The sequence below is a fragment of the Rhinopithecus roxellana genome, chromosome 13 (assembly GCF_007565055.1).
Source record: "Rhinopithecus roxellana isolate Shanxi Qingling chromosome 13, ASM756505v1, whole genome shotgun sequence".
Classification (NCBI taxonomy): domain Eukaryota; kingdom Metazoa; phylum Chordata; class Mammalia; order Primates; family Cercopithecidae; genus Rhinopithecus; species Rhinopithecus roxellana.
This window is the reverse complement of record NC_044561.1, coordinates 111,599,895-111,671,983: the sequence shown is the minus strand read 5'-3', so window position 1 is coordinate 111,671,983 and position 72,089 is coordinate 111,599,895.

Genomic DNA, 72,089 nt, shown 5'->3' with positions numbered 1-72,089 from the left:
AGTAATATTTCGTAGTCTCCAGGGTATAGATGGTTCATGTCTTTTGTTAGACTTATCCACAAACATTTTATAATATTATTCTCTAGTATATGGTGTTGCTTTTTAATTCCGATATGCAATTATTCATTACTAATATATAGAAATAATTGATTTTCATATATGAATCTTGTCTCTTGCAACCTTACTAAACTCACTTGTTAGTTCTAACAGAGTTTTTGTAGTCTCCATGGGATTTTCTACAGAGACAATCATGTCATCTGCGAGTAAAGATAGTTTTACTTCCTCCCTCTCAATCCAGATGCCTTTTATTCCTTCTTGCTTAGTTTAGCTGGCTAAAACACCCAGAACAACGTTGAATAGAAGTGATAAGAGCAGACATCATGTGGGAAATATTCAAGTCTCTTTGATGTTCTGTAAGAGTTTGTGTATGTTTGGTATTATGTCTTCCATAAATGTTTGATAAAATTTACAAGTGAAACCATGGGCCTGAAGTTTTCTTTATGGGAAAGTTTTTAACTGCAAATTCAATCTCTTTAATACACACAGGTCTATACAGATTTCATTGATTTTTCTCTTTTTTTGGTTTTCTATTTCATTGATTTCACTCTAAATTTTTTTTTCTTTTTTTGAGATGGAGTCTCACTCTGTCACCCAGGCTGGACTGCAATGGTGCGATCTTAGCTCACTGCAACTTCCACCTCCCAGATTCAAGCAATTCTCCTGCCTCAGTGTCCCAAGTAGCTGGGATTACAGATGCCCACCCCATGCCTGGCTAATTTTTGTATTTTCAGTAGAGACGGGGTTTCACCATGTTGGCCAGGCTGGTCTCGAACTCCTGACCTCAGGTTATCTGCCTGCCTCGGCCTCCCAAAGTGCTGGGATTACAGGCATGAGCCACCATGCCTGGCCTTCACTCTGAATTTTATTATTCCCTTTTATCTGTTTACTTTGGGTTAAATTTGCTCCCTCTTTTCTAATTTTTAAGGTGGAAACTGAAGTCATTGATTTGAAAGGTTTCTTGTTTTGCAACACAGGCATGTAGCACTATCAATTTCCCTGTAAGTATTGCTTTAGGTTTATCACATAAATTCCATATTTTTTTGTTAAAAATATTTTTTACTTCCTGCTTTTGCCCATGGCTAATTTAGAAGTGTGGTATTTCATTTCCAAATATTTGAAGATTTTTCAGATATCTTTTTTCTTATTGATTTCTAATTTAATTTAATTGTAGTCAGAGAATATTCTATATATGAGTTGAATCCTTTCAAATTTATCAAAACTAACAGATTTGTTTTATGGCCCAGAATATGGTCTATCTTGGTAAATGCTCCATGTGCACTTGAAAAGAGTGTGATTTCTGCTGTTGTTGGGTAGTGTTTTTTATAGATGTCAATTAGTTCAAGTTGGTTGATAGAGTTAACGTGGTAGCATCCCAAAATAGCAATATCCTTAGTCCCTAAGTCACACGTGGAGGAAAGCTTTTCAGGAAAGCCACAGAACAGGAACACGGTCGCTGGACTTCGAATAAATGGAAAACGAACATTTGTTGCATTGCACCATTGAGATCTAGGGTTTTAGTTTTTATTACTCTAATACAGGACCTCATTCCTGAAAGGCATTTTTCTAATATCTCCCTTTCTTCAGTGGAAAACAATATGAAACACAAGAGGGGAGAAAAGTGTCTTTTCCCATTGTAATACTATAAAATTAGCAGTGGCCAGAATTAGACTGAAGATTGGGGTGGTAATTACCAGTCAAAAAATCTTAATCTTAATTTAAATATCTATCTACTCTTCTCACAAATACTTGTCTCTCATTCTCATTTTTTATACAAGATACATTTTATCAGTAATTTGTTCATGATGACAACATGAACAACACTTGGCTCAGGAAGGAGTCTGCAAACAGGGCATATGAATACCTTAAATCCTTCAGGGAAGACTTGTTAAAACATGTGTGTTGTCTGCTTTCACCTTCCTCTCCGAGTTTGTCTCGGAATGGAATTCCACTATGTCCCCATTTGTTGGATGGGTGGATGGGTGGATGGGTGGGTGGATGGGTGGGTGGATGGGTGGATGGGTGGATGGGTGGATGGGTGGATGGGTGGGTGGGTGGGTGGATGGATGGATGGATGGATGGATGGATGGATGGATGGATGGATGGATGGAAGGATGGATGGATGAGTTGGGTATGACTAGGTTATCAATGGGAATCTTCTTGAATACAAGTAGAATAGGAAAAGTTCCCAGTAAGCCCCTGGATATAGGGTAAAACTTTCTTGCCATCCCTATCTGAAGTTAAAGAAGGAATGGAAAACTCCTTTGTTCCCAGAATAAGGAGGCAGGGGTAAACAGTGGCAATGTTCAGGGTGCCATCGCAGAATATTTTTACCGAATCAGGACTTCAGCCCTCTGTAATAAGACAGATCAAATTTGTTCCAGTTCCCATTGATTCATAAGACACGAGTATTTAATCCCCTGACTGGTTGATCTATATAAATGGGGCCACCAGCAGACTAATGTCCAAAGCTGCGATGGTGAGCCCAAGTTTTTAAAAACCCTGTCCTCACACTCCAGAATCCTCTCCAAGTCATGGTTCCTGCTCAATGCTCAACTAAGAGAGGCTCCTTGTTAAATCCTTGGGACAGAAACTTGTCTCCTGTAATATGGTGGACTAGGTATTGGAATTAGCCTCCCTGCTGAAAATAACTTTTAAAAAAATTGGTCAAATGTATTTTGTAAATCTTCCTAAAACCATGAAAGAGCTGAAAGGAAATATCAGTCCAAAGTAGAAATAAAGGCTGAACCCCAGAGAGATATGGAATGCCAAAGAGACTTTTGTCCAGACGATATTTGCCAAATCTGGACAATTTGAGCTTCAGTGTTCACAACCTCATGGAATGTGGGAAACAGAAGACAATGTTGAAGTCAACTCAAGGTTGAGAGTTTATTAGAAGACTCTCTTCAATCTCACCGAGACCCCCAAAGGTCTATGCTCTATATTGAAGGTGTGAAGTAAACTCTTCTGCCCACCCCCACCATCCCCAGAAGATCTGAATTAACAGTTGCTCAGCGCCGAGCATATCAGAAGTAGGGGGGAAGTCCTAGAAAAGTAGTAACCACAAGCCAATCCTCCAGTGAGTATGCAACTCAAAGTAAATCTCCCAGTGGTCCAAAATAAATACACTTTTTGTGCTCAGTGATCCACATTTGTAGTGCCCCCAGACACCTGTCAGTAATTCCCTGGAGGGATGCGCACACAGCCTAAGCTGCAAAGAGTCTCTAAAAATAATTTTCCAATAGAATTCTGAGGACAACACTTGGACTCCCCATATGCTAGTCCAGATACCCCCACTAACTCCAGATAATCTGAAATGTGTCCCTTCTACCCCTTGGCCAGTGTGGAGGTGACAGAGCTAGCCTGGGCCTGGACTCCAGCATGTCTTCGATTCATGAAGAAGTGGTTTGATAGAAAGTTATGGTAACAGCAAGATTCAGGGGGAAGATGATTAAAACCACCCAAGACAGCACCATTTTGAATCTCCCTCAAGTATTTCTGAGCACCAATTACTTAAATGCAATTGACTTGCTGATTACAAAACATTGTTATCTATTGATTAGAATAATAAGCAAATTTTAGCCTAATTCCAGTTACTATATATACTCAAAGACAAGAAAACCACATCCATGAGAATATAACCAATAATTATGTCTTTGCACAAACTCAGACTTTTTGATGCCGATGTGTCATGTGCACATGTGTGCTAGAATGTGCACCAGGTTTTACACCATGTACAATACACATTTGTTCTAGCTTAGGGAAACCCTTTAGGTTTGCTTTTAAACAAATCTGAAGACTAAGATATGGGTGCAAATTATTTCTTTGGGAGGTGCTTTCAGAAAGTAGCGTGAGGGTTTGGAAATTGAGAAGAAAATAAAGGCAACTTGTTAAGAGGTTAAAGAGCAGTGTCCCTCCTTCCCAAAGGGCTCCTCTGTGAGACTCCTGTGAGCACACCTCAAGAGTTGTGCTTTGGAAGGGTGAAAAGCTGGGGTACTTACCCACCAACTCCCAACCCTCACTGGTTGATGGCTGATCCTGGGATTGTTATTCCACCCTTTTGACCAGTTCTACTTGCAAGCTGAACCACTCCCTTGGGCTATGCATGCACTGAGGCGAGAGAAACAGAAAGCCATTGGCATTTATGGAACTGTCTGCAGGCACCTGCTGGTGTAGGCAGAGGGAATACAGACAGGCCGCCAACCATATCTGCACAAGGCTTATTCACTGAAGTAAATGGTCGACTGAAAAAACATGCTTCAACATGAGCCCACCTGACTCTGACATTAACCAAATGGGAAACTAATGTGATGTGCACTAGTCACTCACTCATTTGCTCACCCAACCAAAATTTACTGTACAACCCTGTGTTGTCATTCTTGCATTGCTATAAAAAAAAATTTGACACTTGATACTGAGTAATTTATGAAGAAAAGAGGTTTAATTGGCTCACGGTTCTGCAGGCTGCACAGGAAGCATGGCACCAGCATTTACCTGGCTTCTGGTGAAGCCTCGGGGAACTTTCACTTATGACAGAAGACAGATGAGGGGCAGGTGACTCACATGGTGAAAACAGGAGCAACAGAGATCAAGGGGAGGTGCCATACACTTTAAACAACCAGATCACTTAGCAGGAACAGCACTAAGCCATGGGATATCCGCCCGCATGACCCAAACACCCCCGACCAGACCTCACCTCCTACACTGAGGATTACATCTCAACATGAGATTTGGAGGGGACAAACATCCAAACTATATCAATCCCCTGTGCCCAGGAACTCTGCAAGGCACGGAGAGTGGAGTTGGGATTGAACATGTGTGGCCTCTTGACTCAGATTTTGTTTTCAATCGAGTGGGTGGGTGTTTCTCAGGCTCCCACACCTTTATTTCATGCCATGAATGTTGAGGCTAGATGGTATCATGGATAAAATCCTGGGCCCTGGAATTGAGGGGAGTGTGTTTCTGAGTGACTTGGGGCAATTCACGGACCTCCCAGAGATTGTGTTTATTTGAAATAGAGATATAATAATAGTTGGGAAGACTAAAGATGGCAATCCATGTAAAGTGCATGACACGACACCTGCCACTCTGGTACTAGATCTGCTGAAGAGGAGGCAGAGGAGGAAGAGCCAGTACCTACCTTTGGGCAGCTCAGAGGCTAGAAGGAGAGATAGGCATAGGAATCCTAAAACAGATAATCATAAAACAACAGAGATATGGAGGGATCCAGGTGCCACTGCTACATTCAAACCACCTCAAAACGTCCCAGCAGAAAGCAACTCATGGCATCTGTGCATCAGAAATTCAGGTAGAAGCTCAACAGGGAAGGCTGGGAGGATGACAGTGACTCAATGGCTGGGGTAGGAGTCGTTTAGAGCATGGATGGCAAACTACATTTTCTGAGCTGAATCCAGCCATCCCCATCTGTTTATATATTGTCTATAGCTATTTTTGCCCTATGGCAGCAGAGTTAAATAGTTGCAACAGAAACTGTATGGCCTACAAAGCCAAAAATATTTGCTATCCAGCCCTTTACAGAAATGTTTGCTGACCCTCATATGAAATTATTGCATTCACATGATTGGCAGTTGATGCTGACTGCCAGTTTGGACCCCAGCTGAACGGTCAGCTGGAACAGCACACGTTACTTCTCCATGTGGCCTCTCAAGATGAGTTAATTTGGGCTCATTCTCAGTATGGTGGCTGGTTCCCAGAGTAAGTATCCCAAGAGAGCAAGGCGGAAACTGGGTGGCATTTCAATGGCACAGCCTCCGAAGCCACACAGCATCAATCTGCACTAGTCCGTTAGCCAAAGATTCACTAAGGCTCAAGAAGAGATGACCCTACCACTCAGTGGAAAAAGTGACAAAGTCACATTGTAAAAAAGCTATGGAATGGGAAATATTATTGCTGCCCACTTTGGCAAATACAGTATTCCATGCACAGGGGCTTTTTAAAAGTGGATTGAAGAAGAAAGGAGTTTGTTTTTCAGGGATGCGTCCTAGAAGAGTTAAAACTTCAGCTGAGGCTAATCAGGCAGCTGAGCACCAGCCAGGCAAGAGCCTACCTTTGGTGATATTCAAACCTTCTCTATAGTGGTACAGATTCCAGACTCTGCCTGTGGGAGCAAGCCCCAAATACAGACAAAGGAGCGGGTACAGATGGGACTCTCCAATCCCAGAGGATCCCTGGGCTACCACATGAGACAACAACGAACCAGACCAGGGCAAATGCCAGCAATAGAGATGTAGACTGACATGGGCTGGGAAGAACAGTGGCATTGTGCCTGAAATGTTTAGCAAAATTCATATAATTACAATAGGAGTCACAACGAATATTGATTGAGCCCTTGCTAGGGGCCAAGCACTGTGCTAAGCTCTTTTCATGCCGTTTCTTTTCACGCTCCCAAAAATCCAGTAATGGTTTTTGGTTTTGTTTTTGTTTCCTGTTTTTCATTTTGTTTTGTTTAATGTTGAACAGATTTTTTAAGACATTTATTTCAAGGCAAACATATCATAGGCCAAGACTCCAACTCCAGCCCTTTCCATACCTATAGACGAAGGGCCACCTGCTAACAGAAATCCCAGGACCACTCTGACAGTGCCGTAGTATATCTCCTTCCTAGGCCGTTAGACACAGCTCACAAGGCCAGGCATGCCCAGAGATAAAGAGTGTTGTTTTTCACGCCTCGGGAACTAAAGTGCTTGACTTACAGGCTAAGTTTTCCTTGTGGCAAATCTTCTGAAATACAGCCACAGCCTATTAACTGGTAGCACGTGGGGAGAACCAGGCAGAACAAGGAAGCCCGCCTCTCCTTGGCTGCAGAGAACAGAAGTGGGTGAAGTAAAGTGAAGAGTCAGGCATGGCCTGCTAGAGATGGACCCCCCCCCACCCCTGGCCAGGCCTCCTGTGGCCCTCGGAACCCTGAATGTTTGCTCTGAGCCCTCTGTATACAACCCTCCTGCAAGACCCAGCCTCAGGCAGTCAGTCCTGGAAAGCAAGGAGCACTTGGCTCCACTGTGGGCCTAGACTCTGGGGCTGCCTCACACCATTACTTAACTCCTTCAAGGAGGGAAGCACTGTGGGCTGGGGAAGGCTGTCATCATGAAATTCCTCGAGACTCTCCATGCCTGGGACTGGGTCAGCCATGGTCCATCCTCCATCAAAGCTGGGTGAATAAGCAGATGAAAGATTCCTTCACACCTGTTCTTGTCATGCTGTTCAGTTCATACTCAAAGCTTTGGCATGAAATGGGAAAGCTGTATAGCCGGGTTTCAGTGCTTACTACTGCCTTCCATCCTGGGGTACCTGTGCCATCATCTCATTTCAGTAAAGGAGGGACCTTACGGAATCAAAGACTTGGTGTTCCCTTCAGTGCAGCCACTCAGCCTGTGGCCTGGATGTCAGCAGAGGCCCATCTGCAGCTGGACACCTGCCCACACCTGGCACTTGGAACACAGAATGCTCCGTTGAGTCAGGCTGGTCATTTGTAGCCAGTCAGAATCAAACCGAACATCCAGAATGCAAACCCCTGAGCCTGTTCGGCCGTATAATTAGTGATGCTTTTCCGAGAACTAAGCCTGAAGCAGGTCAGATTCCATCCAAGGTAACTCTGTGGACATCTCATCTGAAGCTTTTCCTATAAAAGAGATGTTAAGTGTTTCCTCCCACCCCATACCCCAGGCTTAGATAATATGCTCCATTCACAGGTCTGGCCCTGTGCGACCTCATCACCCCTCAGCCATTGCTGATTGGATCAGGTGTTGCAGGCTGGGCCAATCATATTCTCCATCCAGAAATGTGGGAACTGAGACACAAAAACTGAAGCATTTGGCTGTAGAACACCATAATCCTTTCCTTTGCAGGAGTTATCTCCATTTGTGATTATACACATACTTCTGTGATTATTTGATAAATTAATGAGTCATTGAATTAATAAATGAATGAATGAGAAGTTGAATAGCAAGGTCAGATGGAGGCAAGGCTAGAATCAGCACAGAAAACTGAGAAAGAAGTCCAGAAGGTTGAGAATTTGGGAGGCTTGCAAAGGAATCAGATCTCTAGAAAGAGAGATGCAAGATAAGCCCACGTATGGCTCCTGCATATGATTTTTTCAAGAGACCCAGATGTCTTCAGTAAATCCTCTTTCTGTCTGGACTTATTTGTCACCTTCTATTCTCTGCAGCTAATGTTTCCTAGGTTTCTATAATCCAGACAGCTCTCTGCAAAACAAGAGTGAGAGAGACTCAGTCTTCCCCCAAGATGCAGTGGCCTCCATGAGTACACCACAGCTGAATCTACACTGACCCAACATCCAGGAGAAGAATGCAAATACAGCTACCTGGCCAACAGATTGGCCTTTATTTTTTATTTTTTTATTTTTGAGATGGAGTCTTGCTCTGTCACCCAGGCTGGAGTGCAGTGGCACAATCTCATTTCATTGCAACCTCCGCCTCCCAGGTTCAAGCGATTCTACTGCCTCAGTCTCCCAAGTAGCTGGGATTGCCGGTGCCGCCATCACGCCTGGCTAATTTTTGTATTTTTGTAGAGACGGGGTTTCACTATGTTGGCCAGGCTGGTCTTGAACTCCTGACCTCAGGTGATCTGCTTGCTTCAGCCTTCCAAAGTGCTGGGATGACAGGCGTGAGCCACCTTGCCTGGCCCAGATTGGCCTTTAAAAACACAAATTTTGGAAAGCATCCTGGGGAAAGAATGAATGATTTGCATCACCACTGAACTCAGGCCTGAGTGAAAGACAGTCTGGCTTCTGCAGGGTGTCACGGATGTCCCAGTTCTCCAATATGAGAGGGAACTGCACCTTTCTTCAAGGCAAGTCTGAAGGCTGGAGAGAAACGGTGGTACCGGAGGCTGCCCCTTGGATCTCATTAGCTAAGTGGACCTGATGACAGGTGTTGCTGGCACTCCTCAGGAGGAATTCAGGTTGCATCCTTCACTGCAGGAACAAGTCATTCACACCAGATCCATCTCCTTGTACCATCCTGCCACCCTCTGATGAGGCCGCTGCCAAGTGAGGTAGGAATACGATCACACTTGTGTTTGCAAACTGTCACCTTTATAAAACAGGCAGCGTTTTTCTATTACAATTAAAAACACTTATGTCAAGTTTTGCTTTTAATTAAATCCTGTGCCTTCAACTTGCTAAAGAGCAAGAGGGACAAGTGGCCTGTGTGGTGCCAGAGAAAAACGAGAAAGTCTTATAGGAGCTTCCAAGAAGACTGAAATTTGCTCTGAGAGCTGCTGACCCTAGTTGGAGGCAAAACTTAAAATTCTGTAGCCTTCACTCAGGGAGGTAGGTGAAAACATGGGGAATTTGGAAATCACTATGATTACCAGCCCTGCACTTTTTTCCTGCCAGTAAAACTCCACCTTTCTTCATCAGGTGGAGATGCTTGGACCCCAGGATATCACTCCACTCTAATATGACTCGAAGGGATCTGCTAAAGGAAAGTTTCCTCTGACCTCATGAAAAAGAGGCAGTTGAAGAGAAACTGTCTGCTCCCACACTGGCTCCTGCTTCCTGCCCCTGACTATGGTGTAACAATGTGATGACTGAAGCTATGGCAGCTATTTTGTGACCATGAGGGCAATGCCAAGAGAATCACAGGGAGGCCAGCCCAGAGACATGACATTGTTGAACTGCTGAACAAGTACCAGCATCTTCATACCTCTAAGACATATTGTTATGTGAGAAGAACACACCCTTGCTTATTTAAGACAACTTTGTTATATTTCCTGTTACTTGTAGCTACAAACTTTTTTTTTTTTTTTTTTTTTTTTTTTTTTTTTTTTTTTTTTTTTTTTTTTGAGATGGAGTCTTGCTCTGTTGCCAGGCTAGAGTGCAGTGACGTGATTTCTGCTCACTGCAACCTCCACCTCCTGGGTTCAAGTGACTCCCCTGCCTCAGCCTCCCGAGTAGCTGGGACTACAGGCATGCACCCACGCCCGGCTAATTTTTTGTATTTTAGTAAAGACAGGGTTTCACCATGTTGGCCAGGATGGTCTCTATCTCCTGACCTCTTGATCCGCCCACCTCGGCCTCCCAAAGTGCTGGGATTACAGGCATGAGCCACCACTCCCGGCCGCTACAAACATTCTTAATTGATACAAGGCATGAATCAAGCAGCTGAGTCCATAGAAGGGAAAAGAAAAAGTAGCATTACCTCTGAACCTACTTCCAACTACACTAAGAAGAGACTATAAACCCCTTGCCTGATCCCCACGCTCCGTTCCATATCAGTCTTCTCTAGTCTTCTCTCATTCTATATTCCATCCACAAGCAGCATTCTTTCCGTTTCTCCAGTGCATCATACTAGCTCTTGCCTCAGGGCCTTCACACAAACTGTGACCTCCATCTGAAATGCTCATGCCCTACTCTGTGCCTGTCTGTCTTCTTCACATACTCTCATCATTCAGGTCTCAGATCAAATGCTACCTCCTCCCAGAAGCTTTCCCCGAAAATCCATTCTAAAGCAGCCCTGATTTTCCACCTGGCACATATTTCTCTCTGGACTATATTTATATGTTGACTTCTTCACTTTCAGTCTTTCCAATCAACCCTGTGATCTGACAATAGCAGCCCTGTGGATTCATTTGCCATTATTTTCCCCATGTTTAGCACATGCTTGATGCATTTTAGTCCCTCACATGCTTGAATAAAGGAAGGAAATACTGTTTACTGTGCTAGTCACTCTTCATTTGTTAGCACACTGCATTCTCTCCATCTGCCCAGGAGGTGAGAATGCTTGTCCCCATTTCAAAGATGGCAAAACCAAGGTCCAGAGAGCTTTTATAATGTATCCAAGATAACATAGCCAGTAAGTGATGGGTCATGATCCAAACACTGGTCTTCTGGTCCTGTGTACTCTCCTCTGCATCAGAATTGCTTCTGGCTGAGCTTTGTCAACTTTATCGGGGGATGATGGGGCAGCATTTCCAAACATGGTCTTGAGGAATCCTGGGCCTATTAGCAGCTTCACAGACAGAAAATAGGGTGCAAATACTCCATGAGCTGCTGAATTCAAACATCAAGTCCAGCAGTAAGAATCACTTGAACCCAGGAGGTGGAGGTTGCAGTGAACTGAGATCGCTACACTACACTCCAGCCTGAACAACAGAGCAAGATTTTGTCTCAATAAATAAATAAATAAATAAATAAATAAATAAATAAATAAGAAGCAAACATATTTTATTTGGTGATGAAGAATCTTTCCAAAATGCCCAAATCTACCTGACAATTTACTACAGATTAACATTCTGGTGGGGTCTTCCTTTAAAGAATGAGGTTTGTGTAAGGCCTGTGTAGCTGCTCTACCCTGGGCCCCAGGGATCTCTGACATGCCCTGTAGATGGTGAGGCAGAATAAATCAGAAAAAAAAACTCTAATGTTTGGACTTGATACATGCTAATGCCAGAATATCTCACCACAGTGATTTTGCAATGCAAAGCTGCCATGAACTGTTGTACAGGTTTTGCACTGCACAAATCTAGGGGCTGTCTATTATGCAAATGGAGCCTTCAGTGGTATACAGGGCAAACCTACCCAACCACACATAGCATCTCTGACCATTAAGACCTCTGATTAGTTTGTTGGTGTTTGGTTTTTGTTTAATACAGATTTCTGGGCCCCACACCCAGGTCTTAAGCTGAGAATTTTTACTCATATGATACACCAGGTATGTATGATGCAGGTCATCTGCACACCACCCACTGAGAAACCCTCCTGATTGGTCATGATTGGATTTTACAGTAACTCCAAGACAGGAGCTGGTATCCCTAGTCTTCATTCCCTTGTCCAGAAAAGAAAGAATGAAAAACATTTGCAGGAATTCAGAGTCCTAGTGAGCCGACTCTCTCAATGTGTTTCTGTTATGTCCTGGCAAAAAGAAGCAGCTAAATTCTGGATCCCAAAATAGGAAGTCAAAGGTTGCCTAAGTATGAAAGAAATTCTGTTGTCTAGAGAAAGGGGGTAGTCTTCGTTTCAGGGGAAACCCTAGAGTTGGCAAAACCCCTTCAAAATGATTCAGTGGGAAGGTGACTGCTAAGTAGAGGCCCACGCACCCCACTGCGCAGAGATGGCTGTTGTCTACAGTCACCAGGATTAACTGCTTGCTGCCTCAACTGCTCGATATGCTTCAGTTCAATCTGCTGGAGGATTTTTTTTCTCCCTCCCAGATATGTATCTTTGACTTCCTAATGGAGGTCAATTAGAACTAGGATTTGTTTCACAGTCATTTTGCTTAATGCATCCTTATCCATAGGAGGGGAGAAAGTGTGTTATCATGTTTATCTGTACAAGAAGGAAGGATGAACTCAAAGGGTGTCTCTCTAAATTTTCCTGTCGTCTGAGTCACACGTCCCTAACATACATAACGTGTTTCCCTTCTTCTGCATCTTTGTTTTCGATGCTTCCCTAGAGGAGCATCCTCAGACCCCTCTCTGCTTCTTTAAATCTTTTTTCATCTTTTCCATGCCCCACACAATTGATACTTCACAATAAGATGTTCCCTGATGTATCCCAGTGAGAGTTAACTGCTCTATCCTCAGCTCTCCAATTACACAGTGCCTCTCGGTCTTATCCCAATCTGCCTTGGTGCATGGCTGGCCAGCTGTGTACATGCCTGTCTCTTTTGCTAGAGAATAAACTCTGTCTAGGTAGGGCTTGTGCCCAGGTGGGCCCTGCGGAAATGTGTGCTGAAGGCAAGCATACCACATATGACTAAATGCAACTTTTAGCAATGTGGCAATATGATAGGGTCTCATTAATTCATATCAATTTGAGGAGATCTCAATTAATGAGAAACTGGGGTAATTTAAAAGAGCAATAGCAGCTGGGCACGGTGGCTCACGCCTGTAATCCCAGCACTTTGGGAGGCCAAGGCGGGAGGATCATGAGGTCAGGAGATTGAGACCATCCTGGCTAACATGGTGAAACCCTGTCTCCACTAAAAATACAAAAACAAAATTAGCCGGGTGTGGTGGTGGGCACCTGTAGTCCCAGCTACTCAGGAGGCTGAGGAGGGAGAATGGCATGAACCCAGGAGGCAGAGCTTGCAGTGAGCCGAGATTGTGCCAGTTCAATCCAGCCTAGGGGAAAAAAAATCATGCCACCTCACTCCAGCCTGGGGGGGTGAAAAAAAAGCAATAACTTACTCAGAAAGTCAGATAGAAACTCAAATTAGCCCAAGAGTATTATTGAAGACCTTACCTTCTGAATCAGTAAGTAAGGATGAATAAGTAAGAACATATTAATTATAGCTTATCAGTTAGGCAACAGCAGGTTCTCTGGGCTGCTTCACTTAGAAAGGCAGCCAGGCCTATAGATTAAGAGCTAGTATGTAAAGTTGGCTGGACCTGGGCTTTATTTAGTTTTCACTAAACCACATACTAGCTGCATGGCTCTGGGCCAGCCACTTAACTCTCTAACCCTCAGTTTTCTCATCTGTAAAATGGAAATAATTTCTTCCTCCCAGGATTATTATGAAAAGAAATGATGTCTGTAATGCATGTCCCACTGTACTGGGCACATTGTAAGTGCTCAATAAATGTCCCTTGCCATTGTAATTATTATTTAATCTGTGAGAGGAAGAGATTTTCTAAATTTAAGAACAATTTTGACCCTACTCTGTACCTATCCTGAAAGGTGTGGGGGGCGAGAAACACCTTATCAGATTGTCAAGCCTCAGGACCCTGGATGTCAAGGACTTATTATGACCTGCTCAGCCAGTGGGGCAGGCTTGCAAAATGACTGCTGGCAGAACAGTCCCCGTACATATTTGTCCCATTTTCCAATCACAATACTCTCCAGAAATCAAGACGATTAGCCCCTTTTTCCAATGCCCTCATAAGTGAAAACCAAGAGAATTAGAGTTGGCTTCACCCAAACACAAGCTCCCAATATGCAGAAACTCCAGCAAGCTAGGCTCAATTTGATAGAGAACCGATCCCCCCCACCCCCTTCTCCCCAGCCAGCACATTTTAAAGACACAAAACCAATCAATAGGGAGCATTCAGAGAGTTGCTGCCAGTGGCTAGAAGAGAATAGATGCCGAGAAAGTCATAACGATGATAAATCCGGGCTCCGCTCCTCTCTGACTAATGTAGGCACTAAAACACACCATGAATATCCTGCTTTGAAACGTGTCACGCTTCTGAGGGACCAATCAATCTCTGGCTCTCGGTGGACCACATTAAAATAAATTTGTCACCGTGAGTTTATGAAATATTGATGGTGTTTTTTAGTCAGGGTGTTAGGAGGTGGAAAGGTGTATCTGAAGAGGGAGGCAGGGAATGGGAGAGTTACTTTAATGAATTATCTCCAGGCTAAGAAAGGAAACATATGCAGAGACTGGAGGAAGATGAAGCATGGAAGAAAATACATTGGCGTGGAGAGCAAAAAGCTTCCAGAATGAGAAAGCCCAGAGCAGTGATGCCTAAGCTGTGTTCCAAAACACACAACTAAATGGCTACTCTTGGGAGGGACTTGGGTGAAAATGGGGGTTTCCTGGTAAAATTTGGGAAACTGTATACTCAATCCAAGCCTTGGAGAGACAGGTGCCCAATAACATGTTAAAAGTTCTGAGAAGTCCTGCAGTGAAAAAGCTCATCTAACTTTGTTTAACCTAATATTTCCCAAACTTATTTAACATGGCAAAATGAACATCTTACTGAACACTAAAGTTCTACGGAAGCCAGTTTGGAGATACCGGCCTACATCCTTGCGACGCAAACTGTGGTCCATGAACCATCAGCATCATATCGCTTGAGGGCTTGTTAGCAGCTTCCATTCCAAACCAACTGGATCAGAATCTGCATTTTAACAGGATCCCAGGTGATTTATGCACAGTGAAGTATGAAAAGTGCTAGTTTAAGTGACTCACCAGAGAAAGAAGACGATACAGGACAAGCTAAGATATGCCTGGTAATGAAGTGCTTCTGTTTGTAATCCTGACCATGACCTGCACAGCAGGACCCAGGGACTCCATGCCCTCATCCAGCACTGGGGCTGTGTATCAGCTGAGCAATCACTCGCACTGGCAGAAGCTCAGAAGGCATTTTTAAAATCAGGTGTGCAGTGACCTCTCTTGAAACAAGTGGAAATTATAGACACCCAGTGGTCTTTTTGTATTTGCAAAACCAAGAAACAGAAATACCTCCACCAGCACTATAAAAGCTGAATTCAGGTCATCAGCCTGCCCAAACCTCACCAGAAGCCTCAGGCTTGTCACTTGGCCTCTAAAGACATGTACCCCAATGAGAGTTAAAGCTCTATTCTCAGCTCTTGATTGTATCACAATCTGCCTTGGCACATGGCTGACCAACTGTGTACATGCCTGTCTCTTTTGCTAGAGCATCAACTCCTTCTGGGTAGGGTCTGTGCCCAGATGGCCACTGAGGAAATGTGTTCTGAAGGCAACCATGCCACATATGACTTACTGCTGGTGCCTGCACGTGGAAACTGAGGTAGAGAAAGCCCAGGGATCTCAGCCAGACTACCACTGCTGCACAACAGGTGGGTGCTCAGACTCTGCATCCCAGCTCCGCTGCTTACTTAGCTCTGCGACTTGACAAGTGACCTCACCTCTCTAAGCCCCGAGCCCCAGCTGTCTTGCTCACCTTTGTATTCCAGCACCCAGCACGTCTGGCACATAGAATCACTGAAAACATGCTTGATGCATGAATGAGTATACTGTTGAATCTGTGCAATGGGGACAAGGCTATTTCCCACCTCTTAGCATTATTGAGAGAATTCATGGAATTGGGTCAGGAAGGTGCACATCGCAGACATTCAACATGAATCTCTGCCTTATTTATGTATTGGACAGTCCCACGTGGATGATGGAGGGAATTTTTAACTTTTTGCTTGTGCTTTGGCAGCGTGAAGAGAATCTGATGCTGGTCTTTGTTAATTAGTGATCAGTTCTCTGGTAGATCAAGGAGGCAGAACAGGATTCTGCTCCCTCTGGTGGCTTCTGAACTTCTTTGTTCCTCAGAATTGCCCTCTGAGAATTCTTCCCAGAAGAGAAATTGTTGGCAGGAACCACACCCTGCAGAACAACTCCCAAGGCCTCTTGACCTTGGTCCACTGACCCTTAAGAATGACCCTGATACCTTGGAGGTCCGTTTTGGTTCACTAACCCTCAAGAATCTCCAGTGACCCTCGAGAGTCAGCTGGGGAGAGTATCTTGTTCTTTTCCTTCAGCAGCTACTGGCACCCATGGAGGTGGTTTTCTTCCTTCTTACAGACCATGTGACCAGGACAGGACCAAGGCTCAACACACTGCTGGACTCCTCTGCTCCCTCTCCAGGTGTCTGAGCACACCCAGCTTCAATCCATTCTTCCCTTAAACCCTCAGCAAATTACTCTCTGTGAGTCTCAGTATTCTCCTCTATATAATGGGGAGAAATAAGGTCTACCTAATAATGTTGTGATGAAGATGAAATGAAATAATGCCTGTCATTTGATTGATTTTGATCAATGGATGTTGGGCTCAAATGAACCAGGCACTCAAGAAATGGTATTACTCATGCATTTGGGTACTGTCATTTTAAGGATTCTTTTTGGCATCAATGCATGGCAAAGAAGACATGCAACAAAGTTTACCAAAAGAATGAAGAAAGGATCCAAAACATCAAGATAGAATATACTGTTTGAGAAGTAGAAATAAAAAGGGTATTAGAAACTAGGAATTATTCAGTGTTTACTGCATAACTGGCAAAGTGCTAAAACCATTTAAATGTGTTATTTCATGTAATCCTTAAAAATAATCTCATGAGATAGGTATTATTGTGATCCCAATTTTAGAAATGAAGAAACTGAGACACAGAAAGGTTAAGTAACTCTCCTAAAGTCACACAGTTAGTAAGTGGAGAAGCTGGGATTCAAACTCAGGTCTTTCTGACATAATAAACTAAGCCCTGGGTCAGAAAGGTATATCACTCAGTTCTTTAGAACAGCTAAAGCTGCAACCAATCACTGTCTCCTGTACCAGGTCTAAAATCAGTACCCAGAAGACTCAAATTTCACTGAAAAACAAAAGGGAAGCCAAGTGTCCCGAGGTTGCTACATTCCACCAGCCACCAGACAGCTCTCTACAACAAAGAGTTATCCAGCTCCAAAACTGATTATCCATTCTGCAGATGTTGATGCAGAGGAAAGAAGTGGTCATGAGGAAAGGTGGGTTTATGTTCTTGGCACCACTTGGCAGCTGTTAGATTTGAGGCAAGTGAGTAAATCTTTTTAAATCTCCCTTTTTTTAATGGCATACAGAGTCATGGTAAGAATTTGGGTAAACTGCCTAGTAAACTAGCCATGATCCTGCATGTATTTCCAATGCCAGGAGTAATGGTGAGTTCCTGGGATACAAAGACCAGGAGAGCAATATCCTTTGCCTGGCAACTTCACAGACCAGAAGGAGGACACTATTGTGACAGCACAGAGGATGGAGCAACCAACTTTAAAATGATGGAGAAGAGAGTGCCGTCAGGGAAGGTTACATCTAAGAGGGCTCTTGAAGGGTAAATAGGAGTTTTCCAGGTAGATAAAAGAGGAAGAAGCACTTTCAGGGAAGATTGTAGATATGAAAGTGTTTTATAAATGGTAAAATGTGATTGCATTTGCCTCAATGACAATACCATGGGCAACATCATGTCATGAACAGACCAGTTTAGCTCATGCATCCATGTTTAGAAACCTTTGTTGTTATCCATGGTGACCTTCAGCCCCACTGTGAGATTCATTTCCATAGTCCCACTACTGAAGTGATAGGATTTCTGACGCACTCCAGCTGTGTCACCAGGGAGGAAGGTTATGCTGGTTGGTTAAGCAGTACAGTCCCCATCAGTTAAGTGACAAAATCAGCTCAACCAAGTGACTGTCATTATATTAACACACCAAGTAAATGACTAACTGAGCGCCTGACTTGTCAACCAAGCATGCTACAACACTCTTCACAGATTGCAGATCAATTTAGCCACCTCTGTGCCTGAAACCCTTAGGTTTTTTCTGAGAAGTTTCTACATGAGCCATAAATGTGTGCAAAAGCATAGAAGAATCAAAGTGGCCCTTGATGATCAGCTGCACATGTGCCTAATACCCCAACATGGAGCTTTGGTCAGGTCAGAAGAGAAGTCCAAGAGACCCAAGGCATGGAGACTGAGCCCCTATCAGCTGGTACTTGGGACCTAAAGTGCCTGGAAGAGGTAACTGGCTGGTACCTGGAAAAGGAAAGTCCAGGAACATGTGGGAGAAAAACTGAAATATCTGTAGAATACAAAGGACCTGTGTTCTACCAACTAATTCCTGGTAGTAGATTGTATTATTCTTCAAAATATTCACTGTCTTTTGCAGGGAAAAATTCTATGTCTTCCATCCCACTGAGGTTGGATTCAGCTCTGGGACCTGTGCTGACCCTTCTTAGGAGAGGATTACATAGTCATTGAGATTTGAGGAGTGTTTGTTACCACAGTGGAACTTAGGCTGAGCTGATATATCCACTCCGGCAGCCTGGAATTAATTGTTGCAAAGAATGGCTGTGAGCATTTTTAACATACAGGGATGCCACCCCTAGTAATGAGGCAAAGTCCAAAGAATTTCCAGGAAATGTTCATCAATTTCTCTACACTCAGAGCAGTGGTCCTCAATCAAGGTCTATTTTGCCCCGTGGAACATATGACAACGTCTAGGGATATTTTCAGTGGTCATGACCAGGAAGCTGTTACTGGAATCCAGTGAGTAAAGACCAGGGATTCTGCCAAACATCCTACAATGCACAGGACAGCTCTCTACAATAAAGAGTTATCCAGCTCCAAATGTCAGTATTGCTGAGGTTGAGAATCTCTGCCTCTGAGAGAAACCAGGAAGGGGGTAGAAAGAAGTGGGCTATATATCATATTTAACAATACGAGCATGTAACATCTACATACCATTATTAAATTTACAAAGTGTTTGCTCATACATTCTTTCACTTCACCTTTATGGTACTCCTGAAGGATTCATATTTTTCTCCTATCTCATCAATGGGGTAACAGAAACCCAAGCAAAATCTTACCTAAGGGCATATTTGTAAGTGCAGAGTCAGAATTCTAGCCCCGTATTGCTACCCTACTTCCCTACCATGTTTCATTAAACCAGGGCTGTTTACAATGTCATTTTCTCCGGGATGTAAATCAATAAATACTCTGTCTCTCATTCAGGGGCAGTGTCTCAAAGATAGATTTGGTTAATTTCTAAATATTTCTAATCCCTTTGAACATGGGGTTCAGCAAAACAGACATACTGCTTGGTTCATTTGTTTTGATAAGGATAGCTTTGTTTTAATTATTTATGATAATACCAAGTGTAAACTAGTCAATTACCCTGGTATATCTTGTCAAAGTAACAATGCCTTGGCGAAGTCTCTAAACCACTGACCTCTTAAACCTTTGCTGAGAACTGGAACAAAACCATGGCAGGGATTTCTTGGTGGAAAATCATCTATTGCCCAACCAATTAGCCAAGCTGTGATGCTGAATGCTCTCTACTGCAGCATTCCAGGGATGCATGAGTTTTCTTGTTGCATGGGTCTAATCAACAAAGGCTGGCAAAAAGAAAGGCATATCAACAGTGGGAAAACTGTCATCCAAAAATACCAGTGCAAGTCAGATAATTCCCAAAGCATGTTGTGCAGTTCCTATTGAGGTCCCATAGCTCATTTGTAGTGAGAACAAAACTAGAGACCATTCACATTAGTCATCTGTGCCCTACCCATTGCCAGGGCTCAGACAAACCTTCCAAATCTATCCAAAGACTTCTCACTACTAATCCTGACAGGTAACTATAGCCTAAAGATTATGGGGAAGATAACAATGACAGACATGAATCAATAAATATTCTTATATTGGCATATGGCTAAATATAATTCTTCACCAATATAATCATCTATTACATTTTACAGTGATTATTGTGATTACTACTGCACTTGGAAGCTGCTTTTATGGCAGTGTATTAATCTGGTAGAAATTAAAGAAGTGAGTAGTACATGAAGTATGTGTGATCCCAGGAATAGATGTAAATGTAAACTTTTTAAGCTACCTATTTATGACCTTAATTTCTGACAATAATTTTGACACAAAGTAATAAAAAGGGACAAGGTAGAGCAGACAGAGTCCATTGGATGTGGAAGACTGATAAGACGTTGAGGTCTTCCATCAATTTCTTGTAACAGTGCTTAGGCAGCCTCTTGCAGAGATGAATCCACTAATTTGCATAGTGGATGAAGAGCCTGCTCTGTAGCAGATGCTCTTGACATCCTGCCTAGTATCCCCTTGGCCCACCTGGGTTACCTGCAGTGGCAGATGGAAACATTTCCAGGACACTGGCACTTCCCACCTCTAATGCCTCTTCCTACATCTTTCTTCTCTGCCTAAGGGCTTTATCTATCACTCCTTGAGTGTGTTGACCTGCTGCAAGCACAAATGTCCCCAGATGCAATCTCCAAATGATGAGGTAGAGGAATCAGTGGACAGATGTCCCAGCCTCCCCTCTCCAGTGGGAATACTTTACAGTGTATACCACACACTATCTCAGTGGGTCCCCAGCAGAATGGACCCCAAGTGGCCCACAGCCATAATCTTACACTCACCAGCATGCCACTTGTTTGGCTTGTTTGACTTTTCTTCCTCCCCTGTCCTTCTTTCCCTACTTCCCCATTTTCTGGGATCATCCTCCAGATAAACAAATGAGCTTGCATCCAAGTCCTCCTCTCAGAAGGATGTGAACTAAGACCCTACCTTCCTATAAAATAAAAACAGAACTCTAATCCTCCTTGAGTTTCAAGGATTTTTTTAAAAATATATGATAGACTACGGTGAACTGGAATAAAGCCAGGCGGCAGGGAGGATTCATGAGCTGGAGAACAAACGCTGAGAAGGAAGAGACATTAAAATAAAGAGGCCAACACAGCCTTGAATGCCTAAGGGATGAAGGGAGTCTGCCTCCACGTAGAAGGATGAGGCTAATTCCAGCCTTCCACTTGACCTAAACTTCCCCTTCCAGCCCAGTTGGTTGGGCAAAAGATGATTTTCCACCAAGGATCCTCACCATGGTTTTGTTCCACTTCTCAGCAAAGATTTAAGAGGTCAATGGTTTAAAGACTTCTCCAAGGCAAGTGGAAGCAGCAGCAGCTACCCCGTGTTTATTACTTCTTTTAGTTTCCTCTGAGAAAACTGCCTCTCTTCATTGTGAGTAACTTTTGTGGGAGGGTTGTTAGAGGTGACCACTTCAACTATGGGAAGCCAAAGAGAAATGATCTTCCTCCTTCTAACCCAGCACAGTCAGAAGTAGGGGCAGGCTGATGGAGGAAGGCTAGAAGGCTTACACTCTCCATGGGGACTTCTAATCTAGGGAGAACAGGGAAGAGGTGGAAAGAAATGGCTAGAGTCCATTCACTGCTGTAGAGCACAGGGGCCCCAACCAGATCCTTCTTCCCATAAAGCGATTGTTGGGCTTCCCGATTCATGTATCTACAGAGCTCTTAGCTAGCCTGGTCCATGATGCCTGACAATTCTGAGATCCCAAACATCCTGCCAACAGATTTCCTTTCACCTAAATGCAGTAAAGTTTCTTTCTGTTGTTTATAACCTGGAATCTTAATTGTTATTTGCATATTTGCAATATGAGCGTTTGGGGTGGGAAGCTATGTGTCGGGGGAGGGTGGGGAGGGATAAGAAAGTAGAGAGAGAGGAAGGGAGGTGGGAAATAGGAAGGAAGGGAGACCACTGAAAAAGTTTTAAAATGTAAAAGAACTGGAAAATATTTGTGGAGCCTGGACAGTTTTGCAATGAGACGTTCATCAAATGGAGCATAAACCAGAAGGAGGAAGTGTTCTTTGTCCTTGTCACCTCTTGGAACCATTATTGCCTGGATAGTTAAAGGAGATGCACCTTGAAACCACTAGGAACACACAGCTCCAACAGAGCCATCAAATTACAAAGTCCCAGTGCAGCTAACCACAGCATCCAGCATCACATAATGCAGGAAAGTCCTTTTACTCACTCCACAAGAGGGATGACAGCATCAGAGCTGGGTACACAAATCAAGTGTTAGGGTCCACACCTGAAACAGCTACCCTTGGGGGTGGCATTGCTGGTGGCACTCTCAGGGAGATAAGACAAGATGCTGTAAAGTCAGGGTGTGGCTTAGTCATCCCACGTTTATCTGGAAAAGGAGAGAATGACAACAGGACTGATTTATGAACACATGGAAGCTTCTCTAGAAATCCCCCAAGCCATTTGGAAAGCAGAAGCATGGAAGAGACTGACCTTTCTATAATCAAGTAGGTGGGATTTGAAGCTTCCCAGCTCTTTACTGCAACTGCATCCAGGGACTAACCAAGGCAGAGTATTTGGGTCAATGTCAAAGGCAGGGTTCTTGAGTAAATTGCCTGGCCTCCTCAAACTTCAGTTTCCTATTCTATACATTATATCACCACCTATCTCATTAGGCTGTTGTAGGGCTTCAGGGAGATGACATATATGTATTTAATAATACATATTGCTGTTGATATATATTGTTGTATATTATATATGTTGTTAGAGCCTCATCTCAAATATGCACTGAACTAAATCTTAGATTAATGATTTACATGAAAGAAGGAAAGAGAAGCTCAGAAGGACAGGGCTGAGAATGTGGTGCATGCCATCCCAAGATCACCAGGCTGAGCCAGATGACTTTATGAGCTGGACAGCAAACCATCTTTCATGGCGGTTCCATTTTCCTCCTTCCCAAAGCTGCAGTCTCATTCAGAGGATTCCCTCTCCCAATAAAGGAGGCCTGTTCTGCTGTTGAGGTTATATAAGGAGATCTGTGCCAAACCCACCAAAAACATCTCAGCTCAGCCTCTAGGAGAAAACTGAAATCAATATTGATCTAATCACAGAATTCACTAAGAATAAATGTGAAGAAATAAATTTCAAAAAATATTGATAGACCTAACTATAAAAATTAAAAATTCGAAAACATACTGAGAAAAAAAATTCCAACATATATGATGAAGAGTTAATATCCTTAAGGTTACAGGTTAGATCACTCTTAAGAGCAGTAAGAAAACAAATGCTGCATTAGGGAAACATGATCCACAGACAGAGAAAGTTCACGTAAGAGGAATGATAGCCAGGAGCAGTGGCATGTGCCTATAATCCCAGCTACTTGGGAAGCTGAAGTGGGAGGATCACTTGAGCCCAGGAGTTCAAGGCTGCAGTGCGCTATGATTACACCTGTGAATAGCCACTGCACTCCAGCCTGGACAACATAGCCAGACCCTGTCTCAAAAAAAGGAGGAGAAGAACTATAAATGACAAAGATTTAAAAGGTTCATCCTACTAATAATCAAAGAAATGCTAATTAAGACAGCAATGTGATTTCATTTGTAATCTATTAAATTTGCAAAGATTAAAGAAAACTCAGTGTTGGTGACAGTTGAGCAAGCTAGATACTCATCGATTGCAGGTGGGAGTATAAATTAGCACAAATTCCTAAAGAGTAATTTGGCAATCTGTATCAAGGATGCTGAAAAATTATTCATGCCTACTTAACAATTTTATCCTAAGGAAATAATTAGAAATGTGAACAAATATTTATTTACAAATGTGTTCATCATAATATGACTTTTAGTGGCAAACAAATGGATCAACCTGACTATGAAACAATAAAGAAATTAGTAAATAGCATATAGTTCACCCATATTGTGGAATATTATGAAGTCAATAAACAACATACTTTGGAATACATTAAAAAACAGGTTACAGAACAATATATAATATGATCCCACTATGTAAAAAATGAAATTATATTTACACATATCATGTAGGTATAGAAAAAGGATTGATGTTTTCTACTCCAAAATGTTTGTTGTGGTTAATCTTAAGAAGTGGGATTATAAAATTAATAGGACTTACACCTGCTTGATGTTAGCAGCAAGAAATAAGGAGGACTGACACATAGACCCAGTCAGATAGAAACTCAGAACCTTCAAAATGCAGGATTTTTTCTTAATGAGCCTGACCTCATAAGACTGTAACATTTGGGTTACATAAATTCAAGAATGGATAAAGGGATATGAAAGTAAATATGAGGGAAATTTTTAATTAATACCGAAAATACTGCACAGCTGTATACCAATGGTCTTGATTTAAAAAACTGTAATTTCCTAGAAAAATCACAATGTTATAATGACCAAAATTAATTAAATAAATATTAAGAAATCTGAATACACTGATTCTGATGGAAGCTGTGGCCTATAGAATAAAGTAGGGGCCAGAAATAAGTGGTTAACTATTGAAAATAAAGAATCAAAATAGGTATCATTTGCAAATATTATTATAAATTTAGAAAACATAATACAAAAATTTGAGAAACTAATGAGAATTTATTATATCTCATTAGATGACAAGATACAAAATAAATGTATATAAATCTATACTTTCATTGACTTTTATAAATGAAAAATATTCAATCTATAGTAGCAAAGTCATTCAAAATTACTCAATTACTCAGTGGTCAAAGAGCAGTTACTCTTAATGTCAGGGTGACATGTTATTTTTCCTAATTCTAAGCTCTATATTTTAAGAACTTTAGGGGTAACATCATCATCTGAAACATATTGAAGAAAACCAAGGTTTTGTCCTCATTTCCTATTTGATTAAACTCAAGCTTTTGTTTTTCCCCTTGTTTTGAAATTCCCTAATAATGAAACTCAGACACTTGGAAATCAACCATTGCTTTCCTTAGATCTTATGTAAATATCTGAGTGGTGGTTCTCCAGGACATAAAAATTGGTCACCCAAGCTCTCCCATCTTTGAAAATTCAGCAGTCTATTGCAATGTTAAAGCAACAACAACACTGTCACAACTCACTCTTCTACCTGTGGCTAGAAATTGTCTTGCGGCATTTTTTTGTGAGGTACTTTCTGAATTCAAAGACATTAAAACATGTGAGACAGGGAAGCATGCATCTTAGAATTAAGGAAGGGGGTTATCCCAGAAATTTAACAAACATGATCAACTTATATAAGATCCTATGAATAGAAGAAAGGGGCAATCAAATCTGGTTGCACCTACCAAACCAGTAATGGGGATATTTTGTGATAAAGATTCTGGTGATAATATTAATGATGTTGGTAATAGTGAAGAAAATTGATGGGGAGGAGTAGAAGTGAGTAAAGAAATGGTCATGGATGAGTAGAGTAGCATTAGGATGGGCGTCGGGATAAGAATAGGAACAAAAATGAGTGACAGTAGCCATTGGGATGGCCATGAGAATGGGAGATAAGAATAGGAACAGGAATGGATGACAGTGGGCATTAGGATGGGAGTGGGAATGGGAGTGGGGATAAGAAAAGGAATGGGAATAGGTGACAGTGGGCATTAGGATGAGTGTGGGAATGAGTGGGGATAAGGATAAGAAAAGGAATGGGTAACAGTGGGCATTAGGATGGGTGTGGGGATGGGATTGGGGATAAGGATAGGAACGGGAATGGGTGGGCATTGGGTTGGGAGTCGGAAAGATGAAGAGGAAGGGAAAGATGAGCACACATCATACACATCATTATTATTAGGGTAAAGTGTCTTCGTGGATGCCTGAAAGAAAGGAAAATCTCTCCAAATTATTCCTTTTCTCTCCCACCTAAGGTATCATGGGTGTGTTAAAGGAAGCGTTAAGCTTCTGGTGTTTCTCCCTAGTCCTCAGAGCAACGTTCTCAAATCAGACTCCTCTTATCCCAGATGACCCAAGAATGCTTGTTATTTGATCTTTCTGAGAGAACTTCTGATCCAATTCCAATCTGGTAAATAGGTTAGTCTTGTAACTTGCTGTGTCTTTGGCCTCAGTTACACCCAACCAGTGGTGAACATATAAGTGAGTGTATATCATATTAGATCACTTTCAGGGACATTAAGTAGAAGGAAAGCTGAAAAGTCTTGTGTAGACTTCAGATGCAGGTTATGGGGAAGAAGGACATGGAGGAACCTTCATTTGACACATGTATCCCAGTCCTGTCCTCTGCATTTTACGTACATGTTCTCATTTAATTCATCCAACCTTATATAACATACAAATATTTCCACTTTACAGATAAGGAAATTGAGACTCATAGCCTCTCTTACTAAGCTGTTTACCCACGGAGGCAGGAACCAAGACAGTTCTGCACAGCAGTCTATCCCCAGGGTCTAACCCCTGGCTGCCACATAGTAGGTACTCAGTGACTAATCATAAAATTAGATATTGCAACCTAAGGACGCCAACTGCCAAATGGCAGAGGCAGGACTCCCACCCAAGTCTGGCTCTTTCCTGTGCTATTTTTCCAGTACATAGTTGAAGATTTTAGATTTCCCTGGGTTTTCAAAGGAAATTCTTACGAAATCAAAACTTTTCCCGTGTTGCCTGTCCCCTCTGGAAGCATCCTGGGGTGTTTTGAGGGGAAAGGCAAATGGGGAAAATGAAATTGAAGAGCAGGAGCCGCTCCAGACATGACGGAGGTCCCCACAAATATTCCCCATGGGCCTCATTACACATTTGAGCAAACATTACCTTCACTCACAGCTAAATTTCCTGTTTGCTTGGTTGATCAATTCCTCATCAAATTTTAATGCGGGGTTCAAACCGTCTGTGGTGTTTTAATTAGGCCTAAGATTGCAAAGTGTCTGAGGCAGGGCTGAGCCTCATCCAAATCCCGCTTCCCATTGCGGTGTTGCCAGGAGGGGTGGGGGGCTGAGCAGAGCTGGGCTGGGCTGGAGCCAGAAACTCCGCAGACCCTGTTCCTAGGTGCACTGTGCTCTCTAGTGGTGGCAATCTGCAGAGAAATAGGCTGTGTAGCCCCAGGGACTTGGAGCCCTCTCCTGATTCCTTCCAAGCCCTGAGAGTTTATAAGTTGCCTTACCTGCTTTCCTGTTTCATCTCTCTTCCTTTCCTACAAAACAGAGCATCATAGTGGCCTTATGGAACTGACAAACACTAATCAACACAACTAGTGTGCCTGGTGCTATGCCAGGAGGTGATAGAAGAATAAGACACAAGACCTGCCTTCATGTAGCTCATAATGGAGAAGACAGTTGTACATACAATTTGACATGATGGATGGTGTGGCTGGGACATATATGTGACACTGGTGATGGGTGCCAGGAGGACAGACCCAGTGCTCAGGTCATTAGAGGGTCTGGTGGGCCTCCAGAACATCAGAAAACAAAGTGACTCTTTTCAGAGCCAGAGGGTGAACCAGGCAGTCAGGACATAAGGATACTGACAGACATTGATCAAAATAGATCAATGGATAGATCTCGATGTCCAACAACCTTCCCCCCTTCACACTCACTTCTCCACGCTGACCCTTCCTCAGCTCTGATCTTTAGGAGGCCTGCCCCAAAGATTTGCTCCTGCCCCTGACAAAATATATCAGGATGTCCAAAACTAACCACCTAGAAACTGTGCCCCTTGGAAGGCCTCCCTCCTTGTCCAGCCTGGGCCACTCACAGTTCTAGTTCATTTGCACTTTAGGATAGCCAGTGTCCATTACCATATTCAAGGCTCTGAGAAGTCCTGCAGAAAAGGAAGCTGGATCATTTTGCTTAACTCTGTGTCCTACAGGCTTACTTGTATACAGAATACTAGTTAACATCTTCCTCTGTCTCTAATGCTTTCTGAATCTATGCCCTCCACAAGAAGACCTATGCCTGGTTAGGACTAGCTACAGTTTCCAAAGGGCAGTTATCACCAATAGTATGTCTAAGTGATTCTTAATTTAATGTCCTGATGCTGTCAGTCCTGAGAGCAAAATGCAACTTTACAAAAGACAGCTCTGATGGGGACCACATAGGAAAGGCTGCCCAAGTTCAACAGAATAGTGAGAAGAAACCTATTTGAAAGTTCAAGGATTGATGCTCTTATTAGATTTGGGGAGGAAAATGGTGAAATTCATACTTGATTGAAATTACTAATGTTTCTAAGGCATTTACTGATAGTAGAATGTAATTAGCTGAATTCAGTGGTTTCCAAACGTGGCTGAGTGTTAAAATCACCTGGAGCATTTTTTAATTGTGCCAATTCCTGGGCTCTATCCCTCGATACTCTGATTCCACAGAACTGAGGTATTGCTGATGCTGCCAGTTGCAAGAACACATTTGAAAATGATTGCTACATTTCACTTTTCCCTCAACTGTGTTCTGTGAAACACCAGCTCCACAGGATGCTAACACATCTTACCCAAAACAGTTCCTTGTTAATAATGTTGAGCTCACAGTGTGTGCCAGACACTTTGCTAAGATGAAGACAGAGATGAGAGAGAGTCATCTCGCTTGATCCTCATACTCACCCCCAGTAAGATTATCTTCCACTTTCTGGACAAGGAAACTGAAGTATAGAGATGGATGGCTTTCCCATGGTCACGCAGTAAATAGTACCATCCCTTGAGAGGCCAACGATGATGTCCCACTGCTGGCTGATTGGACGGTGGTGTCATTCACTGAGATGAAAACAGGAAATGAAGCTGTTATGGGAATAAAGGGAAAAGTTAGTGTGTTTGGTTTCAGACACTCTGAGCTTGAGGTGACTATGAGATATCCAGGTAGAAATGTCCACCAGGAATTAAATACATGGGCTAAAGACCATGGAGAAGATTTGGACTGAAGTTAAAGAGCTGAGAGTTGAGGATGTTTAGATGGTAGCTGAGACCATTCTGGGCCTCCATTTCCTCTTTCCAAAATGGGAGATATCAGTTATCATCAATACGCCTTATATTGGTTCCTCACTAAGTTCAATATAGAATTACCATATGATCCAACAATTGCACTGCCAGTTATATACCCTAAAGAATTGAAAACAGGTGTCCAAACAAAAATTTCTACACAAATGTTCATAACAGCACTATTTACAGCAGCCAAAAGGCAAAAATAACACAAATGTTCAAAAACTGGTAAATGGGTAAACAAAATATGGTCTGTTCATACAATGAAATATTATTCAACCATAAAAAGTAATGAAGTACCAATGCATGCTACAACGTGTATTAGTGGATGATAAACGCTGATGAACCTTTGAAACATTATGCTAAGTGATGGCTGTGCACAGTGGCACACACTTGTAATCCAAGAGCTTTGGGGGGCCAAGAAGGGAGAATCACTTGAGTCACGGAGTTCAAGACCAGCCTGGGCAACATAGTAACACCAATCTCTACAAATTTTTTTTTAATTAACCAGGTATGGTGGTGCACACCTGTAGTTCCAACTACTCGGGGGGCTAAGGTGGGAGGTGCTCTTGAGCCCAGGAGTTTGAGGCGGTAGGCAGTGAGCTAGATCATACCACTGCACTCCAGGTTGGGCAACAGAGCGACACTAGCAAAACTGGATGTCACCCTTGACATAAAATATAGTCTGCTTCTGATGTAGAAAGAAGAAACTACATTATTTCTGGTTCATATAAAAACCATATGTGTGCATGAAATGTGGGGAGAGGAATGAATAGATTCATACAACCGTCAATCACTAAATTTGCCCTCTCAGAGCTTACATTCCAGTGGACAGCCCACTTAAAGAAAGTGAACACCTGCTGCCCAATTGATTCCTCTTCATGTCTTCCCTCCTCATAAATAGCTCCTGTAAAGACTAGGTTGCTCAAGCCAGAAACAAGAGCATCATCACTGTCAACTCCCTCCCTCTCACCTCCACCCCCAATCCATCAGCAAGTTCTGTCAATTCCATCTCAAAAATCTATTTCAAATCTATTCACCTCTTTCCTTCTCTGTTGCTGCCACTCTCCATCAAGTCACTTTCATCTCTTGCCTGCAGTGCAACAGCCTCCTCAGGGGTCTCCTTGCTTCACTTTTGTGTTCTACCATCCATTCTCTATGCACAGTAGCCAGAGTAGGCTATATTTTCCAAAAAAAAAAAAAAAAAGAAAAAGAAAAAAGAAATAAATTCTGATTGTGTTACTGCCTCTGCTTAGAAACAGTCAATGACTTCCTTTTGCTTAGAATCCCAAATCCCAAATCCGGCTTCCTTCTTCTTTCTAATGGATAGGCATAGGCCCCTTGAGGACCCAACCTAAGAACAAACTTACTGCAAAGAGGTAATAATGCCCACTTTCTGCTTCTTATTCTAACTGGAGCCACAAGCCAGAGAAGAGAGTTTTCATACTTTCAGTGGTCATGTGCATAAATTCAAGGCCACAGAAGTCCTGGGTATGTGTAGTCACCTGCTCGGGCTACCAAAACAAAGTACCTCAGACTGGGTGGCTTAAGCAACAGGAATTTATTTCCTTGTAATTCTGGAGGCTTGCAGTTTGAGATTAAGGTGTCAGCAGGATTGGTTCATTCTGAGGCCTCTCCCCTTAGTCTGTAGATGGCTGCCTTCTCCCTGTGTCTTCCAGTGGGCCACCCCTCAGTATTTATCTGTGTCCAAGTTTCCTCTTCTTAAAAGAACACCAGTAAGATTAGATTAGGGCCCACCCTAAGTCTTCATTGTAGCTGAATAACCCCTTTAATGGCCGTATTCAAATACGGTTACATTCCGAGGTACTGAGAACTAGAGCTCCGAAGCATGAATTTGAGAGAACACAGTTTAGCCCATAACAGTCTGCAGTATAATCATAGTGGTCACTTAAGCAATTAATTCAACCTCTCTGAGGTTAGGCTGTCCTTGCAGAGAGATACTACCTGCTTCTCTAAGTGGCAAGGATCAGAGATAAGGCATGTAAAACACCCAGCTGGGAACCCAGCATAGAGTCAGCACTTGATTCTCAGGGATTTTCATCCAAGACCATTGCACATGGACGTTTCCTTGTGGCAAGCTAGAATCAGACCACACAGCCAGCTTCAAAGGGTTAAGGCAGCAAACACACTTATTGACTGGAGCTTCTTGGCGGGCCCAGGGAAGCGTGACTGATTGGAAGCCTGTTTAGAGGAGGAGCCCACTTTGTGGGCCCGAAATAAATTAGAACCTGTCAATAGCTCAGATCCTGGAGCATCGACAAAGTCTGCAGTCTCAATAGGCAATTAACACTTTACAGGGGCCATTACCCAGCGGCCTCCCTGCATTTTACTGCACATTTTCTGCCATCAGGTCTGGTATTGAAGCTTCTAAATAAAAACATAAAAATGAGCTAGAACAGACCAGCATATTGCCTGGCTGGAGTTATGGTGCCCACATGCAGCAAAGAGATCATATTTCCTCTCTCCTTCCTAACTGGGCTCTAACTCTCCTGCATCCCCAGTCCTGCATAAACATGCGCACATGCACACACACAGACATGAGCACATGCACATGCAGGCCATCTTCTGAGTGTGCCACAGAGGCACCGCAGCATGGATACTGGGAGGAGGACGTGGTCTGGAGTCAGATTGCCTGAGTTCGAAGCCTGACTCCAGCACAGTGGACTGGGGGTGGAGGTGAGAGGGAGGGAGTTGACAGTGATGATGCTCAGCACATTAACTGTGTGGTCTTGCACAAATTGTTATGCCTCAGTTTCTTCATCTGTACAATAGAGCCTACATCACAAGACTTTCATGAAGATTAGGTGATTTTAGCACAATACCTGGCACATAATAGACCTCAATAATGTTAAAGGGATCAGTACTGTTGTTGCCACTATCATCAATGGGAGGAGCACATCCAACATCAACACTGAACATATCTAACTGCACGGATCATTGTAATCCCCAAGGCCACTCTGCTTCTGCTCCTTTCCTTTGGTTTCTGCCACTGTCAGTGCCTTGACTGAGCAAGGCATATGCTCACCCTGCTGAACGGAGCCCCTCACACACTTCCTCTGACTGCCCATGCCAATTCTCTCCTAGGAAGCCAACTCATGAAGTTCCACCCCAAAGCTGACTGCCGTTGGATCACTAGGAGTTAAATCCACAGGTGCAAATTCAAAGCAATAACCAGGAACTCTGTGAGGTTCCAGTCTGTGGGAACCTCATTGCAAACTCAAGATCTCAGAGAAGACTGTGGGGCTATTGGATTGGCCAGAAGCATTGCCTTTGAGGAGGATATGCAGGATATAATGCCCCAGTGAGGACACTGGCAGCACCATCAGGAGAATGTTGGGCTCAGGAGCATTCAGGGCCACTCCTGACCTGAAGTCTGCAGCAACAATTGCTGTCACTTGATGCCAAGGATATCATGGAGCCAGAGCTGGAAGACATTACCATCCAGTCCAGAGCTGGTGCACTGTGCCCATGGAGCCCCAAGAAGGTGGGATGGAGGTGCAGCTTGGTCCGGGTGCAGTGGCTCATGCCTGTAATCCCAGCACTTTGAAAGGTCGAGGCGGGTGGATTGGCTGAGGTCAGGAGTTCAAGACCAGTCTGGCCAACATGATGAAACACTGTCTCTACTAAAAATACAAAAAAAAAAAAATTGGCTGGGCATGGTGCCATGCACCTGTAATCCCAGCTACTCGGGAGGCTGGGGCAGGGGAATTGCTTGAACCAGGGAGGTGGATGTTGCAGTGAGCCAAGATCGTGCCACTGCACTCCAGCCCGGGCAACAGAGCAAGACTCTGTCTCAGGAAAAAAAAAAAAAAAATCCAGGTTTGTTTTTTATTTGTCACTGGACAGCACACAAGAGTATCCTCTACTAAGGCCCCACAAACAGTGGTGGGGCCAAAGCTGAGGCCTCTCCTTCCAGATTCATCACCTCCCCAAGAACTAGAACTTTCTCTGCTCTCACCTTTCTGCCTCTATGTATGTCATTCCTCCTTTTTGAGGTCCTTATTACTCCTCTTCCAAAATCCTGCCCATTCTTCCAAGCTCACCTCTTCCCTATGGCTTCGCTAGCATAACTTATACTTATTGAATGAATGTCACTCTACTTATTCACATGTATGTGAAATGGACTCTAGGCTGTGTCCAAGATCCCAGGGACAACCTCATGGGCATCACTGGGGGTGCAATGAGAGATCATCCCGTAAAGATACATATAGTCAATTCAGATACAAGGAGTTGCTTGGTAAGGTGGAAATTAAATTAAATTCTTTCAGGAAAGCAGCTGAGGACTCTTCTCTGTCAAAAGAGACCAGCAAAGCACTCTGTAGCTCTCTGCTTTCTCACTTCTTGGGGGTTACTTGGGTGTCCCTTGTAGTTATGCAAGTTAAGTCCAAGGAGACACTTTACCCTGGAGAAAGAGGATTCTCCTCACCTGACAAAATGTACTTTCCCAAAGCTCCAAGGAATGCAGAAACATCTTTGTAGGGGAGAAATGAATCAATCTATCAAGGAGCAGAAAACCTTGTAGAAAGGGGATTGAAATCCTGAACTGAACCTAGGAAGTAGATTCGACATTAGAACAACTTTGAGTTGACTGAGATGGTCTTCCTAACCGAAAAACAATTTAAGGACAAGATTTTAAAAGAAGATTTACCAGAAAGAAGAGAAAGCCTGGGTTCACGGCCCCAAGTTAACATTTGTCTTGAAGTTTTGCAATTCTGGAACATGAAACCGAGGCTGGAAACACTTCCAAACCCAGCTACCTTGGCATAGCTTCAGGAACAGCGACAGAGCATGTGATTACGAAATAGGTTAACCAGCATACTTTCCCCACTCCATGTGCCTGCTCTAACCTTCTGAGCTTCTGAGTGCCAAAAACAAAAACGACTGCTGCTTCATTTCCAGCCTTTTATCTTACCTGAAAATACCTTTTGTGGTTTACTCTAATAAGAAATATGCAGAAAAGGAAATTCCAAAAATGTCAGTCCAGCCTAGCCTGTTGACACATTACAATACCAGCACAGATAACTCACAAGGAAACATAGCCAGAACTCTGATCAAACCATGCCTGAAGCATGCTACCCTGAACTAATCTGTTATATAAGACAAGAAACTTCCTTCGATATTTAAGCTAATGTAAACTGACTTTTCTATTATATGCAAACCAAAGTATTATGACTGTTATAGGCAGAAACCAGTATCAGAATCTAGCACTGGGCCAGTAAAAAGAATGAGGAACATAAATATCTCACGTAAGGAGAAGAGCACCGAATAAGAAAGACTGAGCTAACTTTTACTGTTCTAAGATGGAACGAAGGAAGCTTGCCCTGGGAGCATCTTAAATGCACCTTGTAGTCTCTGGCACTAACTGCTCAATTCACACAGCTCCCTTCGAACTCTGGAAGAATAAGCAAATGTATCCGATCCACTCCTGGGATACTTAATCAGTCAGCCTCACATGGCATTTTTTATAACTCTGTCCTCTGTTAAGTTTATCCTTGTTTAACAGTTCACATGAGGCCCTCATTATTCTCATCACTGAATGTAACTCAGAGGGCTTCTACAAGGTCTTTTAAAGAATAGGCCTTGGTAAATACTTCAATATATTAAAGAGTGTGGTTAAAAGCACAGCCTTTGAAGGAAGATAAATCTGCACTCAAATCCTGGCTCTACCACCTCTGGATGTAATATATTGAGCCAAGTTACTTAATTCATCTAAGCCTCAGCTTCCTCATCTGTAAGGTACAATGACTCCTATCCCACAGCGTTACCAACAGGATTAAATAAGATAATGCACAACAACTTAAATAGTACTGACACTTTAAATAATCTCTCAATAAATGTAACTATTCTTTTCACTACTATTTTAAATATTCTTTTGTTTTCTTGTATAGAAGAAATACAACTTCATTACAAATTACTAGGAAAACATACAAAAGTGAAAATTCTGAGCTGTGTTAAAAAGCATGATGTCAGACCAAGCACGGTGGCTCACGCTTGTAATCCTAGGACTTTGGGAGGCTGAGGCGGATGGATCACCTGAGGTCAGGAGTTCGAGACTAGCCTAGCCAACATGGTGAACCCTTGTCTCTACTAAAAAAATACAAAAATTTGCCAGGCGTGGTGGCGGGCTCCTGTAATCCCAGCTACTCTGGAGACTGAGGTAGGAGAATCGCTTCAACCCAGGAGGCAGAGGAAGAGGTTGCAGTGAGCCAAGATCACGCCCTTGCACTCCAACCTGAGTAACAGAGCAAAAACTCCACCAAAAAAAAAAAAAAAAAAAGCATAATGTTGAACTATAATGTATCAATCTTTTGTGAAGATTTTTAACACATTGAGTGAGGCAAAAAGCCAGTTGCAGAACAGGAAATAGTAAGTATATGTTTATGTGAAACTGATATCTAACACAGACATACACTCAGACTTACAGATATATCTAAATGCATGGAACATTATTTGAATAATACAGAAGAACTTCTTACCAGGGGCTGCCTCTGACCAGTGTGATGGGGACAATGTGAGGCAGGTATAGAGAGTAAAGGGCCCAGACTACAGTGAAGCACTCACCTCAGGTGCAAAATTTTAAAGGGCACCAAAAAACTGAATAACAAAGATAAGTAATACTTAATGCAATATTTTAAAACTCAAGATTAATGCCAAACTATCAAAAATGTAAAGACATGATCAGTGAGCTAAGATACTCAAGAAAACAAATTGCTCTGCATAATGGAGCAGAAAGATTGTGAACTTTTAAAAAAATTGAGAAGAAATGAGTCAGGATATGAAAATATTAACCATCAATCTAACAGATGGCTGGGAGGTACAGAGAAAGCGTAGCTGAGAAAATTCACATTGTTGCAGGGCCCAAAGAACTCTTTAGAAAAGGAGTATCATAACATTAATTTGAAATTGTTTGTGTGATACCCCGTATATTTCTCTTATGTCCCTATCCCCCTAGAGATCTCTGAACAGGTTAAAACCCATCTCCATTTGCACAGTTGACAGGGGCAAAATATTTAGATTTGCAGTAGGTAGAATAATAGCCTCCCAAAGATGTTTATGTCCTAATCCTCAGAACCTGTGAGGTTAGGTTACATGGCAAGGGAGAAGTTAAGGTTGCAGGTGTAATTAAAGACGCTAATCGACTGACTTTAAGATAAGAAGATTATCCTAGATTATACAGATGGACCCAATGTAATCACAAGGGTCCCTAAGTGGGGAGAGGGTGGTAAAAGAATCAGAACCAGAGATGGCATCATGAGAAACACTGACTAGCCATTGTTGCTGGACTTGAAAATGGAAGAGGCCACAAGTCAAAGAATGTGGGCAGCTTCTAGAAGGTGAAAAAGCCAAGGAAGTGGATTCTCCTCCAGAGCTTCCGGAAGGAATGCAGCCCCACCAACACCTTGATTTTAGCCCCCTAAGACCCATCTCAGGCTTCTGACTTCCAGAAGTATAAGATAATAAATTTGTGTTGGTTTCAGCAACCAAGTATGAGATAAGCAATACAGATCTTGGTACCTAGAAGTAGGGTGTTGCTGTAACAGCTAAAAATGTGGAAGTGTCTCTTGTGATACAGAATGCAGAGGTACCAGGGTGTGTGTGAGGGAAAGGAAAGAAGTGCAGATTTCATTCTAAAAGAATGAAAGGCTCACGGTTAGAGCTGGTTTGGAGTCAGTCGCACACTCCCCTGCTAGTCATCCAGGAAGAAAGCTTCCCACAAGTTGGAATTCTCAGAATTGCCTCCATACTGAGCACAGATAAGTCACATTCTCTGATTTCAGGGTTTGCTGCTTCTGTACAAAACAAGACAATTTTGACTGTTTTCCCATTGTACATGCCCTGGGAGCCACTGTGTAGCCTGCCTCAGAGGCAGTAAGTAAAGGGTTAACCTCCTCTCTGACTAATGCAAGTGTCCTGTCATCTCTCTATGGGGCAGAAATCAATGAAGGCTGTTTTCATCCAAGTAAAAATAAATCTTTTTTTTTTTTTTTTTTTTGAGACGGAGTCTCGCTCTGTCGCCCTGGCTGGAGTGCAGTGGCCGGATCTCAGCTCACTGCAAGCTCCGCCTCCCAGGTTTACGCCATTCTCCTGCCTCAGCCTCCCAAGTAGCTGGGACTACAGACGCCCGCCACCTCGCCCGGCTAGTTTTTTTGTATTTTTTAGTAGAGACGGGGTTTCACCGTGTTAGCCAGGATGGTCTCGATCTCCTGACCTCGTGATCCGCCCGTCTCGGCCTCCCAAAGTGCTGGGATTACAGGCTTGAGCCACCGCGCCCGGCCTAAAAATAAATCTTAATCACCTTTGTAAAGGAGGAGAAGATAAGCAGACAGCGTTCTAAAAATGGATTCCCCTAGTTAACAACTGTTAAGTGCTATTTCTTAAACAATACCAAAGATGACATCACATTCGGGTTATAGGGTAGACATCATCCACTGCTGATTAGGGAGCAATTGAAAGGGGGAAGGAAAGGAAATAAAGATATATAGTTTCAAAAACTATATTGAAAGAGCTCTCAGAATGTGTGAGGCATATAAGAATGAGCAAGCCAGCAACACATCTCTAACATGGGTGGCCGGCAGGTGTTGACACCAGAGAGGATATCCAGGTACCCTCACATTTCTCCATCATTATGTCCTAGGCTGGACATGCTGGACAGACTCTGCTACTCACCCACATAGCCACATGAAACCATAAAAATCCTCAGCCACGTGCTTTCTCTTGTCTCATATTACCATACCTCCTGTGCTTTTCCTAAAATCTTTATAGTACAGCTTCCAACTTCCCTCCTCTCTGCTACTGAAAATGCCTATTTGAGGGTTCTCAGTGGTTCTGTTTTCTATGGTAGATTGTATTGTTGTTGGAATTATTTACCCTTCTATTGTCAGTCAAGGAAGTATACATTTTCATCCCATTGACTTTGTTTTTGGCCATGTGACATGCTTTGACCAATGGCAGGTGAGCATATGTAATATATACCATATCCATGAAGTTAAGATGTGTTGCAAGTTTCTACCCGATCTCTTGCACTTTCTTTCTGTCATGAAGATGGTATGTTCTAGATTAGGATAATTCCTTCTGCTTGGGTTCCAAAATGAAAGACATATTTGAGCAAAGTGCAGCCAAACTATAGCTGCTAATACGTGACAGGAAAGAGAAATAAAATTTTGTTGTTTGATAAAGCACTCATATTTGAAGAATTTGTTACCATGGCCTCACTTAGCAAAAGCTTATTATTGAATCATCCAGTTCAATGACTTCTCCTCAAGTTTCATCTGCTCAAGCCCTGCAATATTTCACAAAGTATTAGAAACTCAAAAGGGACAGGGTAAGAAAAATTTGGGAAATTCTGCATAATCACTTTTGGACATTAATATAATACCCACTGGAATATTAAAGGCTCTGAGAAGTTCTGTCATATACAGTAGTTGTTAAAGGCATGAGCTCCGAAGTCATATTTCCTGGGTTTGAATCCTGAATCAACTAGTACTTACTATATGAATGACTTTGAATAGGACACTTAATCTGAGTCTCAGTTTTCTCATTTAAAAGCGGAGGATAATAAGAGTACTCTTATAGGGTTATAGTGAGGATTAAATGAGATAATGAAAATTAAATACTAGTGGACTGCTTTCCGGGTCACAGAATGATCTGTCCTCTTTCCCAAACTCATAGAAATGGCACATAAAGTGCATTAAATTATTAAAATAGCCATGATCATGTTCAGAAATAATATTCAAATCTCTTTACTAGTGATGGAAAAAAATTTTACAATTTTGAGACAGGCTGAAGCTTAAGATTCACGAGGCACTGGAGCTGTAATTAGGTGCTAAGGGTGAAGAGCTCAAGTTCTACAGGAGAATGGGAAGTTGAACATTCTTCATGCATAGCTGGGGAACAGAAACAGTCTCCCAAGTGAGGCCAGAGGCCAAGACTGTGCTTCCCTTCTCTTCCCCTCTGCAAACAGAGATTTTCAGGGATAGACAGGGATCCAAAGGCCCATTTTCATCTTGTACTACTTCTGTTCCTTTCTATCCTAGCAGGCAGTGTTTCAGCCAATACATTTCCCTTAAAATCTTCGTGGTTCTCCTATGAAACTAGGGTTCATGTCATTAGACAAAGGACAAGCTTACAAATCTCTAAGCCTTTGTCTATCTTGGGCTACTGCTGAGATTGCTAAGAGACAATACCCTTAAGTTTCTTATTAGCCCCTTTTACTTACTAAATGGCTCTCTGAGGCACCACTTTCAATCTTCCTGAGATCTTTGAAATGATTTTATAGTCACACCTTGAACTTCATCTTTAGACTATGTTTCCCTAGATGTACCTCAAATTTTATCTTTTCTTCTGGCAGATTCCCTGCCTTCCTGTCTGATCAGAGCCCATTTTCTCACCCTTTGCCTGCCCTACCTGACATGCAATGCAACAAGTAGGATGGTATCTGGCATGTGGCAGGTGTTCAACCAACATTCATCACATAAATGAAGGAATTATTCTGTAAACCCCTAAGTGATCATCATGAGGCATGAACTAACTGAATGACTTTTCCACACACTTTGTTGCCAACTCCCTCATTTCGAAGAAAAATACAAAGCAAATATACTGGGGATTGTCCTAACAAATTCACTAGGCTTAGAGCTTCCTGAGCCATCTGTACCCTTGCCAGTGCATCTGACTGTGCTAGAACTGAAGGAAAGGGAAAAGATCTGCGGCTGACTTCCAGTCAGAGGTCTGGGGTATTTCAAGTACAACATGGCAGTGGTTGTCTCTCAGATTTCCCACAGCAGGCTCCCAAGAGGCCTCTTTTCTACATGAGGAAGAGAGAGGGCTATGGTTTAAAAGAAAAAACTGCTGAAGGTAGCAGATGTAGTGGAAATGCCCAGCAAGAAGCAGATATTCCCTAGGAATGAGAGTCTAAAGAACCCACTAAGACTCAGAGAATGAGAATGACACAGCACCTGCTGTCTCTGCAGGGCTGGGGAAAATGATAGTGCCCAGCACTACCCAGACGAGGAAGCAATAACTGATCAAGATTGAGAACACATATAAGATACCTCCTGGGAGCACCCAGAAATGCCTGATGGATGGACAAATTTGTAGAGGCATTCACAGGTAGCACTAGTGTAGCAGACACTGTTGGTGCCTTGCCCTATCACTATGGTGCAACCTCAAAGTCACCTGCAGCTTCCGTAGACAGATTCCATACTTACCAATGGAGATCCTACCCCAAGCATCTCCATCTCTGTGCCTGAGAGCTTCCCTTTGTAACTGGAGCAGGTTCCGCTCATGTTGGATAAAGAGGATCAGATGGAAACAGCCAGGGAGATCTTGCCCCTGGAAACAACCTTCAACCAATGAGGCACTGTAACGGATGAACAAATACCCAGCTTCTTTCCTGTCTGTGGAACAATTACAAGGTGAGCTCTACAGAGGTCCTCAGAAAGTCTGAGCCTGGTTGTCCCACTAGGCTCATTAGTGTACCCTTAGTTGCCTGCCTTCCCTTTCTGGTCTCATATCCCCACTCCCTACTGTGCTTCCTGGAGTCATATCCTGAAGAAAAAATATGTACCCAAATCCTTGGCTTGGGTCTATATTGGAGAGCAGAGTTAAGTCTACCAGGCCCAACTACCCAGAAACACAAAGACTGTGTCTTAGCCAACATCCTCCCAGAACCTATATCTGAAGAAGTCTGTTTCACCATCTCTCACTGGGAGTCTGGGCTCTTTTAATCAGAGCACCATGAGTGGAGTCGAGCTCACACAGTCAGAAACACAGATTCAAACCCCAACTCTACCCTTTTTGAGCTGTGTTCCTCCGGACAAGTTACTTTGCCTCTCTCTGAACTTCTATCTCTTTTATAAAATAGAAACAATAGGAGTTCCTGCCTCTTAAGGTTAAAAGCAGTTTACACACAAGCACTGAGCTTGACATGGTGCTTGGCACATAGTACTCCATCAGTGGCCACTCTCATTGTTATTATGTCTCTCTGGCCCCTAAATCTCTGATGTGAGGGGTTTACTCCAAACAATCAAGCCTATTCTCAGCACCATCTCTCAGGGACCCCTGACCCCAAGCTCTCACACAAGCAGATGTCAGAAACTCCAGCCCAGGACTGGTTATTTCATCTGCAGGAAGCTTGACACCTGGCGTGGATGCTTTCCCTGGAACAACCTCCTCTCCCAGATGTTTTCATGCTCCTGCCCAATGGCCCTTGAGCTGCAGAGAGGCTCAAAAGGACTGAGCAACCTATGGGCCTGGGGGCCTTTAGCCCTTTTCCATCTGTCAGGCCAGCTCCCAAAACAGCAGCAGATGCCCCACTCCAGGCAGCTGTGGGGTGAGTTGGCCTCTTTTTGCCCCAGCACACAGCAGCTGGGCCATATGCTCACACCAGAGGACAGAGAAGTTCATTCTGGGGGCAGCCTCCTTACTGCTCAGATTAATTCACTCATTCCAAGAGCAAATATCCAGCACCTACAAAGGGCCAGACCCTGAACTAGACACTAGGAATACAAGTTTTGCCCAAGAGAGGCTCACAGTTTGGTGAGGAAGACAGATGATAAAAGAGAGCAGATAGGTTTTGAGCTAGTGTAATTAGTTTTAAAAGGAAAGTAAGCATACAGACCTTTGGTAATAAGAGGAGCAAGTACATCAACTAATCTTGGGGGGTCAAAAAAGAGAAGACTTCTCTTTTTTTATCTGGTTCCTGAGATAAGAACTGAAGGACAAAGAAAAGTGAACAGGATGGAAAGAAGAAGAAAAGGTGCTCCTGGGAAAGCACAGCTTGAAAATATATGCAGGTGCTAGGTTCAGATTTTGGAGCTGTGTACAATTCATTCATTGTACTGCCTACTTGGTACTACCTCCATTTCAAAACGTGCCATACTCATCCATATGAAATAGCTGCCATGTTTCTAGAAGACTCCACTCTCTTAGAGTCCACTGGGCTTGAGTCACCCAACACAAGATAGGCTCAGAGATCACCACCTGAGGACTTTAACTTAAGATCAAGTGGTGGCTGAAACTGTAAGATGATGAACTCAAGAACTGTTTCCAGTAGCAAAGCCGGTGATGTTCAAACATGATGCCCTTCCCATCAAGAGATGGGTCTGTGGCCCCTCCCTTGAATCTAGTCAACACTTTTTGACTAACTTGATGAATAAACTATGGCAGAAGTGGCTTTCAAGGTTCTGTTAGAAAAGACCATGCACCCTCTGCCATTTTTCCTTGGGACACCAATCACTGAAGCCTTGAGCCACCATGTAAGAATTTCGGCTACCCTGAAATTGCTATACTAGAGTGACCACATAGACAGACTACAGAGTGGTAGAGAGAGAGATAGCAGAGGGGCACCAGCTATCTCATCCCTCAGCCCAGGTGCCAGGTATGAGAGTAAGAAAGATGACTTCAACTGCAGCCAACGTCAGTCAAATGACAACCACATGAAAAAACTGAGGATTAGCCAACTGGCTGTGCCAAGGTAACCCTCAGAATCATGAGATAATAATGATAAATGCTTGTTGATGCAATAATAAATAAGCAACATAGAAAAGCTCTTCTGTAGCAAGAGAGAATGAAGCCTACACTGGAGAAACATAGAAACTGCTTGCCTTCTTGAACTAGTTATTCCTGGGCACCCTTCTGCCTGCCTTCCCTGCAACAGTGTTCTTAGATTCTGTGAGCCAATGAGCTCTTATTGCCTAGGTGGAATTTCTCTTTCAACCAAATTAATACAGGTGATTTGGGATAAACCTCAAGATTTTGATGTGCTTACAGCATGTGCTCTGGAGGTTAAAGTGAAGAGAGATGAGGGAGAATAGATCATCTCAGGACAGATCATTGAGGAACTGCAGGCCACAGCAAGGAGTTTCAATTTATAATACACCCATCTCCATAAATGACTTGAGGAGGCTACTGAGAACTTTGGGCATTATTGTAAGGACAATAATGTCAGTGAACAATTTTCATCCAAAGAGTGACAGGCTTAGACATGCAGTGTGAAGAGGTCAACCTGCCAGTTTGGATGATGCATTGGAAGAAAGTAAACTGAACAGGAGTCAATTGACTGGATACAAGGAGGAAATAAGAAGCTGAACTAAAGTGGGGAAACCGGGGTGGAATAAGAAAGTATTAAAAGGCAGAATGGACAGGACCTAGAACCTTTTATGGGAGTGAGAAAAATTGATGGGAAAAGACCAAAATGATTTCCAAGTTTGTGGTTTGAGCATCTGAAGAGGTAATGGTGCCTTCATCAAGATGTAAGAGGAAGACCACATCAGGAGACAAAGATGATGTCTTCAGCTTGTATGTGCAGAGATTGGGGCATCTACGGCAAATTCAGGAGGAAAGATTACCCTTTGATGTATCCATTTAACACATTCATTGAGCATGTAGTATTTATTGAGCACATATTATATGTCAGGCTCTAGCAGGGTGTTTGCAAACAAAATTTATATGGTGCTTGCCCTCATACATTTTACTGTCCAGTGAAACAGATAGGAATGAATTGAAATTAGTTGCAAGTCACATATATAAGTACAAACTCTTGAAGAATGCTATGAAGGAAACATACTGGAAGCTAGGACAGCACATGATAAGGAAACCTGGTGGAGCCTGCGGATATATCAGTTACTTTGGTGGCATAACAACTCCAATATTCAGTTCATAACACAGTTACATTCATTTTTTATTATTTCTTGCAGTTTCTTTTAGTTGGAATTCTACAGATGCATTGTGGGGGTTACTTATCTCTGCTCCATGATGTCTGGGATCTCAGCTAGAAGGCTCAAAGACTGTGGAGCTGAAATTATCTGAAAGCACATTCAGTCGCATGTTAGATGGGCAATGCTGACTCTCATCTGGAGGCCTGAATTTCTTTCCCAGTGGTCTCTTCGCATGTGCTACTTGGGCTTCCTCACAAAATGGCGGGGGGGTACCATGGACAAGGGAAGAAAGGAACAGAGAGAGACAGACAGCACTCCAGGTAGCTGCTATGCTACCTTTTATGACCTAAAATTGGAAGTCACACAGCATCATTTCTGCCACTTTCTACTGATTGTGACAGTTACAAATATCCACCCCAAGTTCTGTATGATGTAACACTGACCCACCTGTTGATAGAGCAATGTCAACATCGCATTGTAAAAAAAGCATGTGGGATGTGAGATATATTAGTGTGGCCATCTTTGGAAAATATAATCTGTCACAGAAGAGATAAGCAAAGACTGCTCAGAGAAAGTGACATTTGAGCTGGGATCTCAGCAATGAACACAAATCAACCAGTGACAGAGTGATGAAGACAGATTAGGGATGGTATTCCTAGAAGAGGGAACAGCATGTGAAGAGGCCCTGAAGTATGAAAGAGCATGATATATTCAAGAAGCTGACGGAGGCCAGAGAGGTTGGAGTGAGTTGAAAGTACGAATCAAAGTCTCAAGAAAAAGGTCAGTGCTGGAAGCAAAATGTGAAAGCCCAGCATAGATGCCTGTGGAGGGGAGATGCTTGTGCAAAGAGAGAGGAGAACAAGTCTCATAAAATCTTGAGTTAGCTTAGACTTAATGCCCTCTGCCAACTTCCTGCTCCTAAAATATGACCAAGCTCAGAACTTGTCTTCACTGTCTCAATCAATAGAAGCTGTGTGCCTTCCTTTACTCTCTATTACCCAGATGTAATAGCCAGCTTCAAAAGTGGCCCCCAGGGCCCTTGACTCCTGGTATTCACACATTTGTGTAGTTTCCTCCCACACTGAATCAAGCTGACCTCTGTGACCAAAAGAATACTACAGAAGCGACAGTGCATGACTTCCCAGAGTAGATCTCAAATGGCATTGGATTGTTTATTCTGGAAAGACCAGCCATAAAGCCACAAGGACTCAAGCAGCCCTCTGAAGAAACTCATGTGGAGGAAGAACTGAGGTCTCCCATCAACAGTCAGCACCAACTTGTCAGCCACTTTGCAAGTGGATCCTCACCCCCTGGCAAATCTTCAGATGATTCTAGGACCCTAGCCTTCAAGTCCTCAAGCTGAGGCCTCAGACACTTGAAGCAGAGACAGGGAATCCCCATTGTGCCCTGCCTTGATTGATGACCAACAAAAACCATGCAAGAAAATAAATGATTATTGTTGTTTCAGGCTATTAAAGTACTAAAGTGATTTGTTATACAGCTATAGATAACTACTACACTAGCTCTGACTCTTTGATTATCCTCCCTACCTCACACCTCCCCCTAGATATAACTGGCTCCAGGAGATTCCTTGAGCTAGAAGAGATCACCCATTCAAAGACTGGCTCCATTTGGAACTTTCCATGCAAGTAAAAAAAAAAAAACCTCACCTCCCTTTGCACACTTCTAGTGACAGAGAATTTACTACCTCCCAATTAATTGTCTTGCAGGCAGAAGAGATTTCCACCCAAGTCCCTTCTTCCCTGGGACTTGCTAGTTCCTTCTTCCCTGGGAGCTGTCCCTGACCCAGTGCTGAAACCAGACCCCACTCACCCACCCGCAACCAAAAGATCAAATTACAATTACAAAAAGCACGCTTGACTAGGAAACATCAGCAACAAAGTTCCATTTCCCTGTATCTCTAAACGGAAAAAAAAAAAAAAAAAAAAAAAAAAAAAAAAAAAAAAAAAAAAAAAAAAAAAAAGCCTCCTTGTCAGTTTGGAGCAATTAGCTGTGGGAGATGATGATGGAGCAGTGAGAGGTGCTGCAAGGGGGCAGAGTGGCAGCGGAAGCCCCGACTCAGACAGACATGTCCCAGATGGCACAACGAGATAACGCCTTTCACGTTTCAGAAATCACATTGTCAACAATGTTTCCAGACTTGGAAATTAACTGAAGTCATCAGGAGTGCCTGGCAGCAAGCAGCAGGCACCCTGGTGGGGGCCCCTCATTTGACGTTATGCACTGGTGCAAAGAGAAATTGGCAAATTCACAGGAAAGGTTGGTGGAGCTACCTTCTCCTAAGGCTGCAGGCAGGGCAAGCCTGGGGCATATGGAGGCATTTTCTCAGGGTTAGCGATCAAAAGCCTCAATCTTCTATCTCCTGTCTCTATAGTAGGGGATTAAGTTAAAGTGTCACACTGTGACCTCCTCTTTCTATTCCATGCCTTGTGGAATGTCCTCTTTAGAGGGTTACAAAAAGCAAAAGTAATTAATTCAATCACCCATGTCTTAAATTTATATTATGTGTAACAAAATTATCCTTGTTAATGTAAAAACTGCTCTTTTTGCTAACCATAAGCCCTATCAGAGGCAGTCTATGCCAGCCACTCCAACCTTTCCATTATAGTTGACCTGCCTCACATCCCCCTACCCTTAAATGAGCCAGAAAAGATAATCAGAGGCTAGTACCCAGCTAGCAAAGATACCCACAACTCCAGCCAAATGCAATGATTTGGGGGGATTGGGAGTTAGCTATCGCTGCAATCCTAGGTGGTACCATAAGCAAGCATGTGATGCAACAGGGGGTAAAGATTACATCCTACTTTCAATAGTTCCCCCCTTAATTGCAGTTTCACTCTTTATGGCTTTGGTTACTGGTGGTCAACTGAGTTCCAAAAATATTAAACAGAAAATTCCAATGCTTTTACACTGTTGGTGGGAGTGTACATTAGTTCAACCATTGTGGAAGACAGTGTGGTGATTCCTCAAAGACCTAGAGTCAGAAATACCATTTGACCCAGCAATCCCATTACTGGGTATATACCCAAAGGAATAGAAATCATTCTGTTATAAAGATACATGTACTCACATGTTCATTGCAGCACTACTCACAGTAGCAAAGAAATGGAATCAACCTAAATGCCCGTCAATGATAGACTGGATAAAGAAAATATGGTACATATATACCACGGAATACTATGCAGCCATAAAAAACAAGATCATGTCCTTTGCAGAGACATAGACAGAGCTGGAGGCCATTATCCTCAGCAAACTAATGCAGGAACAAAAAACCAAATACCACATGTTCTCACTTATAAGTGGGAGCTCAATGATGAAAACACATGGGTACATGGTGGAGGAACACACACTGGGGCCTGCCAGGGAGTTGGGAGGGACGAGGGGGAAGAACATCAGGAAAAATGGCTAATGGATGCTGGGCTTAATAACTAGATGATGGGATGATCTGCAAATCACCATGGCACACGTTTACCTGTGTAACAAACCTGCACATCCTGCATATGTACCCCTGAACTTAAAATAATAGAGAATTCCAGAAATAAACAATTCATAAGTTTTAAATTGCATGCCATTCTGAGTAACATGATAAAATACCACACCATCCTGCTCCAACCCTCCCAGGATGTGAATCATCTCTTTGTCCAGCATATCCATCCATATATGTTCCACTGCCCATTAGTGACTTAGTAGCTGCCTCAGTTTATCAGATCAACTGTTGAGGTATCACAGTGCTTGAGTTCATGCAACCCTTATTTTACTGAATAGTAACCTCAAAGCACAAGAGTAGTGATGCTGGCAATTCAGATACACCAAAGAGAGGCCATGAAGTGCTTCCTTTAAGTGAAAAGATGCAAGTTCTCTACTTAATAGCAAAAAGAAAAAAAATTGTATGCTGAGATTGCTAAGATCTGCATATAATAAGATTCTTTAACAAAAAGAAAGAGATCACATTCACATAACTTTCATTAAAGTATGTTGTAATAATTGTTCTATTTTGTTATTCATTATTGTTGTTAGTCTCTTACTGTGCCTAATTTATCAATTAAACTTTATCATAGTTATTTACGTATAGAAAAATACATTGTGGCCAGGCGCAGTGGCTCACGCCTGAAATCCCAGCACTTTGAGAGGCCAAGGTGGGTGAAATCACAAGGTCAGGAGTTCAAGACTAGCCTGGCCAATATGGTGAAACCCTGTCTCTACTAAAAATGCAAAAATTAGCCAGCGTGGTGGCGGGCACTTGTAATCCCAGCTACTCGGAAGGCTGAGGTAGGAGAATTGCTTGAACCTGGGAAGCAGAGGTTGCAGTGAGCCAAGATCGTGCCACTGCACTCTAGCCTGGGTAACACAGTAAGACTCCATCTCAAAAGAAAAAAGAAAAATACACCGTAAAAATAGAGCTCAGTACTATCCATGGTTTCAGGCATCCACCGGGGTCTTGGAATATATCCCCTTTGGATAACAGGGAGCAAATAATGCATGCAAAGAATAAATACTCTGGAAAAAAATAATTCTTGTCTCTTCTCCTGAAGTACCTTCTTATGTTTGTGCTGGAAGGAATCAGGACTATTTATCTAATTGCAGAATCACACCTACTAAGACAAAGGAACAGGGTAAATAATTCCTCTTAGGAATTCAAAAGGACAAAAGCTAAGCTTGAACATGTGCCTATGCAGAGTCTTGGAAACAAGGCTTGAAAATGGTAGGTAACAGGTGGGAAGTGGAGGGTGGAACACTGGTGGTTATGGTTATACAGATAATTGGGACTCAACTTGAAGCTTCCAACCGAATCTATACATCCTTCGGGGAGTTGAAGCCCCAGGAGGTATCTGAGGCCCTTGCCTCCCTCCCAAAGTTCTGAAAAATTTGGGGACCACTTTGCCATTGCAAGACATCCAGCAGCTAGTAGTCAGCTCTAAACAGTGACAAAACCCCCAGGAGATGAAATGAGAGGGAAAGGTAAGTTTGAAGATCTTCCCTAAAGAAAGTGGTTTGAGCAGCCTACAGTTTTTATGAAGGTCAACCAGCTGGAACCCACTAGCTAGGCCATCTCCTGGCATTGGCAACATGTGAAAGGAGCCAAATCCATAAGATAGCTCTGCCTCTGGGGGCATTTAGGGACCCAGAAGAGAGTGTCTCTTTTATCCTCAGCCAATGGTGGGCTCTAAGAACAGGGAACTGCCGCTGAGTTATTCTCAAGACTCTCCTCCCCGCACAACTTCTTCTGGGGCTTAATTGCATCCAGATCTGTCTCTACTGGTAAGTTAGAAACAGACGGGGAGAAAATGAGGGTTGAGGAAACACCTTCTGTAAGCCAGATCTTTTGTATATTTCATCTCAGGTTGTGTTCTCAAAGGCCTTGTGGCCAAAGGATAATTAAAGCAGCAAGTATCTGAATGGAATTATAGCTCTAAGTATTGCTCTTGTAGAAACCCTGCTTCCACTGCCCCAGACTTCGCCAAATTTGGTGGCCACACCCTCATGGGCTCTTGTTATCAGAAGGAACTGAACTTTGTCTCTGATTTTAGCCCTAGGGCAGCCCAGGTGGCCTGGTGAGACAAGAAAATTAATCAGTAAGTAACAACCCAAAGAAACCAGGAGAGCTTAGATTTCTGCAAACTCTTAAAGAGCCCAAAAAGGGGGTTGCCCTCCCTCTTAACCAGTGGTTTGCAAAGTGTGGTCCCTGGACCAGTGGCATTGACATCACCTGGGAACATGTTAGAAATGCAAATTCTAGGACTCCACCCTAAGTCTCATGAATCAAAAACACTGGGGTTGGGGCCAGCAATCTGCATTTTTAAAAGCCCTATAGGTGACTCATGGCCAAATTTAAGAAGTACTGATTTAAAACTAGAAGGTCAAGTTAATTCCACCTAAATCTCAGGAGCAGGAACAGTGAGAGCCCTCTGAATGTAGGCAGGCCCCCCACCTCTCTCCTTCCATGCAAATTCACATGCTAGTCTGGCAGGGCCTCTGTCCAATCCTGCCTGGTCTTTCCAGCCCACTCTCAGCTGAGAATATATGAGGGACACACCAGTCTCTGTGGAACTACTTGGGGGTGCTGAGAAGCATCATGCCTCGGGGGTTCTTGCTCCTCTTGGGAGCTTTCAATGGGAAAACAGGGGCTATGTTCAAAAATTACTTTTTCCCCACTGGGAACACCCGCACTTCAGCTGGGGACTTTCCCCAAGGCCGCCAAGAGTAAAACCGTGAGTCAGGCAAGACTCCCACTCCCCTTTGAAAGTCCTGCAAGGGGCAAACATGCAGGCCCAGCCCTGAGGCTCTGAGCTGGGAGGCCTGTCACACCTGGGGAGGCCCCAAAACGCCAGCTCGGCAGCTGGGCCTGGATGCCAATGCGGCTGCCGGGTGATGGATCACTTTCCGATGAGGGTGCTGTGCAGGCCGCCAGCTGTGCCAGCGCAGACTCCCGATCAGCATGGCTGCACCGCTCCCCACTAACCCACACTTGCCAGAACAGGGAACCAGGAAACATCACACCTCGGGTGAGCAGCAATTAATCTGTGCAGGAGACAGGTCGAAGACAGGAAAGGGGAGCTGCCAGAGAGCTGATGGGCCCTGCCTGCCTTGCCTCAGGGTGGGCTGGGCCCTCCAGATACACAGGCTGCCCAGCTTCAGGTGCACTCACCAGCCTTCCCCAGCGGCCCCATGGGGAGGCAAACACAGGGACCCTCAACAGCCAAGAGCACTGGACTGAGAGTCAGTAGATGCAGGTTCAAATCCCAGCTCTGACACTTACAGGTTCTGAGATCTTGAGTTTAGTCTGAGCATCATTTTCCACTTGGGAAGCACAATTGCAACCACTCAGAGCCATAGTGAGAAGCAAATGAAAGGACTTGTGTAAGTAAAGTATCTGGCATGTGGCAAACACATGACAAATAGTGATTCATTCCCCTGTCCTCGGCTACACCCTGAGGTTCTCTTGGATAACCCTACATGGGATTACTAAGCAGGCAAAGAGCACTTCTCCCAAACCAATGAGGTCCTGAAAGTAAAGGGAAATGATGAAGAAGCAAATATCTTCCCATGGCTCATTCAATCTGGGAACAGCCTGATGGTGGCAAAGAAAGAAGTAGCAGCCCATGCAGGAACCCTGTGTCTAGCTGGCCTCCTGCTCCCAGCCGCATCCCTGTCCAGTCCACAAAACCAAGAGGTGATTTTTAGAAGACATATCTGATATTTCCTTGTTCTATTTTTAAGCCCTGGGTGACTCCTGAATGCCAATAAAGCAAAGTAAAAATGTCTCAGCATGGCATTCAGTATCAGTCCCAAATTTGCTGAGTCTTTTTCTCACCATGAGCCTTGCTCTTCCAGCCACCCAGAAAAGTTTACCATTCCCAGAATACACCAGGACACTGCAAAACAGGGCCTCTGGCTGTGCTGACCCTCCACCAGGAAAGGCCAGCCAGTGCTCTTATCTATCTAAAGCACCTCCCCACTTACAGTTCACCTTTGGGAAGACCCCCTTGATGCCCTATTCCAGGCATGAGTAATTACAATGAACTTCCTTGCACATGGTACAAGTGTCTAACGAGATCCTCTGCCTATTAGGAGCTGTTTGGTTTTTGGTCCCCTCCGTCACTAATATGGGGGCTCCTCCATTGTAGGGACCATAATTTGATTCCTCTCCACATCCCTGGCTCCAGCACAGTGCCTGGCACATAGTAGGTGCTCTGTAAATATTTAGGTAACTTAAGTGCTCTTTTCATTGACACCCCATAGTCATACCCATGTAAACTAATGATCAGTGAAGCCACAGATGGCTTCCCCTCAATGAGGCAGAGGGAAAATCAAGGTCCTGGCCACACCTATTCATCTTCAGCCCAGAGCCAGCTTTTCCCAAGGTCCAAGAAGACTCAAGGTTAGAGGATGGTCTGTTGACCCCTCAAACTCCCACTGGGTTAGCTAATGTCAAATTCCAGTGCAATTTATCCTTCTGTGGCCAAACCTATAGACTGCTTGAAAACAACACATTTCATCTCAGGGTTTTAAATCAGTGTTTAGCCCCTCCTGGAAGGGCTCAGTGTCTCATCAGCCTCTTGAGAGCCTTAGGCCAACAGCTATATAACTTTTTGTCCAGTACCTCCACTGATGATGTGACCCCAGGGGTCACCAGAAAATGTGGAGAATCAAAGAGCCTCATGAGCCAGAGGGAATTATGTAACAGTGCAACTAGTCTGTTTACCCTCCCAATGCTTAAATCATCTCTATAGGTTCCCTTCCCAGCTTAATATTTCCAATGACAGAGAACTCACCATCTCCAAGGATATCTTATTCTATCCTTGGTCAGTTCCTCAGATGTCTCCAAGTCCTGCAGTTTTCCATAGATCAATGGTTTTAATAACCCTAGGCCCCCTTCCTTCCAAATATCCTTACCCTAATCTCTAAAATGTTTTGAGATAAGTTAAGAGGTTTATGCATCACCTGAATATCTCTGGGTCAAACACTGTCCTTCCACTGAATTCTCATTCTCTGCCCTGGATCACAGCTCTTGTGATATGTCTATTAACATGGCTTGAGGGTAAATGGGATTTGTGGAGCCACAACATCCCGATTACTATACAAAGTCAAGAGTGAGCTAAAAGCCCCCAAGACCTTACAGAACTGCTTCACTAAGCCAGAGCTCTCTGATCCTGCACTTGGACCACTGCTTCTGCAACCCAACACAGGACCCTCCCTTATTCTTCTGCTGATTCACCTAATAAAATCTGGCCACACTTAGGCAACCAAGATCTAAAAAGATACTGATTTCTTCAGCCAGCTTCTTCACACATTTTCTCTTTCACCTTTATTTCACCAGCAAATCACATAAGTGGCTTTCCATCTCTTCATTCAAATCATTAAAGTGCTAATATGATTAGGGTTACCATAGAGCCCATAGACACTCCAATAAAGACCTCCCCACAAAATGGTATCAACTCATTTATCTGCTCTGAATGGGTAAACTAGTTTTTAGTCTCCCGGGATCCTCAAAGACCCAGTTTGTATTCTCAGTTTTCTCTCTAAAGATATCTAAAGATTTTTTTGTATGTTCTGCTGAAACCCAAATCAGTTATCTGCTTCACGGGACAGAGATTACTAGTTTAGCAACCAACATCTGTGCTTCCTGGCTTTGTCAAGAGGCAATGTGTCAAGATACTACATTTCCCAGCCTCCCTTGCAAATAATAGTGGTCATGTGACATAGTTCTGGTCAATGAGATGGAAGTTATTGGGTAGCCCTCCCAGGAAAACCACTTTTAAAAAGCCAACTCGGATGACACAGGTCCTTTGTCCTTCCTGCCTGAAATACTGATTTGATGTGGCAGGTGGAGCAGTCATTTTGCAACCATAAGGGAAAAGTCAGGACAATCACAGGTGCTGTAGCCCTGAAAGTCATGGGTCTCTGAAATAAATGCTAGAGACAACCTGCTACTAGACTTCTCTTTGCAGGAGAAAAGAATTCCTTAATTGTTTAAGTCACTCATCTTTTGGTTTCTGTTATTCAAAGCCAAGTACAATTCCTAACAGATATGTCACTGTCTTACTCTGAGAGCCTAATGACACTATCTAAAAAGGAAATTATATTATCCTCCTATAACTTATTCTAAGTGAGTCAATATTGGTTTCTAGTGATCTCCAAGATGTTTACAAATCTTACCCTAAATAAATCATACGAGATTCCTGCCCAGGATTGATTCACCTTTCTTCCCTTAAGGGAAAATGGAATTTTTTTTGCCAGTTTCCAGGCTTCAGGCATCTCTCTCCTCCAGGATTTCTGAAAATTAGCATAATTAATTCAAGAGTCTGCAATTTCCCAGAGATCACTCATCTTGCTAAAATTATTTCAACTAGTTTTGAGCTATCTATAAACTTCTACCTTTGAGTGTTGTCTTATCAATGTTAACTTTACCCTTTGTGATCTGAAAATGTATCTTCCTTGGTCAAGATGATAGCCAGTTTCTAGTTAAAGATTCTTATTTCTCTGACACTTTCCACATCAGCAGATCTGTCCCGAACAAAGGCATCTTACCAACACCCCATATGGCAATCAAGTGTATACCTGCTTGGCCTCACATCCCAAAATATTGAGTTCAAATATAAGGAGATGCCTCTCCCTTGAATACTTCTTCACCTGAAATATAGCTCTTTGTTCATGAACCCAAAGTAGCTGCAGGCCCAGAATATCTACAATTGTGGGAAACTTCAAGTTATGGATTGCATTAGGCTACTCTTGCATTGCTGTAAAGAAATACCTGAGACTGGGTAATTTACAAAAAAAAAAAAAATTAGGTTTCATTGGCTTATGGTTCTGCAGGCTGTATAGAATCATGGTGCTGGCATCTGCTTGCTTCTAAAGAGGACCCAGGAAGCTTACAATCATGGCAGAAGGTAAAGTGGGGGCAGGCACATCACATGGTGAAAGCAGGAGCAAGTGAGAGAGTTGGAGGGAGGTACCACACACCTTTAAACAACCAGATCTCATATGAACTCAGAGTGAGAACTTACTTATCACCAAAGCCATGGCCCAAGCCATTCATAAGGGATTCACACCCATGATCCAAACACCTCTCACCAGGCCCCAACTCCAACACTGGGGATTGCATTTCAATATGAGATTTGGACAGGGACAAACATCCAAACTATATCATGGATATTAGCCATAGGCTTGCTTCTAGAATCCAAGGAATCAAGGCCACCAAACAGCCATCTGAGGATGGAACCAGGAGTCTAGAATCTGACCATTCAGGTTCACACTATTTGCTACCTTATTCCCTGTAGAACCAAGGGACAATTTAGTACCTGCTCCCAATCTTGGTCTCTTCATGTAACAGAGATGGTAATAACAGAGTTGTTGTGATGATTCAATTAGATAATACACTTGAAGTTACTGGCACATAGTAATCTCTCAATTTTTGCTGCTATAAGCATCATCATTAAAAATCATAACTAATATTCTGCCGTCATCCCTATTGCAGATTTCAAACAAAAAATTATGCACCCAGAAGGTATGTAAGGAAAGGCAGTGGAGTAAGGCCAGGGTATTTCTTTTACTGAGAACTTATGACAATCAATAATTTTTCTCCTCTCTGTGGTGCATCCCTGCTGGCCTTAATGCAAAATGATGCTTCCATTCAGACATTCCTACTGAAAGTCTAAATGATTAAAAATTATTTAAATGGCATATACTCATAGGTAAGGAACAATCTATCATGAGCTATAGTGAGATTTTATAACTTTCCTATTCTCTTCTAGTTAGAAGCAGGTCTTTTGTTCTTATATAGCATGAGGATCCTTGTTTTGGTTTTAATTTTTCTTTAGTTGTAAAGTAGCTCCTGTTAAATATACTGTCTAATCATTGTGGGAAGGACTGTAAAGAAGAACCTAATCTACAAATCCACATTGAGAATTCTAGGCTGCCAAAGCAAGTCACCCAAGAGTCCTATATTCATGAAAAATACTTTGAGATAGAAGGTTGGACCGTTGGGTTTGGGATTGAGATTCCAATCTTCCAGTCATTCTGGACCGGCTATGTCCCAGATTAGAAAGGGACTGATTCTGAGTTAAAAAGAGAATTTGGCTTCCTAAGCACTGTAAGCACTGTAAGGAAAGAATCATTCCTAGCTGAGAGAACTAGTAGAAGTGTCAGCCTCCTAAATAGTTCTCAGTTTAAGAACAGCCTCGGCTATGTAGGCAAGGATGTGAGGGGCTATTGACTGAGGCCATCAAGGGACAGCAATAGCAGGCAAGCTTAATGGCTGTTGACAGTATGTGCACGACTTTTTACAAGGAAATAGAATTATGACACCCAAGATCCCGAGGATGCTACTGAAAGGGAGACTAATAGTATAAGATTATTAGGGCCAGGCGCGGTGGCTCAAGCCTGTAATCCCAGCACTTTGGGAGGCCGAGACGGGCGGATCACGAGGTCAGGAGATCGAAACCATCCTGGCTAACACGGTGAAACCCCCTCTCTACTAAAAAATACAAAAAACTAGCTGGGCGAGGTGGCGGGTGCCTGTAGTCCAGCTACTTGAGAGGCTGAGGCAGGAGAACGGCGTAAACCCAGGAGGCGGAGCTTGCAGTGAGCTGAGATCCAGCCACTGCACTCCAGCCTAGGTGACAGAGCGAGACTCCGTCTCAAAAAAAAAAAAAAAAAAAAAAAAAAGTATAAGATTATTGTAATTTTCCCCCAGGCTGTTTTGTCTATATGCATTTACCTACCTGCTCACCCCTCATCATCTCTGAATACACTATATTTTATGCATCCTAAAACTGTTGTGGACTAGGGAAGCAAAGAGTTTTGTGTTTTGTGCTTTCTAACAAATCTGCCTTCACTGGTTAGGCTCCCTACAGTTGCAAGCAACAGAACCCCAATTTAATCCACTATAAGCTGAAAGAGGATTATAGAGTTTTGAGGCATCCCATGAAACCTAAGGACCAGAATGAAGTTAATTAAAGCTCAATAAAAACAGGCACCAAGGACATCAATGCCTCCAAGACATGCTCTTTGTCTCCTCTGTTTCTTCTAAATATGTTTCAATCTTCCCTCTTACAATAGACAGGATTCCTCCTCCTGGGGAAAAAAATGAACCTACTGCTGTAAAGAAATGTTTAAAATCACTTACTGTTGACATATTGAGACTTGTGTGTGTGTGTGCATTTATAACCAAATGCTTTATTTAAATCTTATCACTTCCAAAATTTTCCTATTGATTCTCTCATGTTTTCCAGGTAGCTAATAATCTCTTCTGCAAGGGATAAGCATTTTTCCTCATTGTTTGCCAGATGTCTACCTCATTTTTATTTTCTTCTCTAATAGCATTGGTAAGCATCCCCAGAACAATGTTATATAAGAGAGTTGAGGGAAAGTAATCTTTCCTGTTTCCTAAATTTAACAAGATTTTTTCTATTGCTTCACCATAAAGCATTCTTATAATGAAGATTACTTAATTTTTTAGTTATTAATTACCAAGGCATTATTAAAAAGCATCTGGGCCTTGTTCTCAGTTCCTGGCCTGGAGCTCCTAAAACTCTTGGAATTTCCTGTGTGATAATAATAACAGGACTGTCTTTTGTCTAGTAAGATAATTCTTGGCTAACCTCTAGACAGCTTCGGATTAGGGACTGGTCTCCAGAAAGACCAAGCCTTGGTTAGAAGCCTAGAACTTTAAGCCCCACACCCCAGGAAAAAGAGGCTGGGGATTGAGTTAATAATCAATCATGCCTACATGATGAAGCCGCCATAAAAAAACCCTAAATGAGGGGATTTGGAAAAGCTTCCAAGTTGGTGAACACATCCATGTGCTGGGAGGGTGGCATATCCTAGCTCCATAGGGACAGAAGCTCCTGTACTTAGGACCCTTCCAGACCTCATCCTATGTACCTCTTCATCTGGCTGTTCAATTGTATTCTCTATAATAAACTGGTAAACCAAAGTTAAGTGATTCCCTGAGTTTTGCAAGCTATTCCAGCAAATTAACAAGCCTAAAGGGAGTGGGCTGTGGCAACCCTTGATTTTGTAGCCAAGTCGGACAGAAGTGTGGGTAACCTGGCCACCCGACACTTGTGACTGGCATTTGAAGTAAGGACAGTCTTGTGAGATTGAGTACCTAAACCTGCAGTTTAGGTGCTAATTCCAGGTAGATAATACCAGGTAGTTAGCGTCAGAATTGAGCTGAATTGTAGAATACCTAGTTGGTGTCAGGATTAGTTGATGTCAGGAGGGGAAAAAAACACTCTCAACTACAAATCTTAATAAAAATGAATGTAAAATTGTATCCATATTTTTTCAGAATTCATTCAGATATTAAATTTTTTGGCCTGGTAAGATGACAAGTTATAATTATGGGTTTCTTAACATTGAATAATCCTGTTATTCCCTAATAGAACCCCACTTAGAATATATTAATTTTTAAGACACTGCTAAATTCTATGAAACAATGTTTTATTCAGGAATTTTATATCTTTATAAATAAGATAGGTCTGGAATTTTCTCGTGTTAGATTTTGGCATCAAAGGTATGTTAACATTATTATAATACTTAAGAAAATTCTCTTTCCTCTATCTTCTGTGCTAATTTGAATGACAACTGAAATATCTTGAATATTTGAAAAAACTTCTCTATGAAATCATCTGGACTCAGGATCTCAAAGACATCTTTAACAACTTCATTAATTTCTTCTATGTTATTTGTCCACGCTTTTCAAGCACTTCTTAAAGTCATCCAGTGTTTTTAAAAATACGTTAGTTTCAGAATTGGAAAAAACTGCTTTAAAGTTCATATGGAACCAAAAAAGAGCCCGCATTGCCAAGACAATCCTAAGTCAAAAGGACAAAGCTGGAGGCGTCACGCTACCTGACTTCAAACTATACTACAAGGCTACAGTAACCAAAACAGCATGGTACTGGTACCAAAACAGAGATATAGACCAATGGAACAGAACAGAGTCCTCAGAAATAATACCACACATCTACAGCCATCTGATCTTTGACAAACCTGAGAGAAACAAGAAATGGGGAAAGGATTCCCTATTTAATAAATGGTGCTGGAAAAATTGGCTAGCCATAAGTAGAAAGCTGAAACTGGATCCTTTCCTTACTCCTTATACGAAGATTAATTCAAGGTGGATTAGAGACTTAAATGTTAGACCTAATACCATAAAAACCCTAGAAGAAAATCTAGGTAGTACCATTCAGGACATAGGCATGGGCAAGGACTTCATGTCTAAAACACCAAAAGCAATGGCAGCAAAAGCCAAAATTGACAAATGCGATCTAATTAAAGAGCTTCTGCACAGCAAAAGAAACTACCACCAGAGTGAACAGGCAACCTACAGAATGGGAGAAAATTTTTGCAATCTACTCATCTGACAAAGGGCTAATATCCAGAATCTACAAAGAACTCAAACAAATATACAAGAAAAAAACAAACAACCCCATCAAAAAGTGGGCAAAGGATATGAACAGACATTTCTCAAAAGAAGACATTCATACAGCCAACAGACACATGAAAAAATGCTCATCATCACTCGCCATCAGAGAAATGCAAATCAAAACCACAATGAGATACCATCTCACACCAGTTAGAATGGCAATCATTAAAAAGTCAGGAAACAACAGGTGTTGGAGAGGATGTGGAGAAATAGGAACACTTTTACACTGTTGGTGGGATTGTAAACTAGTTGAACCATTATGGAAAACAGTATGGCAATTTCTCAAGGATCTAGAACTAGATGTACCATATGACCCAGCCATCCCACTACTGGGTATATACCCAAAGGATTATAAATCATGCTGCTATAAAGACACATGCACACGTATGTTTATTGCGGCACTATTCACAATAGCAAAGACTTGGAATCAACCCAAATGTCCATCTGTGACAGACTGGATTAAGAAAATGTGGCACATATACACCATGGAATACTATGCAGCCATAAAAAAGGATGAGTTTGCGTCCTTTGGAGGGACATGGATGCAGCTGGGAACCATCATTCTTAGCAAACTATCACAAGAACAGAAAACCAAACACCGCATGTTCTCACTCATAGGTGGGAACTGAACAATGAGATCACTTGGACTCGGGAAGGGGAACATCACACACTGGGGCCTATCATGGGGAGGGGGGAGGGGGGAGGGATTGCATTGGGAGTTATACATGATATAAATGATGAATTGATGGGTGCTGACGAGTTGATGGGTGCAGCACACCAACATGGCACAAGTATACATATGGAACAAACCTGCACGTTATGCACATGTACCCTAGAACTTAAAGTATAATAAAAAAAAAAAAAAAGATAAAAAAATAAAAAAATATGTTAGTTTGGGATGTTCAGAAATGTTATCTTAAAATTTTCTTATCTTGTTATTGTCTTTTAATTTCTTTTGTGTCTGTGGTTATATCCCCTTTCTCATTTCAATTTTGAAGTGTTTGTGGTTTGTCCAGAGGATTATTTAAAATTTAGACATGCTAATGACTTCATAGAAATATTTTATATAAATATAATTATATTATATAGTTTTATATTTATTTATTATAAGAAATTGGCTCACGATTATGGAAGCTGACAAGTCCCAAGATCTGTGGTGAGTCAGCAAGCCAGAGACCCAGAAGAGCCAATGTTTCAGCTTCAGTCTGAAGGCAGGAAGAAAAACCAAGGTCTCAGTTTGAAGGCAGTCAGGCAGGAGTTATTCTCTTACTCAGGGGAGGGGGTAGCATTTTTGTTCCATTCAGGCCTTAAACTGGTTGAATAAGACCCATACACATTAGAGAGTACAATCTGCTTTACTCAGCTTACTGATTTAAATGTTAATCTCATCCACAAACACCTTCACAGACATGCCCAGAATAATGTTTAACCAAATATCCAGGCACCCCACGGCCTAGTCACACTGATACATAAAAGTAACCATCACAAAAAGCATTTCCTCCTGCACATCTATTCCTATTTCTATGTCAGCTTCTCAGAGGTCCTGGACTAACACACCGTCCAGCCAGCTCTGCCACCCTCATCCAGGTCTCCCTGAACCCACCACTACCAGGTCCATATAAGCAGAAGACCAAGAGAGAGGAGACAAAGTGAAAGAAGAAACACTGTGAATCACAGTAGGAGGGGAGAAAATCATGTCTTTTTCCTTATTCACCTTGAGGGAAAAGGAGTTATTCCCACCTCTCTAAACAAGCGTGGGAGGGAAACTTCAAAGAAATCACTTGTAGAGCTTGGAATAACAAGAAGATGCAGGGTAACTGACATCTCCTTCCCTCATTAGACATCTGCCTATTCAAGCAATTCAAGAAGAGGGAGAAAAGACATGGGGAGAGATGGCAAGAGGGGCAAGGGCAGACATGGGGCCTCCCCATCACCGTTTCCCAGTAAAAGCCTGGCTGTCAACCAGGAGAGAAAAGGAGATGGGCAATGAAGTGCATGTGAGAATAAAGTTTTAACCTGGTCCAGACTGTACAAGGCATTTTGTAAGAAAGCAATTATATTTTAAACTGTTTTATTGAGGTATGATTGAGGTATGCAAAAAGCTATACGTTTTTAATGTATACAACTCCAGGAGTTTGGTGATATAATAAATATACACCCATGAAACCATCACCATAAACATACTCATAAAGGCCATAAACATATCCATTACCTCCTAAAGTTTCCTTCCACCTCCTTGATTAGTGTGTGCGTGTGCGTGTGTGTTTGTGTGTGTGTGTAAGAACACTTAACAGAAGATCTACCCTCTCAGCAAAGTTTAAAGTTTATAAGTAGACAATATAGTTTTGTCAGCTTTAGGCATTATATACTGTATTGTGATCTCCAGAATTTATTTTGCATAACTGAAACATATGCCCTTTGACCATCACTTACCTCCCCATTTCCTCTTCCCCGCTTTCCCCCAAACCTGGAAGCCACCACCCTACTTTCTGCTTTTGTGAGTTTGACTATAGTATGTTCCACATACAATGAGGTCATACAATATTTGTCTTTCTGTGTCTGGCTTATTTCACTCAGTATGATGTCCTCTAAGTCCATTTATGTTGTCACAAATGACAACATGGCTTCTTCTTAAGTCTAAATAATATTCCATTGTATGTACATACCATGCTTTCTTTACTAATTTATTCATCAGTGAACTTTTAGGTTGATTTTGCTCCTTCACTATCGTGGACAATGCTGCAATGAACACAGAAGTGCAAGTATCTCTTCAAGATCCTAATTTCTGTTCTTTCCTAATTTTGATATCCAGAAGTGGGATTGCTGGATCATATGGGTTCTATTTCTAAGTTTTTAAGGAACCTCTGTACTGTTTTCCAGAATGACTATGCCAATTTACATTCTCATTAACAGTGTACCAGGATTCCCTTTTCTTCACATCTTCGTTAACATTTTTTTAATAATGGCCATCCTAGCAGGTGTAGAGTGATATCTCATTGTGTGTTCAATTTGCATTTTCCCAGTGATTTGTGATGTTGATCATCTTTTATATAACTGTTGGCTATTTGTATGTCTTTTTTTACAGAAGTGTCTATTAGGTCTTTTGCTCATATTTCAATCAGGCTATTTGATAGTTTGCTATTGAGTTGCAGGATGTCCTTATATATTTCGGATAGTAATCCCTTATCAGATATTTAGTTTGCAAATTTTCTCCCATTTCATAGGTTGCCTTTTTATTTTCTTGAATTTTTCCCTTTGCTGTGCAGAAACTTTTCCATTTAATTTAGTCCCATTTATTTATTTTTGCTTTTGTTGCCTGTGCTTTTGGTGTCATATCCAAAAAATCATTGCCAAGGAAGTTTTCCGTTTTCTTCTAGGAGTTTTACAGCTGCAGGTCTTATATTTAACTCTTAAATACATTTTGGGTTTATTTCTGGATTTATTGCCACCACTATTCGCCTGGTTTGAGGAGTTGCCAATTAAGCCCTGGAAGTTCAAAGGGCCTCCACCACCCAAGAGAAAGGCGGAGTGAAGTGCAGCACTATGAATTTTAACATCGTGCTCAGTATATGCTTCCCTGCTAATTGCTCTTTACCATTCTCCCCTTCTTCAACCAAAACTGATTCTCTCCCTGAAATCTGCCCTCCTGTCAGTGTTTCTCCTCTCGGTAGAAGCAACATCGTTCATTCAGTTACTCAGGCAAATGCCTTGGAATCATCCTGGATTCCTCGGTTCCTCATTCCCCACGTCCAACACATCAGCAAATCCCAAGTCTCTTCCTTCAAAATATATCACGTCACTGACCCCACCTTACCACCTTTTTCTCAACAGCTAGACCAAGCTGCCATCATCAACCTCTGCCTGCAACGGTCTCTGCTGTAGTCTGAATGTATGTGTCCCTCCAAAATTCATATGCTGAAACTCACACACCAAGGTGATGCGTATTAGAGGTAGACCTTTTTGGGAAGTGATGAGGGCTCCACCCTCATGAATGGGATTAATGCCCTTGTAAAAGGGACTTCAGAGAACTGCCTGGCCCTTTTTCCCCTTTCACCTTGTGGGAATGCAATAAGAAACATCATCTATGAAGCAGAAAGTGAGTCTTCACCAGACGCTAAATCTGCTGGTGCCTTGATCTTGGACTTCCTAGCCGCCAGAACTGTGAGAAATAAATCTCTGTTATTTATAAATTACCCAGCCTGTGGTATTTTGTTACAGCAGCAGGAACAGACCGAAATAGTTTCCTAATTGGGTTTCCTGCATCTTCTCTTGCCTCTTTCTGTTCTATTCTTTACACAGCAAATAGAATAATCTTTGTAAAACATAAAATACAGCATTCCACTCCCTGCTTCAAATCTCCCCAATGGCTTCTTACCACACTTAGGATAAAATCAAAGTCTTTACCTGGCCTTAGGCTATACCTCTGGCTTCACTTTCTATCCCTTTTTTCTTTGACTGCTACACTCCAGCCACCTTCCCTAAAACCCACCAGGCACACTCCTGCTTCAAGGCCTTTGCCCACGAGGTTTCCTTTGCTTGGAAAGTCTTTCCCCACAGATATTCACATGGTGTATTCTCTCACTTCCTCAAGTGTATGATCAAGTGTTGCCTCCTCAGGGAATCCTTGCCTGATCATGCTACCAAAATAGTATGTATCACCACCTGACTTTGTGGCCACATCACTCTAACCTCTGTCTCCGTCTTTATATGACCCCTTCTCTTCTGCCTGTATCAAATCTCCCTCTGCCTCTCTCTTACAAGGATGCCTGTGTTTGGACTTAGGTCCCACCCAGATAATCCAGGATTACCTCCTCATCTCAACATCCTTAATCAAATCTGCAAAGACCCTTTATCTAAAAAGGTAACACTCACAGGTTCTGGGGATTAGGACATGGACTATCTCCTGAAGCCATTATTAGCCTGTTACAGTCCAGTTGTAAAATGTGTTTAGTCTTTCCTGTTTATGACAACCTGTTCATTCTCACGATAGAGTTGTAGGATGGTCCTACTCACACAGGTTTCTTCTCTCCTCTCCCCAGGACTCCCTCTTTTCCAGAGAAGCTGTAGTTTTCAGCCCAGCTTCTTTTTCTGACTCATCAGAAAGCACCTGGGAACCTGTGATGGATAGAAGGTTACAGCACAAACTTTGGGTCTTGGGTTATGGGGCTGCCACTTGCTAACTGGTGAATGTAGACAAGTCACTTACACTCCCTGAATCTGAGGTGAGGACTTAGTATGTGCCAAACTCTTTTCATGGACTGCCTCCTTAATCCTCCCAAAAACACAGTGAGTTAAGTGCCATTTCTAAATAATTCATTTATTTACATTTTCTATCAGCAACTACCTATTCCAGGTATAGTTCCAGCACTATAGATACAGCAATAAATAGGAAACTCTCTGCCCTCATGGAAATTACTTTCAAATGGTGAAGACAGATATCAGGGAAACAAAGATGACTACAGAGAGTGATAATGGCTATGAAGTCAATAATTTAATATAACAGTATTTAGACATGGTGGTAAGGAACTCCTTTAGATGGGGTTGCCTGGGGAGGCCTCTCCAAGGAACTGGCATTTGACCTGAGACTTGAATAGTATGAAAAAACCATCATGCAAATATCTAGGAGAAGAACTTTCCAGGTGAAAACAAATTGATATATTCAAGGAACAGAAGAAGCCATTTGCACTCCAGGAAACAAAGATGTCGAGGTATTAAGCATCTTGCCTAAGATCACTGGGCTGGTAAGTGAAAAAGTTGAGGCTTGAAGGCAGAAACTGTAATCCAAGAGCCTGCCCTATTCACCACCACACAAGATTATTCTTATCCCCCTTCCATGTATGTCTTGACAATTAAGTGAGAAGGAGAATTAATAATGGCACTGCTCAACTGATGTTAGTTGTCATCATAGTCCTTTCCTGAGTGACCTAAGGCTTCCAGAAGAGCTTCCAGACCAGTCCCTGGAGAACCAATGACGAGGAAGAGATGTCCACTGACCCGCCTGAAGCTCCAAGGATGGATGCTTCCAAGGAGGATGTCAAGGAGGAGCTACCACCTGGCCCTTCTAGTATAGCCACTCACCCGTTCAGAGCCCAGACTAGGGTGCACTCAGGGCACAAACATTAAGGAGGCACTCACTCTTCATGTTGCTTCTGAACTTGCACAACCCTGAGAGTGAGGGCCTCCTTAAATCCTGCACCCTGGACACCTGGCTTGTCTTACCCTAGTCCCAGCCCTGCATCTGTGCCCCAAACCATTACCTATACAGAGCTCTTCAAAGAGCAAGAGATTGTCATTCTGGTGGCCTTCCTCTGGCTTCCACTCCTCTCAGCTGTATCTATTAAGCCTAGATAACCCAGGCTTATCCCCTAGCCAGGTCTGTCCCCTCTACTCTGGGGCTGAAATCCCAGTATTCCCCATGCCCTAGCCCATCTCATCCAGGACAAAGTGCTGGCTCAGCAATTCCTCCATCCAGGTGGCTTCCACTGATCATGAGTTCACAAGGACTGTGAGTGTCCCTCAGGATGACAGCTGTTTTATCACTTGGTGTCACAGCATGAGCCAGGGAAGGAGGCAGATAAGACTGTAAAGTCATGTTTCTAGAAATGCCAACCAGCCATCTCTGACACCACACCTGGACCATCAGCTCCTTTGCCAACTTCCCCATTGTTTTATTATAATGAGCAACAAGCTCATTAATAACTCTCCCCCCACTTCCTGAGTCCCAGCCACAGGGGGAACCAGCAGGTGCAAGGGGCTCACAATTAGTCCTTCATAATGCATGGTTGGCAATAAACCCACTCTGAAGCTGGAACAACCAGGATCCAGCTCCGTGCAGCGTCTGCAGCCACTGGAGTAATTAATGGCAGAGCCATAGGATAGAGAGTGAGTTAACTCTTATGAAGCCACTGAGCCTAGGAATCTTGGGAAATTGGAAACCTCAAGAAAATAAAGCATTTTGCACGCACTAGAAGAAAATGGCCAACATCTGGTCTCAGTCTTCCTGCCTGTACCTCTGATGTTACACCTGCACCACCATTACCACCTCTATGAAGACACTCTGAATCTTTGTGCTCTGCCCTGTCCTCTCACCTCTGCATTTCCACTGGCAGCCCAACTGGCTCAGATGAATGTAGGCATTGGGACCTTATCGGAAAAAGGCAACCTGAAGACCATGGGGAGATCACGAGGTTAGAAGTAAGTACTGTAGAAGAAAATAAGTTCTTAAACTACAGCTGAGCAAAGGGGACCATCCAAGGGCACTAAGCAGGTGTGGAAATCATAAGTGTGTAATGAGCTCAACCTCCACAGTTGTGTGGTTTTCTCCAGCAAAGAATGGTAAAGGTTATGTAGGACTGCCAAGAGGGTATCACACAAAGGTCACAGGAGTGGTATACAACAATGAAGCCTAGATTTGGCATATTGGGGATTTGATCCAGGAAGGGCTGGTAGACTTAGAGTAGGGAAATAAATACCAATGGGGTTAGAGAAAGGTCAAAAAGGCAAGTCAACGAAAGTGAGAGAAAGGAGGAAGAAGGACAGCTGGGAAGGAGCTCTTAGAACCTAAGATTTCAGAGGCCAAGCATTCAATGTAATGACTAGATCCAAATCATGGTCATGGGCTTGGGTAGCTGTCAACAGGGCCGTCACATTGCATAACTCCAGAAATACCATTCACATAAAATTCAAAGGAGTTGTGCAATATGGTGGCTGATGGAGAGTAAGTACCAGTCATTGGAGATGGGGCAGCCAAGCAACTGTAAAGCAAGGGCATGGGAGGGGTGACCCTCAGGAGCACTGGAGACACCCTGGATGATGGTGGGATAATTCAGGGTAGAGAGGAAGCCTGTGGTGTGGGAAAAATAGGACCCTGGCCCCAAGCAAGCCTGACCTCAAATCCAATTCCACCAATTACTTACTGTATGTCCCTGTAGCTATCTCTTAGCTCCTCTTGGTTTCTGGTGTCATGTCTTTATAATGGAATCAAGAGTACTTAACTTCAGGGCGGTAATGAGAATTTTTAAAGATGGTTTATGTTCAGGAGGACATTATTCTGTGACTTCTTTGCAATCAGATCTGTTCCTCCCTCTTACCTAACTCTGTTCTCTATCAAAGAGAGCCAACCTCTGACTTGGCTTCAAGGTCAGCTGGCTTCCAGCAGGAGAGGGCCAATGGGAAGCCCTGTTGGGATACTGGAAGGCAAGAGGAAGGAAACTTCTGGGTATTTTTCCATCACCTTCTTCCTCCCTCCCCAGGCAACATCTCTAGCAAGAGCAGAACCTCCTCAATGTTTTGAGCTCCTGTGGAACAGGACACTCGATATTTCAACTTCTGCCCCAAAGCTCTGATAACCACATCTTTTCCTTTTACCTCTCTAGCCCTGGTGATGGTAGTGGCTTCCCACTTTTGAATAAAGTCTGGACGGCCTCATCCTCTCCTACTAAGCTTCTCAACTTTTCCATCACCTGTGTAATCAACTCCATAATTAAGTTCTCCCTTTTAAATATTTAAGTTGGTTTCTGTTGGACTTAACTGCTATAAGTTCCTAGTGTCATGCTTGGCACATAGGGGAAACGTAAATAGCTTTCAGTTATTTTATTTATGTTTAGATTAACATTATTCACATTTAATTTTCCAAGACCTTTGAGAATGTGGTAATCATTCCACCGAAGATTGAGACCAGGATGGGAACAAGATGGCATAACTACTCACATGTGCTTCTAAGAACAGAGATGGTTGATGGACCATTACAGGGTATATTGTTCACTTGGGCCTCTAAATCTCACCTTCAAAACAGTGACTGAGTGCTTGTCTTTATATCCCAGGGCCTGACACAGGCCCTGAAACAGAGCAATTCCCCAAAGTAATAGTTATTGAACTGACTTGAAATCTTTCTCGTTGCGTAGCCAGAACAGCACTTATTTATGAGTCTGGAAAGCCCTAAGTTCAGGTTACAGGGGCTCACCTGTGTGTACACAGAAATTTTAGAAATCAGAAATAGATTAGGAGGGCCAAGGTTAGGGCAAGATGAGTGAGGCACTTTTCTCAGGTACAGAATTTAAAAGTGCGCCAAGAAAACTCAGCAATCAGAATACATACTATATGACAACATTTTAAAATCATAATTAGTGCAAAAATTCATAATGAACAAAATATCAAAATTTGAATAAAGATAGGATTCATATTATGGATTTTTTTCTTTTTGTAGTACAGCTCAGCCCATGCTGACTAGAACTGAGTAGCTACTTTCGATAATTACTCCACTAGTACTTCAGGAGCCTGATGTCCCTGGGGTTAAGATCCAAGTCCGCCCAAACACACACACTGCTATCTATAGGCTCTGCAACAGGGTCTGGGTCTGCCTTATTCCCTGTTGTAACTTCAGCTTCTAAAACTGTGCCTAGCACATAGTGCAAATAAACATGTTAAATGAATGAATTAATTGAAGAACAAATTGCCTCCTCTGTATCCTTGGGATTCCAATAGGATCACCAAGAAGGTATTCTAACAATGCACCTTTAAAAAAAAAAAATAGTCTAAACTTACTAGGAATCAAAGAAATGTAAATTGAAACAATGAAGTGCAATTTTTCACTGTTAGAATTAGCAAAGATTTAAGAGATTGACAATACCCTGTACTGACATGGAAATCAAGAAAAGGATATTCCTATGCATTACTGCTAGGACTGAAAATTAATGCAGTGTTTCTGGACAGCAATTTGGCAATATGTAACAAAAGCCCTTGAAAAGTACATTTCTTTTGACGAGCAATCCTACTTCAAAGAATTATTCTAAGAAAATAATTAGGCAAGTGCCAGAAGATGTTTCTTCCAAGGAGTTTTATCACAGTATTGTTTATAACAGCAAGAGCTTGCAAACAGCCTAAAGGTCCAAAAGTACTGGACTTATTATTAAGAAATACTAATAAATTGATGCTTCATATGATGGAACACTATGCAGCTATTTAAAATGATGATATGGCCCCCTATTCACTTAAAATAGAAGGACATTTATGATGTATTAAATGAGATAAAAGATAAAGCAATTAGTGTAATCACCAATTTTAAAGTATACATGGAGAATGTTTAGAAGGTTGAATATGAATGGTGGTTATCTCTAAGTAGCAGAATATCAGATAATTTTAATTTTTTTTGAGACAGGTCTTACTCTCGTACCCAGGCTGGAGTGCAGTGGCCCCATGATCACGGCTCACTGCAGCCTCGACCTCCTCAGGCTCTGGTGATCCTCCTGCCTCAGCCTCTGAGCAGCTGGGACTACAGGCATGCACCAACACACCCAGCTGATTTTTCCCTTTTTTGGAGAGACTAGGTTTTGTCACGTTGCCCAGGCTGGTCTCAAACCCCTCAGCTCAAGCAATTTGTTCACCTTGGTCTCCCAAAGTGCTGGGATTACAAGCGTGAGTCACCATGCCAAGCCTAGATGATTTTAATTTTTTAATCTGTATCTGAATTATCTAAATTTTATACAATGATCATCTATAACCTGTGTAACTCTGAGAAATAAAAAGTGATCTATTGGCCGGGCGCGGTGGCTCAAGCCTGTAATCCCAGCACTTTGGGAGGCCGAGACGGGCGGATCACGAGGTCAGGAGATCGAGACCATCCTGGCTAACACAGTGAAACCCCGTCTCTACTAAAAAATACAAAAAACTAGCCGGGCGAGGTGGCGGGCGCCTGTAGTCCCAGCTACTCGGAGGCTGAGGCAGGAGAATGGCGTAAACCCGGGAGGCGGAGCTTGCAGTGAGCTGAGATCCGGCCACTGCACTCCAACCCCGGGCGACAGAGCGAGACTCCGTCTCAAAAAAAAAAAAAAAGTGATCTATTCTGGGTTTGTGCATTTTGCTGGGTGAAATTCCCAGCAGGAGCAAGTTAAATCTCCATTATCACCCTCACCTACTTTGGGGCTTCCTTTGTTATCTGAATAAGGTCATAAAATATTATGCAGAGTCTTCTCCACTTAATGAGAGTCTATTTGCCCTCCCTTGGCCAACACCCCAATGCCTGGCAGAAATGTCTCTGAAATTGGGTCACCTTTCTGGCACACTCAAATTACTTATGGAGCAAAGGTCCCAAATGTCACCTTTTTTCAACCCAAAAGGTTAATCCTGTTGACTGAAGATAAACCTAACACGTCCCAGGCCAGTTTTGCCATTTGTAAAATGAGGATGAGTATTTACCATACAGGTGGACCAAAAGGCAAAACTGGTGTCCAGCAAAATAAGCCACATCATGCTGCAGTAGCAACCCCAAAATTTCGGGGTTGAAACAACAACTTCATGTCTTACTACACAGCACATCTGTTATAGGTCTGCTGGGGCTCTGCTGCATCTTCTCCTCCCTCAAAGACCCAGGCTGAGGAAGACTTCACCTGCAGGATTTCCCTTTGCCAAAGCAGGGGAAAGAAAACATGGCACCTAATACACTAGCTCTTAAAACTTTCACCTAGAAACAGTCCATGTCACTGTTTTCTCATCTCATTGGCCAAAACAAGCCACGTGGCACACCAGGACTAAAAGAGAAAGGGAAATTCAATCCCATCATGTGTCTAAGAGACCAAAAAGAGAAAGGGAAATTCAATCCCATCATGTGTCTAAGAGACCAAAACCCAGAAATATTGGTGAATAGCAAAAATAACTCCCATAGTAGACATTTATAAGTATTTTTTGCATAAGAGGAAATACTTACTTCAAACCCCAGATTCTAAGGCAAAGAGCACTATGATGTCTAAGGCATTATGCTAGGTAAAACTTACAGTGGGAAATCAATTTAAGTATTGTTTACCAAAGTCACACAGCTAGTAAGGGCTAGATTCAGGATTTGATTCGGCAAATTACACCTTATTTATCATGTCTATGCCTATTTATGCTATTCCAAGGTTACTTAATTTCTGCCAGCCTATTTCTTCCTCATTTTCCAGAAGCAAGTAATATTGACTGTTTGGGGACTTTTCTACCAGAGTGATGTACTCTCCCTGCAATGGTAGGCATAAAGGATATGTGAGATGGGGCAATGTGTATTGTACAAGGTCTGATCAAAGACAGTGCCTGGAGAAGCCAAGGAGCAGGTTGTCTCCTGTGTTCACAAGATGGGGCACTGGGGGTGTCCATTGAATTCTGCAAGATACACCTTATCCCTGGGCTAAAATGAAGGCCACTCAGTTACCAGAGAGCACATGTCCCCTTACTCAATTATTGGAAGACATATGTCCACTCGCTCTGTTATTAGAGGATATGTGTCACTATCCAAATATGGCAGACAAGTCTTGACACATTCATCAGCCTCTCCTCACCACCACACACACGCACCATGTGTACATACATGCACCATGTGCATATACATGAGCTGTCACCTTAGCTCATACCCACTTGCAATGATGTCATAAACACACATACTGAGACTGTGCTACATGCAGCACCAACTCATGCAATATCCATATTTGCTTCATCTATTCACATGATTTATGGTCATCCATATGTGTATATATTTTGCTCAACCATATGAAATTGCTCTTTTATTGGCAATTTCATTTGGCTCAAACTAATGTATGTACAATTACATAAAATCACAGCTATTTCATGAATGTACACACAACCACACATCTACACACACACAGCTCATACTCACAACATACACACACACAGAACATATGCATGCACCACATGTGCAACTTGCTTCTCATCCCCCATCTATTGCCTGACCCAGGTGCAGGCTCCGTGGTAATGAGTTCCATCATTGTCATTGTCAAGGCTGCTATTAAAGCTCAGCTCCAACCATCCACGAAATCAGTCACTGGGGCTTGGCCTCTGTGGCCCTAGCCTTACCCAGCAGCTGTGCTCAATGTCTCTCCCTACCCTGCCCCATCCACTTAGCCTTGTTTTTAACCCTAAATACCCCTTTCTTTGCTCCCTGTGCTAGTCCGTTCTCACGCTGCTGTAGGAAACTGCCCATGACTGGGTAATTTATAAAGGAAAGAGGTTTAATTCATTCACAGTTCTGCAGTGCTGGGGAGCCCTCAGAAAACTTACAATCATGGTGGAAGGCACCTCTTCACAGGGCAGCAGGAGAGAGAAGAGTGAGAACCACATGAAGGGGTAAGCCCCTTACAGAACCATCAGATCTCATGAAAACTTATTCACTATCATGAGAATAGCATGGGGAAAATGCTCCCTTGATTCAGTTACCTCCCACCGGGCCCCTCCCACCACACGTGGGGATTATGGGAGCTACAATTCAACATGAGATTTAGGTGGGGACACAGCCAACCCACATCACTCCCCATCACTCTTGCACAGCCTGCTGCCTACCAGCTGAAAGGCTGCCTAGAAGTTGTGGAGCCTTACTCTCTGTCTTAGACACTCTAGCTCTATCCTAAAATTCTACACAAACATGGGGACTAGAGGGTGAGAGGATGACCATCAAAGACAGAGAAGGCCCCTAGGGCTCAGGGATGCCAAAGGTGAGCATATTTATTGAGCTCCAACTCTATCAGACTCTGTACTAGGCACTAAGGATGTTGTAATGAACAAAAGCAGATAGAATCCCTGCTTATATGGTTCTCACATTCAAGGGCAGACAGAGACAATTTTTTTTTAAGTACAAATAAACATAAAATTCCAACTCTAAGAAGTAGTATGGAGAAGAGGTATATATGCCTCAG